The 63,525-nt window shown below is 42.2% G+C and overlaps 1 long non-coding RNA gene across 2 annotated transcripts; it reads left to right on the top strand.

The window, feature by feature from the left end:
- Window positions 1-9,780: 9,780 nt before the first annotated feature.
- Window positions 9,781-57,329, top strand: LOC120892897 (uncharacterized). Of its 2 annotated transcripts, XR_013423812.1 has the most exons (3): window positions 9,781-10,073; window positions 11,086-11,895; window positions 12,289-13,954. It is a non-coding gene; the product is annotated as an uncharacterized LOC120892897 (long non-coding RNA). The 2 variants fall into 2 exon arrangements; XR_013423813.1 differs by lacking the exons at window positions 11,086-11,895; window positions 12,289-13,954 and adding an exon at window positions 54,243-57,329.
- Window positions 57,330-63,525: the final 6,196 nt, after the last annotated feature.

Raw genomic sequence — 63,525 nt, 5'->3', positions numbered from 1 at the left:
CAGTGTTAAAGGTAGAGGAACTTGCCTTGGTACAGGGGGACTTTTGTGTCCTTGTGCATGTGCAAGCTCAGAAATTTGGCCATAGCACTAGTGATGGTATTTGGAGAATTCTGGAGCTACACAATGATGGCCTTGAGGAACTCAGTGGCCCAACAAGAAGAGAAAACATGCAGGAGACCCAGGAGACGCACGTCCCCACTGCAGGCCACACTTGATCTTGGTTCACGCCGTCAAAGCCACCTGACCTGGCTCTGCTCTCTCTGTGGTCAATGGCAGGTAGCTAGGTGTTCTGTTTCCCTCATTTCTTATCACACCTGATTGCCGGAACCCCTGTTGCAGGGCTGGGCCTTCCGGGAAACTGAAGCAGTGCAAAGACCCCCTCCCCCCCAAACCCTGAATCTTGTGACCAATCAGGAAGATTTCAGACCTATTAAGAGTAGCAGGCAATGAGTTTATTAGAAGGGATGAGAAAGGGGAAAGGGGACGTCCTCAAGGAAGAGTGGGTCCTCTCAGAGAGGGGAGGCACGGGGCGCCTCTCCTGCACTCCAGTTTTATTGGAGAGTCCTGAGAAGTTTCCAGAGTCCCATCCAGGTCCACCTCTTCACTTGTGGCTGACAGCAGGATGACCTCAGACTTTCAAGTCGGCACTGTCATGACAACTCAAGGTCACTGGGCCCATGCTGACCGGTTCTAATTGGATTCTTAACCACAAATTCTTACATATTTTATGTTTAGGAGGAATTATCTTTATCTCCTGGGGTTCCAGGATCTGATTTGTTAAAAGGATCACAAAAGCCTCCCCTTCAGGGTAACTTGGGTTCTTCTTATCAGCATTGTTTCAGGCTTGTTTTTCTCTTGCAGATAACAGGTAAATTGCTGAGGAATGTGACACAGCCTGACCCCTTAGGCTAGGCAGGGCTGCAGGTAAATTGCTTCTTAGAAAAGGAAGCATGGGGATCAGCACAGTGGGCCCATTTTATGGAATTTTCCTCTTCACCTCATGTTCCCACCTCTCACATCTATCTGTCCCTGACCACACTCACTGGGCCACTAAAACTGGTTGCAGCTGTCCCCTTTACCATAATGTCCACCAGCTGGGTACAAAGGCAATGCATCAATGAACTTTATATCCCTTATGTATAAGCTCACACTATGTGTGAATATTGTTTACAGAATAAGAGAGGTAGCACTATGAGGATGAGCCTTTTTGAGATATATAGGATTACAACTTAAAATTTGGAAACCTATCTTTATCCAATAAAATACTTTATTGGTGTTTTGCATGTAATCTTTAAGATCCTTAGCCATTATATAATGTTAAGTATTATGATTTCCACTTTAGAAATATTGAACTGGGCACAGTGTTACACGCCTGTAATCCCAGCAGCTCAGGAGGCTTAGGCAGGAGGATGGCAAGTTGAAAGCTAGCCTCAGCAGAAGGTAGGGCCCAAGTAACTCAGTGAGATCCTGTCTTTAAATAAAATACAAAATAGGCCTGGGGATGTGACTCAGTGGTCTAGTGTCTCTGAGTTCAATTCCAGATACCACCCCCCTAAAAAAAACAAAAGAAATATTGAAACTGAGTCATCAGAAATAAGAAATTCGACCAGGAAAACACAGCTCTTATGTGGTAGAACCAGGATTTAAACCTACAGCTCTTGTACACTTATCCCCTGTTGCCCAAGCTGATGTTCAAGTCCTGATATGTCACTGTCCATGTTCTTCTGGGGTCATCCCAATTTCCCAACTGTAATTGGGCAGAGCGCTGTTGCAAGATCCCCACGGCTGCTGGTAAGTGGGTGTTGAACATGCAGGAGAAGGAGGGATGCAGCCAAGGAGACTGGGCTTTGAGGCTTGCACAAAGCCAAGCATGATCCCCAACAAAGTAGATGCTGCTCCACAGACCTGGGCAGGAGCAAAGCTGATGGGGGGGGCCAGCCATGAGTGCAAGGGCCTTCCAGGGGCTAAGTAGCTGGGGACTGTGAGCCCAACCCCGGATTCAGGGACCAGGCTGGGGTGGCGGGGTGGGGGAAGTAGAGAACAGGTTGATCCCCAAGATGCGTGAGGCCACACTTGTGTTCAGAGTAAGGCAGACAGATAAGTGCATAGTACATGTGAGCGTGTATGTGTGCACAGAGGAGGAGACACTCGAGAGAGCCGTTGGTATGAGACCAGAGATACAAGGCAGCATTGTTTTATATTGCAGGTACATCTTAGGAGCTCTCAGGCTCCCCTGGCACAGGACACTCAAGCCATCTCCCTGACCCACTGCTCTCCATGTTGGTGCAAATCATGTGAGTAATACATGTGTAGATAAATATAGATATATATTCATGATTTTTCCCTATGATTTTCCCCACATATAGACTAAAAGTTTATCTTCAGAGTTGGTTAGTACGATTGCCTCTGGAAGGGCAAAAGTGCCCAAGTTTGGAAAGAGAATAACTTTGCATATCATTCTCTTCTATACTGTCTGACTTTCTTGCTCCTGAATGTGAACTCCTTATTCAAGATGAAAAAGCACAGACTCTGTCAGGTGTCTGCCTTACCTCTGGAAGTCTGTCTCTCCACCAGCTCTCGTGAATGAACAGTTGTTTCAGAGTGTGACTGACCCTTGGTGTGTGGACAACCTGGCTAAAGGTGGCTTCATATCTTAATGAAAAGAAGTGGACTGTGGAAGACCTTGGGGGGTGAGGAGGAGGGAATGTTCCAGAGAAGGCCAGACTAGCCAAGGAGGTGATTTCTGCATGTTCATTAAGGCGCAAGCTGGGTTCTTCCCCCTGACTCTGGCTTCAGTGGCAGTGGCTTGGGAGAGCTGAACTGGATGGAGGGAACTTGCTGTTTTTGAGAATGAGATAGCTGTAAACCCTACAGACATTGTTCCTGGGACAACCTGTGACCCCAGGGCTGAGAAGCACCCTGCGAGAGCAGAAGCCCCAGACTACCTCAGAGGCACTTGACAGGTCTTGTGCATTCTGCCCTTAACCAGTCCTGTCAATCAGTGCTCTAATTTACCCATGATCATCTATGGCAGGTGAAGACCCAGAGTTTTAGGAGCTAATCACCACCCCAAGATCTCACAGCTAATCAGGCCGTGTCACCAGGTGACAGAGGTTCTCTGCCCATTGCCCAACTCTGCCTGGAAGGAAAGGAACAAGAACTTCCACACCAGCAGGCGCTGGCAAGTCATTATCTTAGTGAAGTGGTTTTCAAACAGTGGCTGCAGCAGAATAGGCCTCGGGGCTTGTAAAACACTATTGTTTAACCCCACCATGCTGAACCCCACCATGCTGATTCTACAGGTTGGGGACAGGGCCTGAGAATTTGCTTTTCTGTGGCGTTTCCAGATGATACAGAAGCTTGGGTTGTGGAGAACACTTTGAGAAACACTCTTTCAAAATAAGGAGATTAGAGATTTTATTCCATGATTTTAGTGTCAAATATGATGGAAGCAGCCAATATATTGTTTTCTTGTATTTTTTTTTTAGTTTTAATAACATACATTAGTAAATATCCAGCTATGGCATCTATTTTAAACAAATAAGGGATATGGCTTTGTGGCTCACACAGGCTAGAAAGAGTAAGTGCACTTCACAGTGTGGATTGTGGAGATGACCACAGTACTCCCCAGAGGAAGGACCAAGTCAGTAGGTATGATTCTGTGTGTCCAAGTGACAGAAACAACTCAAGTCGTCTCTCCTGAGATGTCTTAGGCTGTATGTAATTGACACCTTCGTCAGGTGTCTTGGAACCAATTCCTGTTTTTCTTGTACAACAGCATTTCTGGAGTTAGAGTATCACTAGGATTGCTTCAGGGGTTCACCAGTATCAGGCCTGGCATCTCTGTGATCCTTATCAATTTTCTCTTTTGAACTCATGGTCTCAAAATGCTGTTGTGGCTCCAGTCATCATATCTGTGTTTATGTAAGGTAGAAAACAAAAAAGGAAAGAGTGTTATCTACTTGATCAATTGATTATATCTTTTGTGGCTTCAACTGTATCATAGCCAAGGAAATGGATAGAATAAATAGTTGGGAAAATTGCCTCTGTATATGAAATCAGGGTTTTACAGTCAAGGGAGATGAAGCCAATGGATATTAGGAATTCCTTTAATTACCTTGCTATAGCAGCAGGGAGATGCTGCCTACTTGAGAAAGACAAGAATGGGGTGGCTTTAAAGAAGTGGCAAGAGGTACCTTTTCCTGTATAACAAGCCACTCCAAAACATAGTGACCTTTAAAGTTCAGATTTAAAGGGACATTGATTTGCCTATGAATCTGTGGATGGGCAGCTTGGACCCCTGCACCCCTCCCAGAGGCACATCCTTGCTCCATGTGTGTCAGCTGGGCTCCATGCTCTGTAGTGACCTCAGCTAGATGGCCAGTCAGATGGACCTTTCTTTCCACTCAGCTTCTTGTCCCACCGTCACTTTATTCACGTGGTAGAGGAAAGGTCTCGGCAAGCAGCAAGCTGTCTATGGCTAATAAATGCCTCTAGAGCTCAGTGAAATAAAACACCACCATTTCATTGGTTTCTAAACTGTGAGTCATCATTCTGGGCGGGGCTCAGCTGGACGATTCTTCGGCTGACCTCTGCTAGCATCGCTCATGTGGCCTGTGATGGCTTCAGTTAGTGCTGGCTGTCGGTTGGACACCTGACTCCAGAGGACTAGCATGGCTTCCTGGAATGGCAGGGAGGTTCCAGAAGCAGCAAGCAAAGGTAAGTTCTCACCACAAGTGCTTCTCCAGCCTCTACTTGCATCCTGACAGCTGATGTCCGTGGGCTAAGAAGTCACGTGGCCAAGCCCAGAATCAGTCAGGGAAGGACAGTGCAGAGTAGAGGACACAAGGAGTCACGGTGTATTGGTCCCATTCCTGTACCATCCACCACATATGCCTTAAACCAGGGATTGAATGTCCCCAGGGGCTCCCTATCACATCTTTGGTTTTCTCTACATATTTTCCTTTAGACACAGGCTTTCCCACAAGCCAGAAATCTCAGGTTCCCTCACCTCCAGAAATCACTTTCACAGCTTCTCACCCACAGAAAGAAGGGTCTTCCCCCCTGAAGTTTCATCCTGAGGCCTGTCGGGAAAAACTGACCCATCAGTCATGGGTCAGATGTCCCTCCTCAGTCAAAGCCCTTGGATACTGTGATTGGCAGTTCCTTTGGAACTTCATGTTTGGACAAGATGTTTCAGAAAGAGCAGATGTGGAGACAGCACCCTAAAAAATGAGCTGATGTCCATCTGAGAGAACATTGACATATCAGCCATAAAAGAAAAATAGATATGCACAGACAGTGATAGGGACCATTTGAGCATCCTCACAGACTCTGGAGGAGTTTTGTTTATTTTGCTAGTTGGTTGGGAGGACCTAGTCTTAATAAGAATTTAAGCTAGTTTAAATTCAGTTATCATCTTCTCCAAAAACATTGCCTTATTAAACCCATATACACATTCTCCTTTATTTTCTCTGAAAAAAAAAAACTGTACCCATATCCACTGCTGGCCCCAATGGGAAGGCTGCTGACTGGGTGTTTTGTGCAGCAAACATACAATCCTCATTGCATTATCTTGTCGCGCACCTCCCCCTGAGATTGTGCTGGAGACACAGAGCACAGAAAAGCAAAAGAAGACCTGAGCCGTTAATTGGTAGCTCGGTCACTTCAGGAGCGGGGTCTGTTTATTCCTCCAATCCTGTTAGATTTGAAGAGCAAGCGACGGATGCTCCACATTGCGGTCTGTGGCTATGTAGGATCTGGGGCCAAAAGAACGGCCTCGGATAGAGCCTGCCAGCTGAGTGCCACTGGGGGTCCCCCAACAAGGGCGGAGTTTCAGGGCCCTTGTTGGGGGACAGAGTTTTAGGACCCATCCTTGCTTTTTTATTTTGAGGGAAGGGAAGAAGAGACAGTGGCTGACAACCCAGGGAGTGGAGGAATGAGAGCCTATGGGGGATCCACCCAGTTTCCTTAAATAGCAGATTCCTGAAAGCCTTTGAGGCAGGCTCTGGAGGCAGGTAGCCATGGCGATGCGGTTGCTCTGCCTCTCATCCTCGGTCGTCAGAGAGAGGAAGGTGGCTTTCCCTTCCAGGGGCCTGAGCTGGCCTGGGTGCAACTTCAGATCCTTAGTTGATGGAAGCCTCTCCTCACCGTCTGGGTTCCCCGTGGTGGCTCCCAGGCAGCTTCTGCCCAGCAGGCACGGATGGGAAATTGTGGTGTCACCACTTGTGTTAGGAGGTCCTGGTTTGCCTTCAGGGGACTGTGGAATTCACTTTGGAATCGTGGTTGGCAATGAGAGCATCACATCAGCAGGTGGCCGAGCAGTGCTGGCTGTACCTCTGGAGGATGTGGGCACTCTGGCTTCATCTATTCCTTAGGGGGCAGAACTCATGCTCCTTCCTCCCTGCACACCTTCGGTATCAGTGTCTCAGTGACCAGGAAGAAAGGGGGGATCTGGCAAATGTTTTTGGGTGCAAAGTGGGAGGGTGGGCTTAAGAGAGCACCTCATTCTTACATTTTATATATTGAGGGACCAGCTAGAATTAAATATTTTTCTTGTGAATAGACACTTGTTTATATTTGTAGAAATATTGAGGAGAAAGCACAGCATTCTCATACACCCCTTGTCCAGTTTCCCTTATCATTAGTATCCTGCATTAGTGTGGTATTTTTGTTATAATTGATGATCTGAAATCAACACATCATTATTAACTAATTTTATTTGTATTAAACTATTTACATTAAAACTTGCTCCTTGTGTTGTACATTCTATGTTTTTTCTGCATAATGATCTGGACCCACCCTTATAGAATCATATAGAATAATTTCATTGTCCTAAAATTGCCCTGGAGTCGGCCATTCATCCCTTCCTCCTGCCTTCTGAACTCTTGGTAACTCTTACTGATCTTCTTTCTGTCTCCACAGTTTTGTTTGCTCAACAATGTTTTATAGTTGCAATTTTGCAGGCTGTAGACGTTTCAGACTAGCTTCTTTCACTTAGCAATTTGCATTTAATATTCCTCCATGTCTTTTTCTGGATGCATAGTTCATTTCTTCTTATCATTGGATAATGTTCCATTGTATGGCTATATCACAATTCATTGAATGTAAATTCTCTGAAGAGGTTTTTCTAAATAAAGCATATTTTAAAATAAAATCAGCTAAAGTTCATGGCTTTCTTTCATGAGATGGAGAAGCTGTGGATAGATCACCCTGCAGAGAGAATTTGCACAGAAACCAACGAGGGGTGGAATGAGAGTGACTACTCACAAAAAAAACCCAATTCCTATAGATGCATGTATGTGCATGCACACACAAACACACACACACACACACACTAACATACACACTGACACATGATATCCACTTAAAATGGCAGGTCAGGTATTAAGGGATGAATAATGGAACAAGAATGAGAAGATGTGGTCCAATACAAGTTAGCAGAGACTGGGGATTTGAGTGTCCATCCATCTATCCATCCATCCATCCATCCATCTATTCTTCCTTTATTTATTCATTTAGTACTGATTTAATGAACACCTGGTAATATGACATGATGCTTGGCCCTGAGAACATGAAAATGGCAAAACAGAGGCCATCTCAACTAATGGAGCTTTCTGGAGAGTTGGACATTTACCAAACCAATGAGTATGAAATCACAAGCAGAATGAAATGCTCTGAAGAAGGGCACTGGACTTCTCTTGGAGGGCTAGGCCAGTTTCCTGGAGGAAGGGCACTTTAGCAGGGATCTTAAGGTTCACCACAAGCTGGCCTGGAGGAGGAGAGAGGTTGCTGCTCCAGAACGAGTTCAGCTGGTGCCCTGCTCAGTAGGTCCTTCTGGGTCTTCTCCTTGGGGCAACTCCATGGCAGAGCATGGCTCCTTTAGAACGTTGGGAGCATGGGTTAGGCAGGTTTCTAGGACCCAAAGTGCTGGCAAACTCTCTCCAAGCAGTTTGGGAGGGCAAGAGTTAATGAAATTTTATCCTCCATTCCTACTTTTCCTCCAAAATCTATTTTGAGCAGTCCTGATGTTCCCAACACAGGAGTTGTAAAATTAAATGAAATATGGCGTCTGCCTTCATGGATGAGGCTGACCAGTCAACACAGGGTTGTACAATATGCTCTCTGACAACGGCCCTTAGGCTGCTCTGGGCACATCCAGGTGTCTGTTCATCCTGCAATATATTAAGTGCCTATTGTATGCCAGGCATTGGGTGGGCCAGAGATGTGGGCATGAAAGAAATACATCATTCAACTATAAGTACTTTGGTTTCTGGTGCCAGGGACAACTTGTCAACAAAATTCCGAGCAGTGAGTGCTAAGACAGAGACAGAGATGTACCTGTCTTTGAAAGAAGGTACCATTGAGAGTCCTTTCATCAAATCTGCTTCACTTTAGACAGAGGAAGTAAAGCATTTCCTGGTTTACAGTAAAATCATTTATGGAAATACATGATTCTAAATGTTCTCTTCATTTAATCTGAGGCCTGAGATGGTAAATTGCTCATTTTGCAGAGTTCCCCAGCATTAGATAAAGATCATTCAGCTTCCCAAAGAGGAAGTCAGAAACCAGTATGCAGAGGCCAGTCAGCTTCGAGGCAAGCAACATGGTTAGTGATTTCCTACTTCTAGTCCTCCTGGGTCTTAAGACAGCTTTGCAATATGGTGGCCAAAAGACCCAACAAGAACAACTTAAATGAGAAAAAGTTTATTTTGGCTTTGGGTTTCAGAGGTTCAGTCTATGGCCAACTCCATAGCTCTGGGCCCAAGTGAGGCAGAACTCCATGGCAGAAGGGCCTGGTGGAGGGAAGAAGCTCAGGACATGGCAACCAAGAAACAGAGCACTCCACTGATGAAGGACAAAATATAAACCCCAAAGGCAGGCCCCTGTGCATGACCTACTTCCTCCAGCCACATCCTTCCAGCCTACAGCTACCACCCAGTTAATCCACATAAGTGGATTAGTCCAACAATTAGGTTAAGACTCTCATAACCTAATCATCTCACCTCTGAACATTCTTGCCTTGTCTCACACATGTCTCATATTGATGCCATAAGGTATTTTAGGTTGTCTCAACTTTTCTTTTGGAAGGGAGAATCCATCATTGCCTGTTCTGATATGTTTGGTTATTTAAAATAAAGCTCAGTCAGGATAATTAGAGAAAATCCATAGGGCCCTGGGATATATATTTCAAGTCAGGATGTGAATGTGGGTGCAATCTGACGATTTGAACTGGTAGATGTTCTTCTCCCACAGCTCAGGCAGACTTGAGGATGAGGGACAACAAGCTTCATGTGGAGCCTGTTACCCCCCCCCCCTTCATTGGCTGATGAAGAACTTGACAGATGGCCAATGGCAGCAATAGCAAACTTCCCCCACCACAGTGTAGCTCTCCCATGCTTATTCCAAGAGGAGTCCCTCAGAGCTGCACCTCCAGGCCTCCAGCTTGCCTGCATTTCCCAGGGCTGCCCCTTGCTGCTACTGCTCAGCAGCTGAGAGCAGGGATCTGGATTTGCCTCCAGCTCTGCTGCCCACCAACTATGGGGTCTTGACCAAGTTGCCTTCTCTCCTTAAGACTCAGTTGTTAAATGGATATAATAATTGTGCCTCAGGACCCCAATAGGGGAATGTTTGCTGTGCTCAGGTTAACTTATTGACAAAGGGACACATTTTAAATGTGTGAGAGTGGTGGCTTAGAAAACCACAGAAGATGGCGAAGAAGTCAGGGTTGGAATCATCAGAGCTGCAAGCATCCACCAGGGAGGAGAGCAGTTTCAGAGCAGCCTCCCTTGCAGGGAGAGCAACCACATGGAGAAGGCGGATATGGGTATGGAGGAGGGGTGAAAGACAGCCAGCAGAAGCCAATCCACAGCGTCACTGATGAATCAATAATGCCATGACACCAAGGTTAGCACAGCTGCTATCACCACATGTTCCAGGGAAGTAAGCTGTTAACTATTAGCATTGCTGTTTTCTGGATTGAAAGAGTCTCCAGTGTCCAGCGGCTAAGGGCAGAAGCAGGGAACAGGACTGGAAAACAGGGTCACCCATGTGCACCACCCCATCATGCTCAGGTAATAACAAGTGAGTGCTTCTTTCTGATGAAGAGATGTTCTAGCTGAGTGTCTCCTGTCCTGCAGATGGTCTCATGTATGTTCCACCACTTCCCAGTTCCTGCGCTTGTATAATATTTTCCTGCCATTCCTATTAACATGTGAACATGCTCTTCAGAAGAAAATGTGTTTTAAGCTTCTGTGCACCAAAGTAGGGGTCTCCAAAAGAATAAATGCTCTTGGGTTATTGAAGGAACTTGAAGTGGGGCTTCAATGTGCCAAGATTCAGTTTCATGTGGGATGTTCAGGCATGCTCTGTCTTCCCCACAGAGGATGGTTGTTTTAGAGACAAGTAGACTCCTGATTGGAATTAACACACCTTCCACTTGGTCCGGCTTGTGTCCTGTGTAAGCCTGAACAACATGTTATCTAGATTTCTGCAAAGTCCCAGGCTTACCTCACCAGGAGTATCATGTACTCATGTATTTGTAGGAAATACATGAGTCCTTTTGCATGAAGTTGGTAGCCTGCCCTTCTCTGGATGATCTCCTTGAACCCTCCCATATGCCCAAGGCGACACTGTAATCCCACTTTTCACTTCCATGAAGAATATGAAGTACCAGAGTTTTCACTTTCTACCTTAGGTGCAGGTGGTAGAGTCAGGATGCAAAGTGGCTCCTGACTCTAGAGTCTGTGTGATTCCCCTGGACACTAGCCATGCTGGTGTGATTATCTCTGAGTGTGATGCCTGCCCCAAAGTATGTGCTCAGGAAGTGTTTATTGAATTAACTGGAATAAACACCCCAAGCTGTACTTGGAACATGATTAACTTTACGGACTGTGTGTCCTTATTTGAAGGAAACGGTGATGCAATAAATTTGGTGAGGCATAAGAGCAAGCCAGGTTAACACTTCAAAGTCAGGCCATTTCTGTAGGACTCTTTCTATATGCAGAAAGTTCCGTAGCACGATATAAACACACACATACACACCACCACCACCACCCTTGCTGTCTGTTCCCTTTTCCTTTGTAGGGATACGCTGGGACGCTTGGAAACAACATTCCCACACAGCTCTGTATGCTGATGTAGGAAAACTTCAGTAAGGTCCATTTGGTGTGTTGTCTTGGGGAGAAGCAGATGAAGACTGCAGGGAGGAGAAGTGAGATAAACCTTATCGCCTTTGGACTTGACAGCAGTTTAACCCCAAGGTCACAGGGAGGCCAGAGCAGAAAAAGGGGAGGAATGCTGGCCTCTATGCCAGCAGAGCCCCAGGCAAGCTGGCCCCTCTCTATCGCCTTTCCTCTAGCTCAGCTGTGAGCTGTGCCAGGCTGTGCCAGCCCTGGCAAGGCAACCACGGTCAGCCCCCACGAAGGGAATGGATCCTTCCTCCAGGCAGGAAACCAACTCCCTGTGTGACCCTGGTTCCCCCTGGCCTGCGCAGCCCATCTCCCCACCCACACAAAAGAGTCTTTGAAAACCTGGTTACCTGGAGTTGAACTTTTCAACAAAGCTTTTTGTTTGTCCGCTTTAAGCTCCACAGCTAAAATACCAGATTCCACCGTTGCTAAGATTAAGGATTTTGTCCCCTCCTTTCTCCCCGGCTCCCTTTCTGTCGACTAGGAAAGAGCACAGATGGATTACCCTGCCCTTGCCAAGTGGAGAGAGGGTGCCTGAGCCTCTGGGGCTCGTGGAGGGATTGGCCATTATTCAGGCTTGTGCTAACAGTCCTTAGTCACTCCTCAGCTAACAGCGAAGTCACAGGCGTTGGTGTCGGTAACTAAGGCCTACCGCAAACGCTCAGCCCTAAGTGCACACAGGAGGATCATGGAGTCGGAGTAAGAGGTGATTTAACATGAATATTTATTTACTGCACACACCGCAAGCCATGATTCACTCAGCTTATTTTCATTTTATGCATTTTCTACCCATTTGCCGTCTTTATTTATTGCAAAGTTAGGGCTGTTAGTGAAATAATACATCGGGGTAGATTTTCTTTTTCCTAATTAATTTTCCTGCCTTTGAATCTACTTCTGGGAAAGTGTGCCAACACAGCAGCAGAACTGGTTGCCACTGCCAAGCCCCTAGAGACTGGGGAGCATTGTGCCAATCATGTTGCTCTGACCAGGCTGCTACCACTGAGGGCAGGGGTGGTATGAGTCCCGGGGTTGCTGAGCTGCGGCAGCTCACATCAGTCACTGCTTAGGCATATGAATCCCCCTTTGTTTTCTTTTCAAGATGGAGACGTAGGGACCAATATTCCTAAAGCATCATGGGCCCTTGGTCTGGAGATGGAGATGTGGGTTTTCAGCCGGCACTGGCACTGACCAGCCCTGTGACTGTTACACACATGACTTCATCACTGGGAACCTCAATTTCTCTGATAGAAAATGAGCACATTAATAAAGCCTTCTTCATAGAGGTCGGTGTGTGTTAAATCCGTCAAGTGTGTCTAAGTGCTCAGTTCAACACACAGCAAGCCTGGTGCAAATGTTAGTATCAGCTACACACATCACCCTAACAGCAGCCCTCTGCCTGGCTGGGGAGCTTAATTCCCTGTCCTGATGCCTTGACCTGCTGCAATTTGGAACTGTTGTCTGGAGGTCCTTTGTTTAATTCCGAAGCTTAGGATCTATTCGTGATGAAACAGACCTCAGTATCTCGACTTTATACTAAAGTTACTTGAAATCTGGTAATTTTGAGCTTTGATGAACCTTAACCTGGGTTCAAATGATAATAATGGGTTAAAAAAGACTCCTCACGTGGTGTCTGGGTAGACAGACACAGTGTAGACACAGACTGGTAGTTTCAACACTTCAGAAATGTTGCATTAATGTTTTGATGCCAGTGAGTTGCGCCACAGCAGGGGCCACAATTCCCAGCGCTAAGCTTTGCTGCTGCCAGCACCATCTTGTCCTCTGATTTGCCCAGACACTCATCACTCGAGCCCAAGGGAATGTCCTGCCCAGCTCTGGATGGCATTTCCAAGAGACACCAAGACACAGTGTGCATGGCCAGAAGAGGGCCACCAGGGTGGTGAAGGCTCTGAGATACCTGCTAAGAGTGAATTTGACTTTTGAGGCTCCTGACAACAGGTCTTGGGCAATATGTGTAAATTACTGGGAGGAAGATTTGGGTTCAATGGAGAGAGAGAGAGAGAGAGAGGAAGGGAGGGAGAGAAGGAGAGGGCTTAAGTCTAACAGCAGATCAGCAGTATCATAAGTTCTGATGAGGGGAAGAATTAAGTTCCCCATTACAACTGTACCCAATGAAGTGGAAGCAAATTTTAAAGATGTTGTTCCAAGGATGTGTAGATAATGTAGATAAGAATATAACTAAGGTCCTTTCCTACTCTAATGATCCTTTATTGTGGTATATCTAGTGCTCAACTGTTTGCACAAGGCTTTCCTTATTTTATTTTTTCCCACTCCTTCAGATGCAGATCACCAGTTGACCAACAAATAGCTATTGTGGCCCACTATATGGTAGTAGATACCAAGTACGCAGTAGGAAACAAGCCTTGCTTTCAAGCACCATGTAGTCCCATAGGGCAAATGGGCAAGAAGCACACATTTGTAACAGAACATGATAAAGGCTCTGGGGGAAGCACAGAGAGTGCAGAGGAGGAACACCCAGCCACGTCTAGGGTGAGAGAAAGAAGACTTGCTAGGGGGAGGGCCACCTGTGATGGGATTTGGTTGGAGCTGTCTAGCTGAAGAGGAGCCTAGCAGCAAGGCGTCAGCATGAACAAAATCCTGGCGGTTTGAGTGAACAAGGTGGGCTGGGAGAGTCGGCAGTTGTGTTCGAATGAAGCAGAGTATATATATGGAGATGAGAGCAGGGAGGAAAAGATCTGAGCCATGAGAAGGAAGTTGTAGATGGCAAAAATGGCCACTTTTTTTTTCCATCTCATCAACAGGGGAAGTCTGTCTCCCCTTCTCCTACTTTAAAGCTGAGTCGGCTGTGGGACTTGCTTTAGCCAGTGGGAATTTAACAAATCCGATGCAAGAAGAGAGATGTCTGCACATGGGAGCTTTTTGTTACACTTGGAACCTCAAACTGATGCTCATATGAGTCCAGAGTATCCTCCTGGTGATGAGAGACCCTGCCTTTAGCACACAAGCAGCTATTTCCAGAAACAGAGTGGCATGAATGGGCTGCAGTAGACCGTGGACGAAAGAGTGAGCCCAGATGAGCTCATCAGAAGAACTGCCCAGCTGAGCCCAGCCCACATTGCCCACCCATGGAATCAGGAACTAAGTAGCTGGCTCTGATTTTCTTGTTTTAATCTGCTATGTTCTTAGTGTGAGTGTGTGTGTGTGCGCGCGCGTGTGTGTGTGCTTGCTTTCTCTTTTTTCAATAAAAGCCAATTGATGTGGCAGTCAGAGGTTTACAAATTCCCATTAAGGAATCTGGACTTCAGTATGACGACACAATAGGGGCTTCAAAGGGTTTCAGCCACAGAAGTGGCAGGATCAGATTTCTATTTTAGTAAAAGCATTGTTGGATCCAGCCAATGAGATCGTGGAAATTTAAGTATCTTGAAAATTGTAAATGTAAATAGAGTTGATTAATAAAAATAGTAGAACCTGTGGCCTGGAGATACATAGGACATAATTTCAAAACAAACTTTCAAATCAAATCCCATGAAAACATCCAGTGATGGTACCTCTGGCTTCAACAAATTCTCCCCCCAAGTTCCTGATGTCCAGCTCTGGGACTAGCAGAAAACATGTCCAAAACAGGGTGGCATGGAAGGAGGGCCAGAATGTGCCAAGACCATAGAAAATTCTCCTCTCTCAAAGATGACCTAGAACAGCAGTTTTTCAGGCTATTTCAATTCCTGCATCAAAGATCTGAGTCATGGGGCCTCAGGAAAGTCTTTTAGGAGACTACCATAAAGAGACCATCAGGGAAATGCACAGGGATTAGTATGTTCATTCTTCATAGCACTATTTAGAAATGAAAAGCTTAACATTATAAATGTCCAAAAGTAGGAAAATGGTGATGTCAATTCTTGCATGATTGAAAACTATTCAAAAGTTAAAATAATATCTTCAAATATTATGACATAGATAAAAGTTCACAATGTAACAAAATATGGATATTAGTGGACAACTATCTGCTGTCTGTCCCGCAGATAGCAGATAGTTGTCCACTAATATCCATTCTCCTTCTTCATCCTTAGTGATAGAACTCCTGACTTTTAGCTGGACACATGGTTACCCAGCCAGACCTCGTTCCTCAGCCTGCCCGGATGCCAAGGTGTGACCATGTAACTGAGCTCTGGAATGTGCATGAGGCCAAGAGTGATGTGTGCCTCTTCCTTGGTGTCTCCACTTATTTCTGGAGATGTTCACGTGCTTCTTGTGCCTCTTCCCTTTCCTGAAGATTGAGTGGCATTTGTGATGATGGGTGCCTGAAGACAACCAAGGATCCAGGGCGTATGAAGGAAGCTATGTCTCACATGTGGGGAAACCTCTGCCCAGAGGGAAAGCCTCATCTAGTGCAAGTGACCAGTGAGCCCAAGAGCTGCTGAGGGTAGGATGGACACTCATCTGAGGTGACCATCAGGTGCATAGGCGGGCAGCTGCAGAGTTGCAGCAAGCCACATCTTTACTCTAAGCCTGGCACCAGATCTTTTAGATAACTAGGGCATGGTAGGCACTTGGGAGCAGTATGAAGACCTAAAGAAAGAAGGATTCATGGGAACACAAATGGATATTTATAAAGTGTAAAACAGTTTGAACTGTTGGTTTTGTGGTCATTTCTCCTTTTGCTTATTACTGGGTTCTGTGGCCCCCATCCCCCACCACTCCTCAGAGTTCTCCAGAAGAACAGAATATATATTATATGTGTATATGCATATAATATGTGTACATATATTATGTAAAATATACAACTATTTTATATATATATATATATATATATATTGTCTTATACAACTATGTGATTACTGGAGCCAAGAAATTCCACCTGCCTTCCATAAGCTGGAGAACAGGAAAGCTAGTGATGTCATTCAATCTGGGTCTGAAGGCCCAAGAACCAGGAACTCTAATATCCAGGAAGAGGGGAAGAGGCATGTCCCAGCTGAAGTAGAAAGGAAGAGAATTGTCCTCTCTGATTTTTCTTTTCAGACCCTCAAGGGCTAGATGATGCCCAGCCACATTAGTGAGGACAGGTCTAATTAGTGGGCACTGGGAGCAGTATGTAGCAGCATGTTTCAAATGCTAATCTTCTTTGGAAACACCATCACAGACACATCCAGAAATAATGTTTTGCCAGCTATATGGGCATCCTTCAGACTAATCAATTTGACACATACAAATAACCATTGCAGCCTGCTCCCAAATTTTTATATTAAAATTTTAACCCCCAGAACCTCAAAATGTGAGGCTCTCTGCAGGTGTAGTCAGGTTAAGGTGTGGTCGTTAATGTGGGCTCTCATACAATATAGCTTGAGTCTACAACAAGACACACAGAGTGCACAGAGAAGAGGGCTTCATGACAAAAGTGCTCCAGGTGCAAGGGCAGGACAGACAGGACTGCCTGCGGATGTCGGGCAGGCAGGAGGAGTTAAAGGAAGAAACTCCCACATGAGCCTTCAGGGAGAGACGGCTATGCCAATGCCTTCATTCTGGATTCCAGCCTCCAGAACTATGAGAAAATACAGTGCAGTTGCCTGAAGCCACTTGTGCCTGGTGCTCTGTCACAGCAATCCCAGGAGACCTATACACTCTCTGGCCAGTCTCTTTGTTTGGAAACGCTCTAAATCTCTTTGAGGTCAAGAGCCACTCAGGTTCCCTTTAGGCCTGATCCCCCGCACCCTGAAGTCTCTCCTTTCTGCTCCTCCTGGAAGGACCCAGACCTCTGGCCCTGGCTGGACTTTTCCCACACCATCTGCACCCAGGGCCCTCCACTCCCTCAGGCCAGTCTGAGCCCCCATCTTGTTTCTTTGACTTCTTGACCGAAGTCATCCTTCCTAGTCAAGTCATGAAGGGGACCCAAAGGACGTTTTCTTTCCCCTGAAATTTTGATTTCTAGTCATCAACGTTTCATTTTTCCAATAGTATAACTAAAATCTAGCAATTAAAATTTTGGAAAAGTAATAATTTTTCAAATGAAATAGCTATATAAAACAACACAATTCATTTTTCAAATTTTCTCTCCTACAGTATTGTACTACAAAATTGACTTTTAGGAACATAATTCTGTGAATTTTAACTCAGGTGTGATTTATGCAAATACCTCCACAATCAGTATGCAGAAGAGTTATAGCACTCTTTGTGATAGCCCTCCAGAGTCACCCAAACCAAGCCCTGGCAACCATGATGTGTTCTTCATTCCTATATGTAATTTTATCACTTCAAGAGGTGTAGGAAGTGGAATCTAGCCATGTCTAGTGGCCCATGTCTATAATCTAAGTTACTCTGGAGGTTTAGGCAAGAGGATTACAAGTCCAAAAACACCCTTAGCAGTTTAGTGAGGACCTAAGCAACTTAATAAGACTCTATCTCAGAGTAAAACTTTTAAAAAGGGCTTAAGGATGTCACTTTGCGATAGAGCACCTGCCTAGCATGTGTGAGGCCTTGGGTTCAACTCCCCAGATTGTAAATAAGTAAACAAATAAGAACAGCAAAACAATAATAGAACAAAATGAGATTGGCTTTTAAATTTTTCCCTAAGCCTGATTCCCTTGAGATCTATCAGTTCAAGTTTTGCATACATGTGCCCTTTGTTTGCTTCAATGGTGTGCAGTATTCCACTGAATGGATATACCAGTTTGTTTATTCCCTTGTCCAGTGAAGAACTTCCCGTTTGGGGCAATGGGGAATACATCTGCTGTAAATAGTCACCTACAGATTTTTGGGTGAATGCAAGTTTTTGTTTCTCTAGGGGTAGTGGCCAGTGATACGGTGCAGGCATGTGTAGTTTTGCAAGAAGCCACCACACTGTTTTCACGAGAGACTGTGTCATTTTCCATTCCCACCAACAACGTGCAAGTTTCAGCTTCTCCACAGCCTCACCGGCACTTAGTGCTACCCGTATTTTCTATTTTAGCCTTTCTAATACGTATGTAGTAGCATCTTATGGTCTAATTTGCATTTCTCCAATGTCTAATTATGTTGAACATCTTTTCATAAGCATATTCGCTATCTTTATATCTTCTTTAAGAAAGCATCTGTTCTTTTGCCCATTTTTAAACTGGGCTTTTGTTTTCTTTCTATTGAGATAGAGTTCTTCATCTATCTTTTGTCTGCTATAATTAGAAAATATTTTCCCCTAGTCTGTAGCTTGTCTTTTCAATCATCTAATAATGTCTTTTAAAAAGCAAAGGTTTTTCATTTTAATGAAGCCCAGTCTATCTTTTGTTTTACTTTTATTTTTTTTTCTTTTGGTGTAATTTCTAAGAACAGTTCTTTATCTTTTGTGGTTTCTGATGATAAATCTGTCTTGCAAATTGGCTCCCTATATATAGTGCTTCATTTCTCTGGCTGCTTCAAGATTTTTTTCTTTGCTCTTAGCTTTCATTAGCTTGATTATAATGTACCTGGATATGGAATTCTTTGGGGGTTATCCTGTTTAGATTTTGTTTGGTTTCTTGAATCTGTAGGTTTATTCTTTTGTCCAACTTGGAAAGTTTACACCATTATTTCTTCAAATATTTTTTCCTCCTTCCTGGAACTCCAACAACCTGAATTTTAGATTTAAAGAATTGTTCCACTGATCTCTGAGACCCCTAACTTTTGTTCAATTTTTTTCCTCTCTTTTTTTAAAGATTGAATAATTTATACCAATCTATCTTTAGGTTCATGGATTATTTTCTCTGTCACCCCCAATATTCTATTGAGCTTAACTCATGAGTTTATTTTTTGGTTATTGTATTGTTTTTTTTTCTAAATTATTAGTGTTTCCACTTAATTCTTCTTTCTATCTTTTATTTCTTTGCTGAGATTTTGTAATTTTCTCAGTTGTCCTAGGGATATTTGCAATTGCTTGTTGTGGCACTGGTGTAATAACTGTTTTAACATGTTGTCACAAAGTTATAATAGCTGTGTATTAATTTGATAAACTTGCTATAACAAAACACTACAAACTGAGGGACTTGAAAAACAGAAATTCCTTCCTCACCCTTCAGGGGACTGGATGTCCAAGATCAAGGTGTTGGCAGGCTGTTTTTCCTGATGAGCATCCTCTCTTTGCTGGCAGACAGGTGTGTCCCCTCTCATGGTCCCTTCTCTGTGAATGCTTCCCCAGTGTCAATTTTGCACATCCTAATCTCCTCTTTTTATAAGGATGTCAGTTCATTTTGGATTAATCCCTTCTAACGGACTCATTGCAAGTCAATTACCTTTTAAAAGGCTGTTTATCAATATGTCTCCTATCTCCAAATACGATTTCATTCTGTTCTCTTGGGGATTCGTCCTTCAATGTATGCATTTTTCTCGGTTGGCGGGGGGGAACAAAATTTAGCTCATAGCAGCGTGTCATTTTGATGTTGTCATTTGTTCACTTATCATCCTATGTAGATTGAGGTTTTCTGAACAATTTTGAATTGTATCCTGCACACTTGAATGTAATGCTTTAAAACTTTTGGCATTATTCAAATCCTATTGAAAACATAAATATTCTTTGCATTAGCCAGCAATTGACCTGGTTCGGTTCAGACTGCAAGTTCCAATGTACCTTATATGGGCTGCAGTTCTGTTGTCAGTTCAACTTTCAAAGGCTTTGCAGTTCCAAGCAGATCCAGCCTCCCTTGGAGTCACCTGTGGGCTGTGTAATGGCCTCAGTAAGTCCAGTCTCCAATTCTTTGGTATGTTGAGGTGGGTCATAGCTATGCATGCACAGACTGTGGGTCAGTCCGGAGTTCATTATCAATTCTGTGGCCTTACGTTCTGGATGTGCTCCCTCCTTGAACTCCGGGGTCCTTGCTTTCTGGTAGTTTTCCTTTTGCTCCTTCAGCTGTAACACTGGGGCGTGAGTCACCTGACTCTGCCACCAGGTTCAGGGACCACTGCTGGGCCTGAGGGGGATCTCCGCACCTCTTCTTGGAAATTACAGCCCCACTTCTCAGGAAGGAAGGGCCCAGCCCCCACCTTCCCTGGGCCTGCTGAGGCCTTTGTCCCTACACCAGGTGGTGGCCCCAGGGAGCTGGGATGTGAGAAGGCAGAAAAGGAAGGGATTTATTTCTTTAAATGCCAGGAGTTCTCATTTCACCTTTCAAGGCTCCAGGAAGCAGGAAGGGCCTCTCCTGGAACTCTGCTCATTGCTGGATTTCAGTTGGAGGGAAACAAATGGAAGGAGAAATGAAGTATTCACCCCTGTTTAGGGAGTAGTTCAAATTGTGTTTCTTTTTTTTTTTTTTTTAACCAATCATTTTACTATTGTTTATTTTCCAGAGTTCCCAGTAGCTGTCCCACTCCTGCCCTGATTTTCATAGCCATGATGGGATCTCTAGTTGCAGACCCAGTGGGGACCCCTGCTCCATCCTACCAGGAGCTGGAGCCTCCTGAAGTAGAACCACATGAAAACTGGGCAAGAGATAGTCTGAAACATGCCTTCGCAGTGCTGACCCTTCAGGCCCACATGCAATGGATGAGGAGGCTCTGGGCGAAGTCAAAGTGAAAACAGTAATTCTGGGGGAGACCGCTAAAAATGAGCAGGGGCTACAGAGGCTATTGGTGCTCACTGTACTTGATTTTACATCAAAATGAATATTTGTGTCTTTTTGAAGGCAGACAAATGACTAGCAGCAGCATATTTATGATTATAAGCCATGATGAGAGTGATTTTTCAATTGATGAAGTAGGACAAAAAAGAATAGGGAAAAGAATCATTCATAGGGAATTTGGAAGTCAAATGACAGAAAAAGAGTTTAAAGGGATGGATGTGGGCAGGTGTCGAGGAGTCTGGGTCAGCTGAACGGGGAGAGTCAAGAAGGAAAGAAGAGGAAAAAAAGCTGAGGTCCTGTCATCAGGATCAACAGAGTACAAGAAAAACAGGATTCATGCTATTTTGCTGACCACATGGTGGCACTGTTGACATGAGACAGCTTAGTTCTGTCCTCTCCAAAGTACTTACATTCTAAAGGGTCCTGAAGAAAATATCAAAATTCCAACTTCTATTTACATTTTATCTTTAAATATAAAAAAGTCCTACCCTTTACTACTACTTACTACATAAACTGTGGTGGTGGGGGGACTCCATCACTTAATCTGTAAGTCAGATGATGGAGCCTGTGGCATCACATATGGTTTGCAAACACAGGCAAGGGTGGGAGCCTATAGCCCAGAGATTGGCAGTGTCCGTTTTGCGCATTCATTCATTTGAATGTATTGCGACACATGGCAGTTTTCATATCATTGGTAAAATGCATACTAAATGGTGGTTTATTCTATGTGATAAAATTCATTCTTTTTTTTTTTTTAAAGAGAGAGAGAGAGAGAGGGAAGAGAGAATTTTATATTTATTTTTTAGTTTTTGGCGGACACAACATCTTTGTTTGTATGTGGTGTTGAGGATCGAACCCGGGCTGCACGCATGCCAGGCGAGCACGCTACTGCTTGAGCCACATCCCCAGCCCCAAAATTCATTCTTATATTACTGAGTTTAGCTAAACTAACCCTCTTAGAATGTACAAGGGATTTAACACATTTCCTGCAAAGGATTACATGCTAATTGATATTAATAATTCAAGTCAAAGATAAGAATAAGAAAATAGAAAAATAAGATGTCACTTCTTTTAGTTTAGATTCTTTTTCAGTCATATTGTAGGGGGAAAACAATGACTTTTAGTGATACTTCCTTTTTCAATTAAAAAAAATGCCCATTTAATTGATCTTGTTGAGATAAAAGTTATGTTTTGATAATAAATTTAAAAAGTATATCTTTTGAAGGAAATTCATGCTTTGAAGAAAGAATTATGAGAATGCATATTTAAAAATATTTTCATCATTATGTGGATTTGTTCTGGAAACTGAAACTAATTTATGTTGCATATAAATTCTTATATTTTAATACTAAGGCTTTGAAATTCAATTTTTAAAATATGTTTAAGTACGTTCCACATGAAGACTTTAAGTATGTTTTGAGATAGTTTATTAAGAAATATAAATATTAAATATCTTGCATTCATTTGTGCAGTTTGACAATATGGAATATGGAAATTTATTGGTCACATATCAACATAAAACCAAAATTAATGGTGGATGGGTCTAAAAGGTAGGGACTATAATTTAATAGTTAAAGTTAATAACTTGTTTATGGATATGTTTTTCTATATGGACCAAATAGATCTGATTTTTTTTCTTGTGAAATGTATATAACTCTATAAGTAACTATGAAACACACTAAAATTAAAAATTCAAAGTAAACTTAAAAACTGAACCATCAAATCACTGAACCACAAAATATTGTTTATAGACTTTCAAAAACAATGAAGCAGTGGTGTTCATTGACACATGTCTGCAATTCCAGCCACTTGGGAGCCTGTGGTAGGAGGATCATAAGTTCAAGGCCAGCCTCAACAACTTAGCAAGACCCTGTCTCAAAATGAAAAATAAAAAGGACTGGAGATGTAGGTCAGTGGTACAGCACCTCTGGGTTCAATCCCCAGCATCAAAAACAACAACAACAACAAAATCTTCACAGTATCAATCAAAAAACTAATATAAAAATTAATTTACTTTCTATAAATTTTATTTTGAGTATGCTTTAAAATAGACATTATCTTATTCATATGTGACACTTTATGCATGGTACTTACTATGTAGCAAGGACTGTTTAAAATGTTTTACATATAGTCATTATTTTAACTCTCACAACACCCAATGATATACCCAGTAGTACCCCTATTTAACAGATGGGTAAACAAGCATAAGACCAATTAGCTAATAAGTGACAGAGCCAAGACTTACAGTATAGTAGTGCATATATGTAAATTACTACATTTTTAAAACAATAAAAAGACCAGTGGAAGAGTGGATTTAAAGTTTGAAGATCGTTTGTCTAAAGCCAATAGGCATGAGGGCAACATGTGAATGTGTTCATAGGAAACTCAGTCCAATAGATAGTAGAGTATATGAGCATTGATAAAGCACTTGCATTATCTTATTGAATTCCTACAGCAACTTTTGAGATAGTCACGTTAATTTCAATAACACAAGTATAATAAAAATATTGTCCAATGAGTTTGGGATATAAAGTTTAACATAACACTTATCACATCTAAGACTTAGGGTGTTTTTAAACCTCTGTGAATTCTTTTTTTTTCATCTTCAAAGTGGGTAAAATAATGCACGGATTTTGGAGAGTTATTGTGGTATTACATGTTGTGCTATGATATAACATGGAGCAAGAATGTGGTTTCAGGTGGTGAAGTCTCTGAGTTATGAATCCTAGTTCTGCCACTTATGAGTTACCACTTCCTTTGTTACGTCGTAACCATTCTCTCTGCCTTAGTTTTCTCATCTTAAAAATAGACCTAATAATACCACCTTCCTTACAAGGCTTTTGGTGCACTCATTTAAATAATGTATTTAGGATCCATCAGCTACAAAATTCTCAGTAAATGATGGCTATGATTAGCAAATATAAAACGCTAAGCCCAGACTAGGCACCCGATGACTAGTTAGCAACAGCATTGCTATCATTGTAACCACCGAGAGTTTTGCTCATAATTATGCAATTGAGAAACATTCAGGTGCCCTATTCCTGGGTTCCATGCTGTTATGCCCTGGCAGTTACAGGCACAGAGAGGATATTCTCTTCTGAGGAATGCAGGCCTAGTCTGTTCCTGGGGAGACAGCACACAGGCTTGAACTTATCCAGTCACCTTCAGGAAGTAACACTGAGATGTGAGCAGGACGCGGACACAGAAAGCCTTGGAGGAGGGAATTCCAGGATTAAGCCAGGACCCAAGTCCATGGGACAGGAAAGGGAATGCATACTTAGAGGAGAGTGATGAACATGTTCAGACCGGAGCAGAGCTACATTTTATTTTTTATTTTTATTTACTCATATATTTATTGATTAGTACCAGGGATTGAACCCAGGGACACTTAACCCCTGAGCCATATCCCCAGCCCTTTTCATTTTTTATTTTGAGACAGGGTCTAGCCAAGTTGCTGAGGCTGCCCTGGAACTTGCGATCCTCTTGCCTCAGCCTCCTGAGCAACTGGGATTATAGGTGTGAATCAGGCAAGGCCAGAGCTACATTTTAGAAAGAGCAGCCTGGGGAGTTATTAAGGGAGAATTAGAACTGGCGGGGGGTGCAAGAAGTTGAGGCAATAAGAGAAAAGTTGTGTTCACTCAGACATGGGTGGTAAGGTCCACCGCTGAGAGTTCTGATGAGGAAACACAGAGAAGGTGAGAAGTGACAGATTCTTGAGAAGTCGGCCGAGTTTGAAAACGGGATGAAGTGAAGGGTCGACAAATGGAAGTAAGTGGATAGAAGGACCTCACATCGGCATTTTTATCTCAGTTGGCCTGGCACATGTTGTCACACTGAGAAATAGAAAAGTAATTTTTAGAGGGCTCCTGAGAGCTGTGACTTTGACATTGAATTTGAATTACAGAGAAACACAAAGTCCAATGTCCTGGGGAATTTGGAAAACTCAAGAGTGCTCAGGGATGGAGTCAAAAGTAAGAGACCCCCGTTCACAGCAGCATTATTTCTCAGCAGCCAAAGGGTGAAAGCAATCCAGGGTCAGATTAATGGATTGACCCAAGGTGGGAGATCCATACAGTGGAATCCCATTCATCCCTGAGAGGAATGGGATTCCACTGTATGGAATGGGTAGACTCAGAGGGGAGTGTGCTAGGGAAGTAAGCTCATCCCGTGAACACAAAAACTGCAGAACTGATTCCACTTTTAGGAAAAATCCAGAGTCGTCAAATCATGATAACAGAAAGTCTAATGATGTCTTCCAGTGATTAGGGAAAGGGGTGAGTATAATGTTTCAGTTTGACAAGATAAAAAAGTTCTGGAGCAATTGATTGCCTGACAATGTGAATCTACTTAATACTATAGAAGTATACTTTTAAAAATAGTTAAGATGGTAAATTTTACATCAGGTGCATTTTATTACAATTTCTTAAAGAGTAGTTTAACAAAAGCTCAGGGGAGATGATCATAAAAACATAAATGGATACTATGTTTGGATTGCTTGTGAAGAGTCTAAATTTTAGTCTACTTTCAAGAGGCTGAGACTAGCTACTTTACTATTTGTGATTTTTACACAAAACACCAGACAGTTAATTATTTTTTAAAAAGGCTATGGAAGACAAAAAGAGAAAATAAATATACTTCTATGTGTTTTTTTTTAAGTGAAACATGGTAAATATTTTTTATAATAGATTAGTGTGAAAATTTGTTGGGTATATTGCAACTACAAAAAATATCAATTCATTCTTTGTGCACATTAATATGCACTATTAAAATTACAGTGTAGATTATTTTGAATAGAAAATACAAAGAATTGTGATTTTTAGTTTTCTTTGAAGTCCCAATTTAACCTTTTTTAAAACTATTTCTTGTGAAATATTGATCTTTATTCTTACAAATTTATTTAAATGACCTTTTTCCACTTAATTTTTTTATAATCAATAACTCCTTCAATTATTTCTTCTATCCAAATGGCTTCCAATTCTTTACCATGGGACCTTAGCAATCTGAGTTTCCAGATTCCCCAATACTATTTCACAAGTCTGCACATCTGGGTCCTATCTTAGAAGCCGCCATCCTAACAGCTATAAAACATAGCTTCTTAAGCGAGACATATGACAGGACCTCTTAGAGATCCTCTTAGAGTCACTAGAGAGAGGAAATAATGATTTCTTTGTCTTCCTATCTTATTTTTAGTACAAAGGTTCCAAAAACAGCATCTTGTGAGTTTAATTTTATTTAGTCTAATCCTTGTTTTTACAGATGAAGTAAACAGGAGTTGAGAAGATTGTGTTCTGTGTATGTGGCAGAGCCGAGATTAGATTCCAGGGAAGGGAGATGACTATTTGCTATCTCCAGACTGTTCTACCAGCCTATGTTAGCTTCCCACTCTCCTGGTCGCTCTGGACCGGCATCTATTTACACCAGTGGTTGGCAAACTTTTCCTGTAAGTGGCCAGATAGTAAATATTTTAGGCTTAGCAGGCCATCTGGTGTCTGTCACAACTCCTCAACCCTGCTACATTGGAGGAAAGTAGCCATAGATAATTCCTAAACTAGCAGGGAAGGTTGGGTTCCAATAAAACTTTACATTCAAAAGCTCATGGTAAGCCAGGATTGGCCCGTGGACCATTGTTTGCTGATCCTCAATCTTTCCTCAGTCCACCACTTTTCTTTTGGATTAGTCTATGCTTGAATCATCATGGATAGCTTGAAATAAGGCTGGTGAACATTTAGAACAGTGTTCCTCAAACGGATTATTCACTGGATTACTGGGGAACTAGGTGGAAAACATGTATATCTAGATTTCACCCTTAGAAGTTTTGATTCAGAATGCCTGTGGAAGAACCCTAACAGCTATATTTTTGGCCCTAAGCTCTCATGCACAACAAAGTTTAAAAACTCTGAGTGTAGAGCCTCAGTAGACAACTCGACAAAGAAGGAATAGAAGGAGTGTTAACCAAATCTCTGTGTAATTTAATGTCACCCACAATTTCAGCTCTCTGCTGAAAATTCTGGTTTCCTGAACACTATGTCCATTTCATCTTGAACCTCATATCTTTTCACCCTTTCCCCATTTATTCAGGGCAGACACATTTAAGTAAAAATAATCACCATTAGAATACTAATGAACCATAAGCTAATATCAGGATATTTATTCAGCTGAAAGTGACTACCAGTGAAATCTTGTTTTCTAAATGGTGCTGCTGTAATCCAATTTGGGTCTTTCAACCCCTGGTGATTTTTGTTTCATTTTGCTTTGTGATAAGTGGAAACCAAGCATGGTTGCTGGGGGCTGGTAAAGTAAGTATAAGAAGAAAATAGCACTTCCACCACCACAGGCAATTTTGGGTTGCAATGAGTCACTAAATCTCCATAACCATGGGGTGGCTCTACATGATTCTGTTGTTAATTGAATTTTTTCCCCAAATAGAATGAGGGCTTATTTTGCATCAACACGATTCTGTTGTGTGATGATTGCTGATAAAGTCAGCTAAATTAAAGATGTTTCAGCTCCCTAGCACCATGCATAGGACAAAGACTAAGTATGAGTTTTTGCAAGAAGAAAGAAAGATGGTTCAAAACTCACTGTATTGGTGTAAAAGAGGTGGGAGCATCTCTCCACGGAATTGATGTTACACCCTCCACAATGCATCCTATCAGAGAAGGTCCATGATGCCGATATGTCTCACTACTGGCGAGCAGAACAGTCAACATTTGGCAACGGTGGTGTGTACCAACTTTCTAAATTATTTAAAATTTCCCTTTGTAATTAATAAGCATCTTGATGGTAGGTCTTGAGAGACAAGGCAATTTATTGAGTTGTCTGAATTGTTTCTACTTATAACACTTCTGACACCTAATGTGTAGGGTGTTTCTCACCCCAACAACTAGTTCTCCAATGCTCTGGATATCGGCTGGGGGTCCTAGAGTTTAATTGAATTCTGACAGTAAGAACTTGGAGTTAAAGTTAGACCTCTGGGTTTAATGGTTCAGGCCCATAAGACTGTCCTCCCTTCTGATGCTAGTAACAAGTATTGTGTGCTCATGCTACCCACACGTCTGTCTGTCTATCTTACCTACAAAGTTAGAGGTCCCCCTCTTCAGAGCCTATTAATTGCTAGAATGGCTTATGAAACTCAGGGGAAAGAAACTTAGCATTACTGGTTATAAAGAGTGTTACTCAGGCACAGCCAAGTGGAAGAACGGGATAAGGCAAAGGATGGAGGAGGTGCCCAGACCTCCGCGGCCTCTGGGAAGCGCCTTCTCCTCATCTCAGTGTGTTCTCCAACCAGGATGCTCTCAGAACTCTGTGGTTTTGGGGTTTTATGGAGATTGAATTCCATGGGCATGGCTGATTGAATCATTGACTCTTGGTGATTAACTCAACCTTCAGACCCTTTCCTCTCTCTGGAGGTCAGGGGTGGAGCCCAAAGCTCCAAACCTCTAATCATGGACTGGTCCTCTGGCAACCAGACCCCATCCTGAAGCTATCTAGGGGCTCACAAAGGGTCACATTATTAGGAAAAACTGAGGATGTCGATATGAAACAATAAAAGAGTTTCCTATCACCATTACCACTCAGGAAATTACCAAGGACCAGAAATAAATATAGATATAGATATATTCCTATATATCTATGTACTAAATGTATATGAGCAATGTTATGTATGTGATAAATAGTAATGTTTCAATGCCATGATTGGTTTTGAGGAAATATCCTGGGCAATGGACACATTTGAGATAAGGAATCGATAGGTAGAAAGGCAGGGGGGCAAGTGCCCAGGCAGGCTCCCCTCCTCCTCTTCCTCGTCACTATTTCCAATGGCCCTGAGGACCGCAGGAGGAAACAACGCCAGGAAGTTCAAGTTGCCTAAGCATCCCCCGGTTCCAAGGCACAGCACGGATCAACCAGCAAACCCCAGCCCAGACGTCAATCACGAAACGCCGAGACTGTAGACTCAAGCACAAAGGGATACTTTAAAGAATCAACCAGCTCCCCATTTCTGCCCATAAAAACAAGACAGTGGGCCCTGACAGGCCGCACCCTTGGCCCTCCCAGGTGATGCGCTGGGTGCTCTGGGATTTCTCTTTCACTTTCTTTTTTTCAATAAAATTCCCACTCACTTGCTTCCCTTAGCATTGGAGATGTTCATCCTTCGAATCCTTGCAGCAGGACCTGGATTCGGATTCCTGGCAGTACCGCATCTAACTGTTCGCATACAAATGAAATTGATGGTGAAGGTGACTTTACCTTTAATTAATCCAATCCTCCCTCATTCAGACAGAGGAAGTGGCTCACCTAAAGGCCCTTAGCATGAGGCTGAGATGGCCCCAGAGCGCTCAAACCTTGGTATGAAGCAAATAGAAATTCCTACCCCAGCAAAAGGAACCTTAAGCCAAGTCAGTCAAGCAAGCTCACCTAGGGACTTTACCCTTGAACCAATCAAATGTTCTCTCGTGTTTCTGCAGGATCCTTGTGCCTGGTAGTGTCCAATTCATGAATCCCTGTGTGTTGAAATGAACTCATTAAAAAAAAAAAAAAGAATGCTAAGTTTATCTTTTAACAAGTCCAACCTAGAATTTAGTCTCGCAATGTGAATAACCTCCAGTCCAGCTCATTTCATTTCTTCTCTCATATTGCTTCACACCTTCCACACCACCCTTAATTCATCATCTACCCATCAATTGTGTTTAATGATAGTCTATAGGCATAATTTGTCCCTGTCTTTCCCTTCTTCCGTTCATGAAAGTAATTTTCTTTGGTCATTTAGGGTTTCTTTTTCTACCGTTTGCTATTAAGAGTTCTGTTTTCACTTTCTTGGTTCATGGATTCTCCCCCCGACACACACACACACAGATGTAAGAATAAATTGAGAAATGGGAATGAGAAAATGGGCACAAACAGGAAGGAGAGGGTCAATTCCTGGGCTCCTCTCTGGTAGAGAATCCATGGAGAGAGAGAAGTAAAGAAAAAAACAAACGTCAGAAAAAAAAACAACCTTAATTATTAATTAAGATTTGAGTAGCAAGCAAAAAAGGCTTGATATACTTAGTGGGTTGTAGACCATTTGGGGAAATTGTATATGAATGTATTTGACTTTTTATTTTAAAATAATGAAGACTTATAGGAAATTTGAAAACTCATTCAAAATTCCATTATATGCTTCATCCTGCATCCCCTCAGGTTGACATCTTGCATATTACAACTATTGAAGTCAGGAAATTGAAATTGATACAATATTAATTAATCTACATATTCTATTTGAATTGAGCAGTTGTCTCATTATTGTCCTTTATCTGGTCCAGGAATCAAGCTAGAATCCCACATGGATTCAGTTGTCATATCTCCTTAGTCTCTCCAATCTGGGACAGTTCCCCTGGTCCTTCCTCCTCTGTCTCCTTCTCTCTGTCTCCTTTTCTGGAGAAGAGATGAATGGTGCTTGGATTGAACCCAGGGCCTTGCACAGACTAGGTATGCACTCCAGTGCTCTATCACCGAGCTATATCACCCAAGCCTGTCCCACACCTATATATATATATATATATATATATATATATATATATAAACTTTTTTTTTTTTTTTGAGACAGGACATCACTAAATTGCTGAGGCTGGCTTTGTACTTGTGATCCTCCTGCCTCAGCCTCCATAGTACCTGAGATTACAAGTGCCAGCCACCATACCTGGGCCCATACCTCCATCCTTATTTTTTCCATGATCTGGATGCTTTTGAAGAATACTACCCTAGTTATTTTGTAGATGGCCCCTCCATCTGGGTCTATTTGATTAAACCAATATACTTTTGGCAATATTACTACAGAAATTAGGCTATTACCCTTGTCCTTTCCTTTGCAATCAATTGGAAAGAAAATGATGTCAATTTATCCTATTATTGATGATACTGATTCTGATCATGTGGTTAGGTTGCTGTCTACCAGGGTTCTCCATTGTAACCAAACTCTTATGGCTCCTAAGCCTCTTGTGGGGAGACACACAGCTGTGCAAGCTTCCTGCATCTCACCATTCTGTCCCTCTAATTGCAGCATCCATCAATGATTCCCCTGCAGTGATACCTATAGCATCCATCAATGATTCCCCTGCAGTGATACCTAAGTGTGTACTAATGGTCATTTTTTTCTTTCCATCATTTCTCATACAATTATTAATTGAATTCTGTAAGGAAGAGCTGTCCCTTCCTCCTCATTTAATATTCAATTATTTATTGATATCAGTATGAGCTCATGAATATTTATGTTAGTCTGAGGGTTATAATCCATCACTACTGGTATTTATTTTTGTTACTCAAATTGTCCCAGATTTAGTCAGTGGGAGTTTATTCAAGATAGCTGCTGTGCTTTTTTGACATGTCCTCATAACTTTTAGAGCATTTCTTTATTTTCTGACGTCATAAAATATCTGAGGCTCTTCTTACATTTTCAATGAATTCTTCACTCTTCATAGAAAAAAACAATATGTGGTGCACACATGTAATCCCAACTACTTGGGAGGCTGAGGCAGAAGGATTTTAAGTTTGAGGCCAGCTATGACAATTTAGCAAGACCCCGTCTTAACGTAATAATAAAGAAGGAGCTGATATGTGACTCAGTGGTAGAGCACTCCTGGGCAGAACTGCAGAGCTACAAACTATACTAAACCTGCCAATTTTATTTTATCCTGCCCTGGAATCAACCACTTTTTAAGACTCTCTGGTTCCTTTTATCAAAGAGATGACATTTGGAAACCAAGGTATGGGCACTAGATATGTTCGTTGCTACTCAGGTACTATTGTTTCTAAGGCTTCTGATCAGACAGAAGTATAGAATATGTGTATATTTATTTATGCATACAACACACATAAATTTATTTCCATCTGTAGATATGTGTGTACGCATGTGGACTCACATACACATGCAGGCATAGAGTAAATCATGACGTCATACCAATACTTCCAGCTCCAGTCCCACATCCTGAGGCTGTTTCTCCCTCTGGTTTGCAACTCCTTTCTAGAAAAGTGAGAAAACTGACATTGCGTTATCCATGATACAGTCACTGTATTTACTCACTGATTGTAGCACTTCTAATTTATAACTCGATTTGAAAAAAAAAAAAAAAAAGCCTGCTACTAGAGTATGTCTATACAGAGTTCCACGTGTCTCCAGCCCTCAGCTGCAGCCACATTACTGATTTCCAAGTTATTTGGGTCATTTCTTCCCCACGCCTTCCTGCAGGATGGGTGTTCAGATTATTCACTACTATTTGCATTCCCGGTAGGTCACCTGTCCCCTATATCTTGGTTGTCTTTAATTATTTAATTACTTTGTGAATGCAAGATACCTTGCCAGGTTTGGAGAGTCAGAGCTAAATTGGAAGTGTGCTCAGAGAAAGGCTGCTCACTTTCTTCCCATCAGGTTCTCAACCTCCCTCTTTAAAGTAACCCATCTCTCTTGTGCCTGGCTTCTCTGTCCTGTATTCCTTCTCTGTGTATGAAAAGATACATGCTTTATTTCTTATAGTTCCTTTTTCCTTGCATAAAGGGTAGCATACTCCAGAGATATATCATATGTTGTACTTTTCTTTCTTCACTGAAAAAATAGATCCTTAAGGCCATTTCATATCAGTACATAGAGACCTTCCTCATTTGCTTTATGGGTTCACAGTAATCTAAAGTGTGGGCATACTTAGCTTTCTCCAATCACTCTCCCAGGGAGGGGCATTTGAGCTGTGTCCAATATTTTGCATATGCAAACAGTGTTGCAGTAAATAACCTGCGCATGTGTTTTCATATTGTTGAAGGTATAGCTTATGGATAGATTCTTAGAAGTGAGGTTGCTGTGTCAGAAGATAAGTGCATGTGACATTTTGTTAAGACCTGCCAAATTCCCTTCTAGAAGGACAACATCAATTTGCATTTCCACCAGCAATATGTGAGGAAAACTGTTTTCTTTGGAAGTTTATTTAATGTGAGGGGACTGGGCCACATGGGCTGCTGAGATATAGACTTTTTTTTTCTTCAATTTAATAGCTGTTGAAATGTTTTACTGCTTCGTTACTCTTTATATATAAGCTAATGGTTTATTGTGACCTTGGGCAAGGTATGTACATTCAGTGAAGCTCACGGATGTAAAATAATAACTTGAAAAAATGATTTTAAAAAATAGATGAGTTTACAGACCAAATGAGCATAGGCCAGTGCCTGGCAGTAAGGTGGGGGGGGGAGGGGATGTGTTAAATGCTCAACGTTTATTTAGTGAGATAAAGGTTTTATTTTTCTCCTGACATCTTTGCATAATTACCGAAAGGAAAATTGTCCTTTTTCTTCCTGGTGGCTCTCCTGCATTGGTGCCTGGAGATATCCAGGTCCACCTTTAATCCTCATGTCCCAGTGTGAGACACACCACCATTTCAGAATCTTGACTTAGCCCATGGACAAGAATGCCTATCATACCCAGTTTCCTCTCCATCCCTAAAGCACCCCCTGGAAGCATTGTCTCATCTTTGATCTGGGCTCGTGCATAGGCTTCTCACTAATATTCCTGTCTCTGCTCTTTCTCTTTCAACTTATTCTCTACACGGTTGCCAGAATCCTCTGTGCCATTTCCATTTCCACAAACCCTCTTTTTTCCCCTTTTCAAATCTACATTGTTTTACAACCTCTCATTTGCCTTGCACTGACTTGGACACTCCTTGGGTGCTGGGCTGGTACTCCATGGCCCTAGAAAACTCACTCTTATCTTTTTAGCTTGGTGAAATCTCTGAGAAATTTGAGCGCTCCTTCCTAAAGCTACCCCGAGAGGGCCTCCCCAACTGCTTCAGACCTGCTGGTGACACTTTGAACAGACCACCACAGCTCTTATGCCACCACGTTACACTTGGCTTTATTTGCATTTTTCTTTGTAGCCCCCCTTCCCCAAACTTGGATTTGAAGTGCAAAATCTACATTTCAATTATCTTTGTTCGTCTGGCACAGTATACCATTGTCCCTAGGTAACCGTGAAGGACTGATTCCGGAACCCCCAAGACACCAAAATTCTTGTTTGCTGAAAGTCCCTAAATTTTGAACATCCTCCTGGGTACATTAAATCATCTCTGTATTGCTAATAATGTATAAATATAATTCGAATTCTACATAAATTGTTGTTTGGCTGTATTGTTTAGGGGATAATGGCAAGAAAATGTCTTGATATGTTCAGTAGAGATGTAATTTATTGAATACTTTCAATCTGCGGTTGGTTGGATCTGTGGAGGCAGAACCCGCAGACACAGCAGGCAGGCTGTGCTGTCGGCCTCCTCAGGCCAACCTTCAGCAATGCTCTGATAATTGTCTTGCCATCCTCAAGACTCTATGCAGAGCCTGGTTCACAGAAAGCAATCAACGCACATCACTAAGTGTTTGCTCTGGGCCACAGGTCAGTTGGAGAAGAAGCTTCAGTTTTCTAAAAGGCAGAAGCAGCTGGTTCTTTGCACTAGCAGGAGGGACACTGAGCCTCTCGCACCAGTGTTATTTCTTCTCTCATATTTGGCTGTACTGGGATCCCAAGGCCAGTCTAGCTGTACTGAAAACTATAGCACTTTTCTGCATGGTCTTAACAGGAGCCTGTCTGTGCCTCTTTAGCATGAAGTGTTGGAGTTATTTTAGTCTTGTTAGTCTTGGTTTATTTTGGGTAGTCAGATGAACGCTGATCCATGTGTCTTACACCAGTGATTCTCAATTTTCCCCCCAGTGCTTTGTCCTACACTACATTTGCAAAGTTGTCAGACTAGGGCCTGGAGGGATTAAAAACAGGGTCAGAAGTCTGCAAAGATCATCAACATGGTCCCCCCCTGTGCCCTTTAGCTAAGCAAACTCCCTCCTTAGAAGAAGTGAGCGAATCTGGATTGCTTTTGAGAAAATCTGCTTGTACCCCTTATCCTATGTAGTTTTACATAAAAGACCAAGAATTTAGACATCATCACAGTGCATATATTAGGATTGCAAGGATGAGTGCTTTGCAAAATATGTTACTTGAGGAGGGTGATGTTTTACTTAAGAGACAGAAGGCCTGTATGGATGTAGTTGCTGTCTTCTAATATTCTCTTGTGAAATCTGGAACAAACTGTTGTTTTGAGAGGGTGAAGTTAGGTCCTATGATTAGGTGAAATGAGGAGGATAATTTAGCTCAGACCACAGAAAAGAGTATGCATCTACTTTGTTGAGGCTTGGTAGGTAAGATATCTCATTACACGTCAACCCATCTCTGTATGTGAAAGGTTTTCATTCACTTATAGAAAAGGAAAGATTTGGAGACTAACCTGCTAAGGTTGCCCTGCTCGTTGAGGCAAACCTGTATTGGAGCTCCCGTCTCAGCAGCCAGAGTTTGTGACCTGTTTCCTGTGCCTCTCTCCTTCTGCATCTGTAGAGCTGAGCTGCTTCCTCACTTTGGACCATTTTGTGCACCCATGATCCTCCCATAAGGGGAGATGCTCAGGCCGAGTGTGTAACCTTGATAATTTCCGCATCAGGTATAAGGTTGCACCAGATGACCTTGAAGACCCCTTCCAAATATCAGACCTTATCCCTCCAGTTCAAACAGTGGAGAGAAAGAACAGATTACACCAGGCATGGTGGCATGTTTGTAATCCCAACTATGGAGAGACTGAAGCAGGAGGGTAGTGAGTTTGGGAACCGCCTGGACAACTTAGTGAGACCTCTCTCCAAAAAATGAATTAATTAAAACACACACACACACACACACACACACAACGGTTGCAGTTTAAAAGCTCCTGCTGTCTTCATGTTCCTTTCCCTGCCCTGCACCAATCAATACTTCTGCTCCTTGCAGAGGTGGAGATAACTCAAAGCACCCTCTTGTCTCACCCCAACTCTACACCTTTTAGTAGCACTTTTTTTTTGTGATGGGATAAAAAAAATAAAATGGAATATATGAACAAGCGAACATGGCCCCTTCCCCTTCAGAATCTGTCTTCATTAGGTCCGGAGCCCACATTAGCTCTCTGCACAGTCTGCCTTCCTGGGAAACAGCTCTCAGGTTCAAGAGTTCTGCCCTCTGCAACCAGGCTGATCTCTCCTACTCCCTGACAGCTCTACTTAGATCCTTTCTCTCCTTTTTTGCATGGTCACCTCTAATGTCACCCTTCCCTGAAACTTTTTCCCAGAGCCCAGCCAGCAGTTGTTTTGCCCTTTGAAGCTAAGGAATGAATACTCGGCTTAATCTACACCAACTCTGACATTTTAGGTGCATGTGTACCATTGTCTTGTCTCCTTACTGAATCATAGGCTTCCCAAGGATAGGGGCTTCTTTCTGTCCCCTTGGGTCCTTTGAGTGCACAGTGCAATGACCGACACACATTGGGGAATACATGCTTCCAGGGATCTGTTGAGCCGCTAATGGAATCAAGTCACCCAGTTGACCCCCTGAGCAAACCTACTGGAGAGATTGTAGTGTCTAAAGTATCTGGGGGCTACCGTAGTTGACTTAAAGGAGGAGGGGAGAGAATGCATTTTACCTTTATTTCTTGCCCAGGTATTTTTAGTCTTCTTAGGAAGAGTAAAAAGAAGGAAAAAAAGTAAAAGGACTGTCAACAGTAAGAAGCAGACATCTATTCTCCTCACCAAGTTTGTGCTCACTCTTCTCAGGAGGAATTTAATTCTTCTTTTATTTCAGCATCCCTATAATTATTTCCTTTTGCAGAATTTCAATTTTGAGAAGAAAGTTCAGTCTCAGAGAGGTTAATTAACTCACCCAAGTAAATGGCAGAGCTGTCTAGACCCAAAGATTTTTGCTTCTCCTGTTTCATTTTGCCTTCTGGACCCTGCAAGCATCTGCTAATACAAGCTGTCCTGGGGGGTCATCGGTGAATTCTGGGGGTGCTCCCGCCTGGGCTTCTCCTGCAGGAGGACCTAATGCCTACAGCTGAAAATGTGAAGATACAACTGCTACTCGAAGTTCGCAAATTGAACTTTTTCCCATATTTGTTTCCTATCATTCTCTTTAGAGAGAGAGAGAGAGAGAGAGAGAGAGAGAGAGAGACTGAAGAGCCTTCTCAAGACCTTAATTTATCACTATTTAAACAGTTATTAATCTATATTTAGAAAAATGAATGATAAAAAAATATTTATCAATCTGAAAAACTAAAGAAAAAGAATCAAAAGATAAATCTGCAACAATATTTGCCTTCTGTATATGTTCCAAGCTCGGAGGTTTTCTTCTTTTTAAAGTAAAAATAGACATGAGGAGATCATGCTGTAATCTAAGATTCTCTTTTTAGTGTGAGGAGTCTGTTGGCCTAGGAAATCACGTGAGTGATCTGCAGAGACCTGTCCTGGTTTCTAGAGTATGTATCTGGGAGTCAAGACCCAGCTCTGACTTTGTCACCTTTCCAATGGGCAAGACATTTCATCTCTTCGGTGATCTAATTTTTTTATTTCTAAAAGGAAAATATTGAATGAGACAGTTCTCACCCTCCACAGTACTGTATTTAGGGCTGGGTGATTCTTGACTGTGAGATGGGGTGTCCTGTGTATATAGGATGTTCAGCAGCATCCCTAGCCTCTGTCCCCTTGATGACACTAGCACCTCATCCCAGTTGTGACAAATAAAAGAGTTTTCAGATATTGTCAAAAGTTCCCTGGGGAGCAAGTCATCCCCAGGTGAGAAACACTGGTGAGAAGCAGATTTTACATGCACTGAATATTTATTGAGAACATCCTATTGTGAGAGCTCTGGACCGTGCACCCGGGACACAAAGGTTCCTGTCAATGCTCTCTTTTATGGTGCTATCAGTCTGGGGCGAGAAGGGAAGTCTTCTTGTTCTGAGATACTGAGCAAGTGCCAAATCAGGAGCCTGCAGGACCCAGGTATCCTCTGGGCCAATATCCTGGGAATACATATGTCCTGGATGTGCCCAGTCACTTCCTAACAAATTATGTGTTTTGGCCTTTTGCACCTTCAGGTAGGTGGGGAAATAAAAACTCCCACTGGGAAGAGAAAGTTACTTCAACACACTCTCACAGAGAGATGGGAAACGATGATTAAGCAAGGGCACCAGAGCAGACGGATTCCGAGTGCTTATTTCCCACCTGTCTCTGGGCTAATGATTTGTGAGTATTTTCCCCTCTTAGTTCTTGAGAGGTGAGTCAGAGCTGGTCCCTGGAGTCACCTTTCTTGACTCTCGATTTTCGCACTCCTCTGGGGTGTTTATATTGGAAAGGGATTGTCAGGACATTCTAAACGGTTTTCTTTGAGAAAGAAAAAGGCACTTCTAGAACGCGGATCCTCCTTTTAAGAGAAACACATGGACAGACTTGCCAGAATTGTTTTTCAAAAATCAAAATCAGAATGATTCTGATTGGGAATTCCAGTAGGCCACTTACTCCAATAGGTCCTGGTTGTTAGGTCATGAGCAGTTTTTTGCAAAAAAAATTGTGTTTTGAGGACTAATCCCTCTTCTAAGTCCCTTTCTATCCTTCCCTCCTAAGCACAGACCGCATGCTGTCTCATGAAATCTAGAAAATGGAGAAAATCAGACATTATCTTACAAAGGCAGGTATTTGAACCAGAGATTTCTGGAAAATCCATTCCAGTTCTAAAACCTCTGATTCTGCTTGTTCTGGAGTCTTACAAGTTCTCTGTAGTGTCTTTGGCCTTGTAAAACATGGAAAACCAATTTCATCCCTACTCTGTTGCTCTGATATCAGGTGAGGACTTAGGAGGGATGCTCTAGCTTATTGGGAGAAGGAGGTTTTGTGAGCAAGTCAGGGATAAAAACGTATTTTGATCAACCCCTGTTTCACACTGGTCTACTCACTTTTTCATTCTCTCTTAAGACTTTTCTCACTTGCATCCCTTTTCCCCATGTCTCTCTCTCCTCTAGTTCCTCCTATCCCAGGTGATAGCCTTCAGAACATGGGCCTTGTTTGGTGCACCTGCCAGATGCGGAATGCTCAGTCTGCACTGCACATGGACCCTGCAGTGTCTGTGGTGGGGTCAGCAGGACTTCAGAGCAGCCGAGGGAGGTCTTTCAAAGTTGAACATCCCTCTGATCCTTGTTCTTCCTCCAGACAAATACAGGCAGCTCATGCCTATGGACTCATGGCTTAAGCAGGTCAAGCCAGAGTTATCTGCAGCTTCTCCCTCTACTCTGCCTTACCCTAATGCATCTCCTGATTGCTTGATCTTCTTAGAACCCATGCTAAGAACTCAGAATTCCCGTGGTTGACATAAGCAATAAATATATAACACTAATTGGTTCTGAAAGAGTATTTCCAGAGGGCAGGAAACCAAACCCATGTGTAACGATAGCCAGACCCATCCCCATCTTATCAGATTCTCAAGTAGTCATTGAGCTCTTCTGGGTGCCAGGCTCTGTGCCAGGTCCTGGATGGGTGGAAGTGAGAAAGTCAGTCAAGGTTTCGGTCATCCAATGGTCATAATCTCTTGAGCGAGACTTAAATAAACAAAAATGCTTACCAAATTACAATGGTGTCAGTTACTTTTATAATGGTGTACAAACAAATATTTAATCATATTGATGTGGGATGTTAAGGAAGATGACTGGGTGATTGGAGCTGTACTTACCCCGAGCCCTCCCTCATATACACATGGTGAAGCTACAACCTCGTTTCCTGGTTCTGGAATCTTTGCAAAGGGTGAGGTCAGATCATGGGATCCAGACGAAATGGGGCTTGGAATTCCAACAAGGAAAGAACCAGTAGACGGATAGGGTGGGATCTTCCACTTTTAAGCTGACACCTTTGAGATCGGCTCAGTTTCTGGAGATTAGCAAACTCAGAGGAGGGAGGGTGATTGACATCATCGAGACTCATTGGATTCACCCATGAATCCTAAGATAATCTTAGGAAGTTGTGCAGGAGAGCACAGTACAAATAATGCTCTTGATTGAAGAGCTGCTATTTAATTGGGATGGCCAGCTGGTCAGCCTTTCATTCTTCATTTGCAGTTTTCAGATGGGACATGTAAAGGGCGAAAGAAAGAAGGTGCATCTGATTACCCAATCAGGTAACTCAGGATCTGGGGAGGGAGAGACATTGTGGTTTTCTCTTCTGGCTGACTCAGTTACTAATGGAAAGGTCCTGGAGTTGATTGAAGTGTTCCCATACCTGGACCCAGAATTGCCTGGAAGCTTGTAAAAATAGAGATACTTGGCACCTAGATATACCGAGACAATTAAGACAATCTCAAGGGAAGAGGACAGGAAATCTGTATATTTTTATCCATGGAAGCTGAATGCTATGTAAGGGGAGTCCATGTGAAAACTAAGCCACTCAAGCCTCTTGCGGTGGATGTCATCAATCTGTTCATTATTTAAATATAGCAATCATTTCTGGAATAATCCTTAGAAAATCATGATTTCAATATTTTAATTTATGTAAATTTATGAATCCTGGAACCAGGTCAGAATACTTTGAAGACTGCCTCTTTGGGAAGTTAAATGTCTGTTCCTCATCTCAGAATGGGTATTCAGTTAAGTTGCTTATTTCTCTAAGGATTGTGTGTGTACATGTCTGTGTACACACGTGTATGTGTGTACAAGTATATTTACACAGTGTTTTCAGTAGTTGTATCCAAAGAGTTTATGATTTGAGTCATGATAATCTCAGGTATCATATGCAATACCCAGTGTGGGATGTCTCAGTCCCATTTGGATAAAACAGATGAAAGCAAACCATATAGGCACCATGTGCTTTGTCTCTTGTTGAAGGTCTTTGTTGTTTGTCTAAAAAGGACATTATTTGCTATTGTAACTTTTGTGATGTTATCATAAAGTGAATTACTTCATTCCATAAGTGAATATTTAATAAGCACCTGATACATGTCTGGTATTTTACTATTTCATTCTAGGTACTCAATGATGGGAAAACGTTGTGTTTAAAGGGCTGTTGCAATAGTATAAAATACTAAGAATTTCATTTAATATTCTGTACCTATACTGTGCCTGGCATGTACCAGGTGCTCATCAATGTAAAGGTTCCCTGGAAGTAGAGTGGACCAGCACCATGAGACCTAATGATGCTTCTCAGTCTCCTACTCCCATGGGCATGTGGGTATTAGTGCAGTTTCCATTGCTCCTCCAGGGTGGGACTGAGAGCTTCTAACGCAGCCATGTGTCACCTGTTTCCATAGTTGTATGACCAGAGTGATGAATTAGTCAAACACAAGTTTCTAAGTTTTCATGGAATGACATCTCTGAACTGGTAACTCATTCTTCCTTTAAGATTGCTGTCTTCTATTTCTTTTTATAAAACATCAAAATAATCTAGAAGGCTTTAAAAAAATCATCCAATTTATTAAATTTCTGTGCACAAGGAATATGCTAAGTGTTTGACATAGATGATTTTAATTTTACAATGGTTATGTGAGGTCTTTATTATCTTCAACTTACAAATGGGGAAATAGAGGTGTATATAGCTGAAGTAACTTCCCAAGTACACAACTAGAAAATAATGGAGGAAGGATTCAAATCCATGTTTGTCTAATTCTAGTCACAATTAAAAAAAATGGTTATACTGTCTTTTCTGAAATACACACACACACACACACACACACACACACATATACAAACATACACAAAAATTTTTGGAAGTTGGTATTCATTAGATACTATTTGTTATTAAATCTATAAGATAGATTATCTCTATAAAATTTTTGATTGTCTTCAGATACATAATAAGTATCTCTTGAGAATATGCTTTATATTGTGACACTGTAAATAAAATAATTTCAATAATCTAATTAAACAATTGCAAATCCCAGTCTGGGATTTCTGCAAAAAAAAAAAAAAAATATGTCCTCACTTTTCTTAGTTCTGGGTTACCCTGGAGAGTAGCACGAGATGTTAAATCCTATGTTTGTCCTAACTGAATCAGGGGCATAGATAAAATCCATGTATAAAGGAAACTCAAAAATGGTACAACCACCATCTCCCTCCTCTTCTCCTGGAACACATGTTTAATGTTGAGTGAATAAGTCACATGAACTTGAAAATGAAGCCTGGGTTTTAGTGAGAGAGGAAAATGAGTTTGTCTCTGCAGGCAGAGACCTCTATTGTTTCCTGAGATCAATGATATCGATTTTGCTCCCTGACACGTGAAAGCAGTGGCTTTGAGATGTGAATGTTCACTAGCAGCAAATGAGAGAATGTTCACTAGCAGGTAATGACAGAAACCTGCTTGAAGTTTCTCTGTCTACCAGTAGAAAGACTTTGATTAATATCTGTTCAGCCAATCTCAGAGTTTCAATCAATTGTTCTTGTAGCTCCTTCATCTATGAGCTTAAGAGAGGTAAGAAAGGTATTCTTGGGAATTTGGGATCCCTTGCTGGTATTTGGGTTGAGTGGAGGAGGGAGAGTGGGGCTTAGGACCAGAAAAGTGTGTCTCCAACTTGCCTCATTATGAACACCTCTTGGACTTTTATCAGTTAACCATGCCCATAATTTCCTTACATGACAACCACATGTAAATGACATCTGTTTAACCAACATGACTTTTGTAAGTTGGATGGAGGTTGGTGAGCTGATCTACACTGAGATTGCCTGGCAGGGTCTCTGTTCCTCCATCTCAGCTGGGTTTGTTCCTGAGCTGGTGGTTGACTGGCAGCCATCTATTTTGAATTGAGCATAGTTGAAATCCATATGTCTCCTGTTTTTCTCCTTGTCCAGTGGTGTGTGTTTTCCTCATGACAATGTCAGAAGTACAAGAATAAATCCAAGTGTGCAAGTGCTTTCTAAACTTTGCTTATATAATAACCACTGATATCCATGGCAGCAGACTGGTACAAGGAAGGGTGAAAATTTGGAGCATTTAATGTGCTCCACTATAGGTCTTTAATTAAATACATTAAAGATAAATGAATATACATGTACTAGTATAGAAATATTTACATAAATAAGTATAGAATAAGAATTTATGCAAACATGAATACTACAAGTGAAAAAAATACAGAATATTTTCCTTGATTCATTTCTGCATCATTTCTCTATGAGAGGTAGCTGAGCCTCTGGGTCTTACCATCAAGCTAATGTGAATCTGAAACAGAAGACTTTTGAGCATTATTTTCATCTAATCAAATATGAACAACTGTGGACACATGCAGGCATCCAGTCATCTTGGAAGTCATACTAAAACAAGAATCTCTTCCCAATGAAGCTCAGAATCTTTCCTCACTCTGTTTTAACAGATTTATTCAGAGATGACTTATGTACCATGCAATTTATCCTTTTAAAGTGCATAATGCATTGGCTTTTAGTATTTTCATAGAGTTGAACACTCACCGTCTAATCAATTGTAGAATATTTTCATCAACTCATAGCACCCTTTAGCTATGAATCCCTAAGACCCCTTCCCTCAGTTTTTTAGTCAAAGTTTCTGAGAATTTTCAAAAGATCTTTGTATTTATGTGCTTCCCCAGAATTTGGAAATAATGGCATTATAGCCCTTACCACATTACAGGGCTATTATTTGTTTCCCTTCCTGTCTCTCCTGTGAACCTGCGACTTTCTGGAAGACAAAATGTGTGTTTTATTGAACTGTATATGAATATTCTTAGCCCAAACCCTGGCCTATTTTGGAGCTCAAATAAGAGAGGAAGGAAGGGAGGAAGAAAAGAAGGCAGGAGGGGTATTATGAGCACATTCTTAGACTGCAGAATGAAGTTCAGAATCTCCACAAGAGATTTTGGTAAATATTCATCAGACATAGGAAAGTGTTTTTTCAAGGAAAATAAAAAGTCTTGGAGATTTTGTGACATTTCCTTCAGAATCTCCACAGCATTCTTTACCCAGAACATCATTCGTTGCATATGTTGGTTCAGATACCTATTTAGCAACTATCATGAAAAGGCCCAAAATAAGTGACTCAAATAAGTGACAAGTTTATTGTTTTCAACATAACAATTGCTGTGTGGATGGTTCAGGATTGATAGGGAAGCCTTGCTAGACAAAGTCCTCTAAACTTGTCTTTGCTTCATCATTCTCTAGAGTTCACCTTCAATTGTACTGTCTAGGATGACTCCTCAGTATTTGCACATTCCACTGCATTGATGGCGGCGGGGGGGGGCGGATGCATGGCAGAGGGGCATAACCTGGAAGTCACACACGATATTTCTGTGTGTACCCCAGTGGTCAAATTAACCACATGGCCATACCTAGCTGCACGGGAGCTATAAAATAAATTCTTCTGGTTGTTCTTATATCCAGCTATAAGCTAAATATTAATTTCTTTTTCTAGGTGAAGACAGGGAGGAGGGAAGTTAGGAGACAGCTAGTATATGTTCCACAATGCTTTTATAATAAGCAATATAAAACCGGGTTCCTGTTGATTTTTCTTATTTATAGTTGTGTGTAAAGCAGATATCAGGGCCTGAAAAATCTGACTTTTAAATGCATTTGGCTATATTCTCCCTGTTTAGCTATCTTATGGATTTAAAAGAAAATGGCACTTTACAGCATTATTTTCTACTTTTATAATTGCAAATGTATTTCTGCTAAATAATGGAATAAGTGGGTTTGGGTGAGCTAGCCTGGGAAACTTTCAACCACTTATAATGCTGTTTCTATGAGAAAATGGTTTTGAATTCTCAAAAGATCTGAAACAGAAATGTGCTTTTGGAATTAAACCCATCTGAAAGTGGGGAACTGCTAAATGCACTGAGGTTTGCACACACAAAATAGCAGATGAATTTGCTGGAATGTTTTCTAAAGGAGGTTTGTGTTCAGCCCAGGCAAGTCCAGCTAGAATCCCTTCCTTTCTCCACATGGTTGATAGGCACACAGCTGTTGATTTGCCTTTTCACATCAAACATTCAGCTTCTCATTGGAAAGCTATAGAATTAGGAAGTCGTAACAAGACCACAAGTAGAAGATGGGGTGAGGACATCTTAAGATGCTTAGATTATGGGCTAAGATCAAGGATTTAGAGACCATAGATTTAATTTTGATTAAATAATTAAACCAGTAATGGTAGCTTCTTTCTTACCCTGGGAACCTTCCAGAAATAAAACTGAAGTGTTTTGGAAAATACTTGCAAAGTATTTATATATCCTAACATTAAAATAGCTTCTGACAAGGTGATTTGATCCCAAAGTTCTGGAAAAGTATGTCAAAAAGTTTTTATGATGTCTTTCAGTGTCATTTTCCCATTGTGCTCTAGGCCTATACCTGGCCTAAGAAATGGGCAACTCAGCCCTGAATGTACAATTTAACCCCTGGTTCTAACTCAATCCAACCAGAAAGTCCTCTCTCATTCATTTGACAAATATTTGTTATATTCCTGTTAATAAAGTGCTTGAATAATTTACCAAAAACCAAGAATTAGATGCTGAGCAAGATAATCCCAAACCATACCCTCAAGAAAGCTTATTCCTTGTTGGGGAAGACAGGCATTAAGTAGTGATCACAAGATGCGTGTAGGGTCCCATTGGGGAGTAGAGCACGCTGTCAGAACGGTGTGCAGGATGCTACGGGCGGTCATCAAAACCCTCCCCTGGGGAGGATGAATGGGGACAAAGCATTTTATTGCACAGGGAGAAAGAGGGCGCTGCACATCTTACTCAGAGGATAGCCTTTCCAAGGCAGAGGGCTGTGAGAAGACAAGAGATTGACTTAACACCCGGGGCTCACCTGTGGGGAAATACCTGGCACAGACTTTGACTCATAAATGGAAAAAAATAAATAAATGTTAGCATTACAGGCAATATTGGTGATAACAAGGCAGGGTTTTCTGCCCATCGCAAGGAGTGGTGACCTAGCGTGCAACCTCCTTTCAGAGGAGACTAATGCATCTTAAGATTGCTTAGAGGCCACTGAGCCGGTCAGAGGGTAAGGGATTTGTTTTAAGAAATAAAAAAAAAAAAAAAAAAAAAGAACTGGTGAAGAGATTGGAATGTAGCGTTGGTTTGAAAACATGAAATCAGCAAGTCTTAGAACCTATAGGCATCCTGGCAGCAGTTATAGATAAATCTTCCATTTTCACATAGGAAACCAAGTCTCCAGATGCATGTGTGCCAGGGAGGGTGTAGTGAGTCTATAAACTTCAGAATGGAGAACTCTGGAAAGACCAAAAAGTGGTTCTAGATTAAATCCAAGGACGAGTAAAGGAAATGAATCCCTTCTTCTCTTGGAAAACAGTTAAAAAAAAAAAAAAGATCACACTGGAGAAAACTACCTTGAAATAATACAGAAATAGCAAAGATTTCATTTGTTCATGTAAATCTGTAAATCAGCATTTCATTCCTTAAACAATATATTTATTGAGCAACTAATATGTTCAGCCTTTCAGACACAGTGGTTAACACGGCAGGACTTGTACTTTCATGAGTCATTCCATCAGGTGAGAGGTGAGGAACGACTGAAATAAAGGCCATCAAATCCTAGGATGGTGTGCCCACAAGGGCTGCTAAAGTATATGTGAGGGATTTCCAGTGACGGCTTCCTAGAGAAAGCCCTATGTAATCACATGTCTGAAAAACAAACAGGGCACAATTAAGTGACAGCAGGCAAGAACAGAGAGAAGTATGACAAGCATCCAGGTCTCAGGAAGAGCACTTGTCCAAGTCCCAAAGTCAGAACCTGCAAAGTCGGCAAGATCCTAGCTGTGAGGCCAGCTGCCCACCTGGACAGTCAGTTAGCATAGGCACAGGGCTGGGTTTAGGTTCTCAAGACTGAGATGCAATTTCTGTTTCTTTGTAACAGGCCTCTCTTACTTCTCCACACCAGGACTTTACAGCAGAGCAATTCAACAGCTGTTGAAAAATCACTAGTGCAAATGTTCAATAACCCACACTTTCCCTTTTTTTTGAGCAGGGTGAAATCCCTCATCTACTTGGAGTTAGGTAGGATCCAGGTGAGTCTTCCTGCTAATAAGTTACAGATGAAGGGTTTGTGCATCCCCTCTGGTCAGAGTGTTTCCTTGACATTGAAAGTTCCTCTGCTATGACAGCCCTGCAGGATTTCACACAGTGCCTGCTCCATCAACCTGAGGCCAGAAAAAGTAGCACATGGTAGAGAGGCCCTAAGTAGCATGTTGGATGAGAGAAACAAGAGATATTTTGTTTCAAGATAATTCTGCAGATGTAGGAATTGTTTGTTACAGCAGCAGAGCCTAGCCCACCAGATTATGTTTTGTATGTTAATACAAAGCAGAAAACAGAATTTTAAATACAAGACTTCATAACTAATTTAATAACTAATTATCATTTAAAATTCGCCCACTCTCTAGTAAGTGCTGTAGATATAAAGGGAAGAAGGAGCTTCCAGCCAAGAGCTTAGAGTTCCTGAATGGGTGGAGTCACGAACAGATCCATTGGATGCCATGAGGTCAGTGAATGGGAAGAGCAAGGTGTTGTGGGCACACATCAGTGGACCATTTGATTACAGAAGACTCCTTTCAGGAAGTCTTCACTGGAGGAGGCTGAAACCAATTCTGAAAAGACACCTAGGAGACAATTAGGTTGGACAGATGAGAAAGAATACTCCAGGCAACAGAAGGAACAGGAAGAACAATGGGGGGATTCAGCCTGCCATGAAGGATGAAGGTAAGACCAAGGAGGAGGGTGTGTTTGATAGACATAGAATAAGGTGAAAATTTTAGAATCCATTGCTTCAGTGGATTTTCTTTAAAAGCTGAGTTAGGATTATTCAACAACAGCAACAACAATAAAAACAAAAACAGATTGGAACAGAACAAGAACAACCAATACCAAAGAGACCAGCGGATTCCCGCAGGAGGAGCTTTCTGTTACTTCTTGGGATCCTGCCTACGTAGGGCCAAGTGGAGTGACCGGCTTACGCCTGGGCTTCATGTCCAGACTGCAAACATCTAAAGGCCTCTCTCAGTCTCTGGGAGCAACACCAAAGGCAAGGAGGCAGGGACAGTTTCTTGCCCATGTGACATGCCTACACTCAATGGGTGACAGAAGTCTCTTAAACCTGAGGTTCATGGCTAATGTCCTTCCATCGGCTCTTGAAATAGAGAAACATGGCCAAAAAGAATTCCAGCTCCCTATGTGATTTTTCCAGGTGGGAGAAAATCTGTGATTATTTGGGTGTGGAGCAGAGTGTAAATAGAGAAGTTGTCCCAGTTTTCCTGAAGCCGGCTCCTCCTCACCTCATGATCAACAGGTAGCCCTGCATCCAAATGCTAATTTTTCTTAATTAAATTTGACAGTTTTTAAAAATGACTTTGTTTTCTGTTCTAATTAGATGTTTGTGATTCTGCCCTCTTTGCTAATTACTGAGTTATCTTCCTTCTGAACACTATATATATATATATATATATATATATACACACACACACATACATATGTATATGCATATACATAATTATATATATTTATATACACACAAGCATATATGTCTGAACATTTGTGTGTGCATACTTTCGTGCGTGCACACACATATTTGAAATTTTAATAACGTGCCTCTTGGGAGAATGCATCATTGATAAAAATACTCTTTCCTTGGATTGGTCGTTTTCTGAGATTTCAATTTCAATAGCTTCTTCCATATTAGGCTGCTTTCATCTCAGAGGAAATAATTATATCCAGGTTTGGCTCTGTTCAATGGGGCATGACTATACAAGAATGGGTCTCTTCCTGAACAGAAAAAGAAAATTGAAAAAAAAAAAAAGCCTGACACACCAGTTCCCAAATTATCTAAATCCTTTTTCAACAAAAAGCTTGGTGGCTTGGTAAAGACGATGACCTTTGAAAGAAAAATCCATTGAAAAATCCCATTTGCCATGCTGTAAGTTTAGGAGAATAAATTGCACTTGGGGGTGGGGGGCGGGGGCGCTCCTTTCGACATGTAATAAAGCAGGTGGCCTCATTTGAATTTTCCCATTAGGTCTCCTGGAGAGATCTCAGAAATATGTTGGCCTTGCAGACTGTAACTCAGCCTTGGCTCTCTGTCTCTAGGACTCACACAGTTTTTCATGAACAGTAGAATTAGAGTCTGGATTGCTGGAAACGTCCAGCAGGAAGTTATTTGTTATAGTGTTGATTTTCCTATTTGCCATGGAATATTAAATAGGGTCTTTGTTTTACGCAGAAGATTGATAATTTGACTTACTAATGGGCAAGTGTCTCCCCTCCCAGCCACCTTAGTCTTTTCCCCCTCTCATTCTGTTTCCCTTTCCAAGGGTCAATGGCAATAAGTTCATTACACATGTGGGGAAAGGGCTTTTTAGAAGTGTCTGATTCTGATCCCACTGAGCGACAAGATCAGTCCTAATCGGCCCAAAATGTGGGAGTCCCCCTCTGTGCGGTGCAGCAGGCCATGCATGGAGAGTCAGGTGCATTCCTTCATTTGTTCATTCAGCGAATGAACGTTGAGGAAACTTGATACATCATGGCAGGCACAGACAGCTCCTGTCCTCAGGATAGCTGCAGTCAGGAAAACAGACACCCAAAATACAATTAGGCAAAACAGAGATCAATTATACAATGAAAAGCGTCATGAAAGAGGAAGATAAGATGCGGCGAGAAGGTGAATCAGAGGGACACTTTGGAAGGCTTTCAAAGAAATTTTAAAAAAAAACTTATTTACCTTCTATAGAGTGGAGGCAGGAAGAAACTCATTTAAAAGACATATTGCACTTTACTGAAGAAACTGCCAATGAGCCCTTGGAAGGATATGTATGAGAGCAAGAATGTATGTGGATGTGCAGGCTCAATGGAAGGCCCCAGGGATGTGCTCGGTTTGGCAGGAGGGTCTCAGAAGCCTGTACAGAGTAAAACATGCCCCAGATCAAGCCCTATGGACACTGCAGCTACCTGCCTTCTACCTTTGCTTAGGGTGGGGATGCGGTCCTTAACACCAGGGTTCTGGGTGCCCAGTGTCCCTCTCCACCACAGTCAGAATGCAGATAGAGTGCTTCCAGAACATCTCACACATCCCAATGGCTTGTGTTTTATTTCTCCCTGCACCCACCTGGCTTGTATGGTCACATGGCCCCTTACAAATGTCCCCGGTGACTCCCAGGTATAACTGGGTGATGTGTTTGTGGGCTGTTTGGAGGCCATTCTAAAGGAGGGGTGGGAGAGGAAGAGATAGAATTCAAGAAGTACAAACTGTTATTGGCAAAGTCACCCCATCCCTAGCCCATGATGGAGTAAGGGATTATAAGTTCCCAACTAGCCAGTTGATATGATGGTTATTCATAAAGGAGTTGTGGAAACCTTCACCTTCTTTTGTTTGGTCACCTATGTTCTGTACCAGTACCATTACTCTACACTCTTGGTACCTTGTAACACCCTCATCCAGACAATTTGATGTTCTGGCAGCAGGCTGAGGCCACATGGTGCAGGTGGCTAGGGTGCCATCGCTAGTGCATGTCATTTTTATTCTTTTGAATTGTGTTGCATGTGTGAGTAGTACCAACTCATTCACCTGATCTGAGAGCTCTTTGCAGATAGTCTATTTGTCATCTACATGAGTCCCCTGACCCACAGGGGTGTCTAATAAATAGTTAATGAAAATGTCCTCTGGCTGGCTCTTGATAGGCTTGTGCAGACACTGGGACTGGCAGGAAGAATTTTTATCCACAAAGAAACAGACAGCAGTTGAGCCTCTAATATAACTGGACTGGGTGGGACACTGATGAGGAAGGAAGCTGGTAGAAGCAAAGAGCAAATGACAAGAGCCACAGAGATTCCAACTCACATGCAGCCAGGCTTCCAAAAACCTCATTTTGAATTAATAAAATTGTGTACCATGGTAGTTTCACCCACGAATTTACTTCCCCTGAGAGAAACAGAATCGATCATTGGAACATTTCTGGCAAAATGATTTCTAATTTTCTGTGGTCCTTGTTCTCAGTTAAATTTTCTTCTGCAATTTCCCAACCTAGACAGCATCTGGGGAGACCTGTTATAAATGGTGTAAAATATAGATGTTAAAAGAAATGATTTGCTCCCAACTCACACGATGGGTTGTGAGGATTCAAGATCTCCATATAAATGGCACCTGTATCTCTTTGAAGCAATACTCACCAGAGGTGGGTTTAGCACAGGAAGAAATATTTGCTTTAGTTTATACTTGGGGGTGGGGGGGTGGGATCTACTCTTTTAGAGCCAAGACCAATTTATATGACATTAGTTTTGTTCGTTATTGTGGAAACCCGAGTTAGCTGCCTGTGCTTTCCATATATCAGTGATGTCCAAGGGAAAAGATCAGCAACCTGTGGCCGATAAAACTAAGTCTGATTCCCCACCTGATTTTATAAACAGTTTTATTGGAACACAGCCACACCCATTCAGGTACGTCTTGCCTATGATTGAGTTTGCACTGCAAAACTGTTGAAAAGATGTGTCAAAACCCATATGGCCCACAGGGTTGAAAATGTTTGCTCTCTGGTCCTTAGGTGCTGTATGAATTAGAGCTCCAGTGGTTTTCTAGTCTGGGAAACTCATCTAGTTTGACATGACAAGCACAATGAGGCCCAGAAGGATGCAGGAGGAACTAGACAATGACACAGGCTGTGGAGTCCTCAGTCAGGGAAGAATCCGACGTAGCGGAGGAACCAAGGTAAATCTGCTGGGATCAGGGAGAACAAAATGTAGGAAAGAGTTGTTTATAGTGAACCTGAAAACCCCCATAAACTAGAGGAAAGTTCCTAGATATTCTGGTCATTTTAGCCTTTTCCTTTCCAGGAAATACATCTAATTTTTTTTTTTTTTTTTAAGTCAGGGATAGGATCTCTGCTACTTTCACACCCTCGGTCTCCATGGACTGGAAATGGGTCACGCCTCTCCACTCCAACTCACCCACCACCTGGTGGGGGTTCCCCTGGGTGAGCCCGGACACATAGCTGCACTCTGGTTCATGGAGGGAGAGCTCAGTGCATGAATGAGGCCTTCCCCGGGGGCTGGCAAGCACAGATCTGACCCTTCCCTGCCAGAGCTCCTGTGAACTTGGGGATGATGCCCAGGCCGACTGGAGTGGGCATGAAGGAGGAGGACCACCTTGCCAGCTCTCCTGCTCCGAGGAGGGTCTGATTCAAAAAGAAGCCTTTCTTCTGGTCTCCATTTTCTGGAAATTCAGCTGGAATCAAGGCTGCAGAACAGGAAACAGTGGAGAGTAAAGGTTTAAAATATGGGCTTGGAGTTAGGTCATAGAGAATTTGAATTTCTGTCCTCAGACTTGCAAGTTATATGACGTGAGGCAAGTGACTGGCACTCTGGGCCTGAGTTTCTGGGTCTATTAAATGAGGAGACCCATATGAACCTGGCAGAATTGCGATGCCAGGAGACAAGGCATGCAAAAATGCTCCCTGCTCCCTGCACAGCCAGGCTCCCAAGCCAGTCGGGCTGCGGATGATTTTACTAGACTTTTCCTACACTGTTTGCCCATCACTCTCCCTCCTCCTCCAAAGGGACAAATATTACAAAGAATATTCAGCCTGATGGAGCTGGCTGTGGAGTGGCATCACATGCTTGCACTGTGTGGCTCAGATTACACCAGAGACGTCATTGTCCCAGCAAGCCTCAGCAGCCTTCAAACAAGCACACCGTCTGGCACAAAGACCAAGAAAAGGTTCTGGTCCCTTGAGGTTGGAGAAGAAAGCAACTGCAAAGAAACAAGCTATTAATATTAATGTTCCAGGAAAAGGAGAAGAGAGAAAGGACACGGGCGCCCAGAAAGAATGACTCCATATGGCTTTGATGTGTTCATTTCCACAGGACGGGAGCGGTGCAGAGAATACAGAATAGCTAGGAGGAGGGAAATGAGGAGGTGAAGGTGGCTTGGCAATCTCTGAGAAATTACATGAGCTGTAGGAAGTAGGTTCTGTCTAGACAAAAATTCAGCCAGCCACGCTGCCATCTGCACCCATCTGAGAATAAGCCAGAGCAAGGAAGCGAAGCCCCTGGTGCCCTGGGAGTTCCAACTAGTGGGTGCAGTATTTTCTGTAAGTAGCTGTTGTGTTAAACCTAGGGGCCACCAGGTATGGTTGAGACCCCTTGCAAGGATCTTCTGTGTGGTCTTCTTCCAGCCAAGGTCCTTAGGCCTTCGCTGAGGCCCCACTGTTGAACCGTTCCATTTCTCACATGGATCAACTGTCTGATGTCTAAGGACTCAGTTTGCAGTGTGGCCTAGATGAAATCCTGTCTGCACCTTTTTCTAGATGACCACACAGAGTAAAATACTCCACCACTCAGAGCCCCTATTTCCTTGTCCGTGAGTGATGTCGGTGGTAGTAAGGTGAGGGAATGGTTTGTGAGGAACTGAAAAGAAGTGAGAGTGCAGAGGACCTCTCACAGTGGCTGGTATCATCCATGCCCCAACCCCTTCCTTTCCTCTTCCCCATCCCAGAGACAAGAGAGAGCTGAGGGTGAAGGACCTGCAGTAAATGGAAAACTCTTGAGCTAAAATGCAACTAGCAGCAGAACGGATGTCACAGACTCTGTTAAGGAAAAGGCTTCCTTGGGAATATGGTATGTGAACCCTCCATGTATGAAGCCTTTCTACAGGTAGAAAACTGGGGCTAGATCTCTCCCTGGGGAAACCTCAGTTACAGCATCTTCCTGCAGATAACCCTGGTCCCAACTTCACAGGTACTTGAGGGTCGCTGTGAGATGTGAAGTGCTCAGTGAGGTGCTTCCCTTGGTCAGCACTCAGAAACGCTTGCTGAGCACCAGAATCTTAGAAGCTTGATTGGATCCTCTTGGTGCATGAGGTTGCACCTGTGGGCCTCTTGTGATCTTTGGGGATGAAGGCAGCAGATTGATGTAGCTCTGGGGAGTGCAGCATTGGTTTCCTGACTCACATGATGCTCAGTTTTTGGTTGCTCCTAAGTAGGTCTTGTGCTGAGTGACATCCCAATGATTCACTTAGGGCTTGGGGTAGGGGAATGGGATGTGTTGGGCTTGTGTAAGAGAAATGAAGGCACAAAGACCCTGCTTGGACTTTATGCTTCCATGAGCAGGGTAGTGAAGGGCAAGGAAGAGGGAGAAGGAGAATGACACAAAATTAGAAATCTGTAAAATATGATTTCCAGGACAGGAAGAGTGGGGTGGAATGTCTTTTCAGTGAAATATTAAATAATGAGGCACAACATTGTTCAGGGTCTTGATCAAGCCTTTGAAGCTAACCTGGATCTTTAGAATAGTAGGTAGGTAGTGAGGGAGCCATAGGCCGTTCGTATACAAGGTGGTGACATTCTCTCAAGCCTTGGAGGTAAAACTAAATTAGCAAGTTCATTTAGGAAACAGGATAGTTATTATTCACAATAATTATTACATTCAACTCAAGAACAGTCCCTTGGTACGAAGCTTCAGGTAGTCCACGAATGCTTGCTGAATTTTTATTTTGAATATAAAATTGCTCTAGCTCAGATGTCATCTGTCCTTCCCAACTTTTTAATATAAAATGACTTTGCATTTGTTTCAAACCAGAGTGACTATTTCCTCTGCACAACCCAGTCTAAGGGGTGAGATGCACTTAGACATCATGCGCTCCCCACTCTCCTTTCTCCACCTGACACTACACTAACACATTTCTCTTTTCTGTAGGTACAAAATGAAAATGGGCCTGGAAGGTGTTGAAGAAGGAAGGCCTTTTGCCAGGGGGCTGTGGTTTTCCAGCCTCGACAGATGAATGATTTCAGGCAGCATAAAGACAAATGCTAAGTGAAGACCTGTGGAGAGCTCTCCAGACACAGGGATGGCCAGAGATTTGGGAAATGAGGGGACAGTCCAGTGATGAAAATGGAACTTTACCTGGACTTTACTGAGAGGTTATTTCGGGGGAGAACTAAGATCAAAGTAGAGGAAATAATTAAAGCTGCTGAAGGGAGCCCAGAGGGTCACTGCGGCATACGGGAAGCACTTGGACTTTGGAATCAGCCAAGGTCAGAGCCTTGTTCTTTCACAGAGCAGCTCTGCGAGCTGGGGAAGTTCATTACTGCAGCGTGCTTATCTGTAGACACCGAGATAATTGTGCCAGCCACACAGGGCTGTGTGAAGGCGGATCAATGATAACATGCAGAAGGACTTGAAGCAGGGCTCACACCCCTGCCCTGGCTTTCCTCCCCTCTACGCTCCCTGCTTTTCCTTTTAACTCCCAACACCTACAATTTTGACATGGGTCGTAGGTACTTACCTTGCTGAAAATTTTACTGGGCCCATGTTGAGAAATAATAACAATTTGTTATATTTATCTACCCCTCTGATGTCTCAAAAGTGTTTTTATGGACATGGTTCTTCTTATCAACTCTGTGAATTATGTTCTGACTGTAATTTTATAAATGGGGACGTTGAGGCTTCTTGTACCATCAATACTTAATGGCAAAATCTTTTGGCTCAAAGTGCTTTTTTTAAATCTACAGATAATTTAGAGGTATCTGTGAGAACTCCCTTGAATCTGGATTCTATGTACTATATAATCATGGCAACCTGGAAACTAGTCGGGTAGCCTCTTACTGGTTTTCCAGGGGCATCTTGCTATGTGACCATCTTCCTGCAGACCAGGAAGATGACAGGAAATACAAATGGATATGAGACACTGTCTCGGTCAGGAAATCTCCTTGCTTCTGTTCCCAATCCTTAACCCAAAGCCATGGTATCCCTAATTAACATTAGCCACCCAGAAATTTCTCTTAGAAATGCTTTTAAGAGACCTGATGGGCAAGAGAACCTCCCATCTTCCCTCTCCCTCCTGCCACACATTCACACTTTTGTGCTCAGCTCTTGCCTTAACAGTCAGCCATAGTTCCAATTGTTCCTTCCACTGCATGCACACAGAGGGCTTGCCTACAGTCCTCTGGCTCCTGTTCACTTGCTTGACCTGCATTATGTTTCCTGGCAGGAAATAGAGCTTTCTGTCTCAACCTAGGCAAGCTGCAGGTAGCCACCCCACCCCACTGCCCACTTTAGCCACTCTGCAACCAACCAGTTCCTGGGTTCAGCACTCCTGTTGACTCTTGGGGTTCCTCGTCTGATTCTACCTACACCTAGCACCATATCCCCTGGCTTTCCAGATGGACCACAAGTATGGTGCGAAGCTCAGATGGAGGATGAGCAATAGGCAGACCAAAGCCATGATGCTCCCTCATCAGGGGAGGAATCTATCACTTACCACAGGTTTCTGCCTTTACAAAATATCAATGAGGTCCTTCTTCAGTGGCCTTGTCATGGGAAATTTTCGTAAATATTAAAGAAAAGATCACATGGGGGAAAAGAATCTAAGAAATAAAATAAGATCATTGAAATTTTATTCATGGTATGCTAATTACTTTTAGATGTTTTCCTCATTCTTTAAGCTTTTGTCTATCATTAAAAAAAATGAATTGTGTTGTTTGCCCTCTAACATTTGTAGGGAACGGTGGATGCTAATTAAAAACCAAACCAAAAGCCACAGATGTAATTATTACATAATGAGATAAGGATAACGTTATCTGATGCTATTTCATATAACAAGAGTGAATTTTAATTAGAACCCCCAGGTGGTGACTAAGAAATCAGGTATATAGAAATTTTACCTTCATTGCTAATTTGCAGAATAATTATGCTTTGCAATTATCGCTTGGTACTGTGTTAGTCAGCTTTCCACCATGGTGATGAAATACCAGAAAAAGTCAACTTTAAAGGAGGAAATATTTATTTTTCCTCACAGTTTCAGAGGTCTCAGTCCATGGTCACTTGGCTTTTTTGCTTTCAGACCTGTGGCAACACAGGATATCATGGCAGGAGTTTATGGCAGAAGAGATCTGTTCACCTCCTGGTGGTTAGGAAGTTAAAAAAAGGAGAGAAGGCGTCAGAGTCCCAATGTCTCCTTCAAGGTCACCTCCCGATACTGATCTAACTTTCTCCACTAAGCTTCCACCTTAAAGTTTCCACCATCTGCCAATGCAACAGTGTAAGATCAAGCCTTCAACACATGGTCCTTGGGAGGAACTCCCACCCAAACCAAAGCAGGCACAAACCCCGTTCCCCCTGAATAGTTCATAGAAGGAAGACGGCTCTTGGTCTTGGCCTGTGCAAAACAAATAAATAAACGCACTTACCTATTCAGGACTAGTTTGCTAAATCTGATACTGTGGGCCTGCAAGATTTAGGACCATTTGAAACATGTAATCATCTAGTACCAAAAGATTAGATTCATTCTTTCTAGTTTCTGTAAAGCATAAATATGAGACGTCTCTGTAATGGCAATGAAATAAATATGTTAATGCATCTACTCCTGTCTTTACGCATAATTTATAATACTATTTTCTGACTCTGTGCATATAAAACACACAGTTCACTCCAGTGCAATATGTCAAAATAACAGTAATATATATAATGAGCTGAGCACAACTTTCTAGTCAGTAGTTCCTAAAAGACCCTTTGTAGAACCAAAGTCAGTGCTGTCTTCATCTGGTGGTTGGGAAACTGGGAGAAGGCAAGAGAGTCAATGAGACAGGCAAAAAGTTATCTCTTTAACATCCGGATATCCATGCTGGAGGCTGACTGTGTGAAGAGAGCTCTGGAGGTGTGTCTGGTCCACGGGAAGACACAATATGGAGATGGAGAACAATCCATGTCTGTCCTGGTCTTGGTGCTGTGTGTTCCATTGATCCCTTGTGATTTTGCCTAATAAAAACATTTGCTTTGTTGGAATCCAGTTTTCTGTCCTCTAACCTTAGCCACCCTTTTCCCCATTGACTAAATTGCTGTGTGACATTGAGAAAACTCTTTAACTTCTCTGAACTACAGCTTTTTTATCTTTTAAATGGAAACAAGGACACCAGCTCAATCCTCTTAGCATAGCATGAGACTAGGGCAGAATGGTCAGTCTAAAATCATTGTACAAAACCTAATATAAAAAACCCATAGTTAATATGTATTCTTCTTTTTCTTCATTAAATATATTAGGCACAACTGAAAGGGATCTAAGAGAAAGGACAGAAGGCACAACTTTAATTGTTTTTGTTCCTTATTTATAACTCCCATTGAAGAACAGGTTAACAAATAAAACAAACCTAAAAAAAAAAACCCAAAAAACCTCCAAACAAAGATAAAACTTTCTTAGAAACACACTCCATTTATCCTCACTCTTATAATACTGAATGTTACACCTTCCAAAAATGTACACATGGAAGTCTTAACTCCCAATATAGCGACATTGACAGTTAGGGCCTTTGGGAGATTATTAGATTTAAATGAGGTCATGAGACTGGGGTCCCCACAATGAGGTTCATGCCCTTATAAGGAGAGGTGACACTGGAGCTCCCTCTCTGACACACGAGGACACAGTGGGGAGGCAGCCATCAGAGGGTGCTTACCAGAATCCTCGGATTCTAACCCCTCGATCTCAGACTTCCCAGCATCCAGAAATGAATGTTCATTGTTTAAATCCCGTCTAGGGCATTTTCTAAAGCATCCTGAGAAGTCTAAGACACCTCTACATGACAAATTCTGTTGTACATGTTTGAGGTCCTTCAGTGGACACAGTCTGTTCCTGTTTTAGTGCAGTGCACATTTCAGTGTTGGGAAGACGATATACAAAGCACTCGATTATAAACATAAGTATAAATAAGTACATAGATAAAATCATAGTAACCAAGTGATGAGTGACATTTGAAATGTCAGGTAGTAATAAGTGCTATGAACCATGCATCCGCAGGACAGAAGAGAGGGCAGGTACAGGTGGGGAGGAAGCTATTTCAGACAAGGGGACTGGGCGGGTCTCTGGAGGCTCAGCATTTGGTCATAGAACTAAGGGAAGTGAGAGAGTTGGCTATGTGGCTAGCTTGGGGAAGACTCTTCCAGGTAGAGGGGTAGTCAATGCCCAAATGCTGCATATGATGAGTTCAAGTACAGGGGTGGAGCCAGTGTGACATCCCTATCCTGCCAGCTTTTCTGTTCCAGTTCATTGCTGAGTGGAGCTCTGCCGAATACCCCTGTATTCAGAGACCCAGAGGGAGCATGCACTGGTGCTTACTAACATGGCCCACCCTCAGGCCCAGCTTCTCTCATGATCACCGACAGTTAATTCCCGGTGTTTGTGATTGTGAAAACATATTGCAATGCCACTCTTGTCCTGTAAATAAATAACATTTTTTTTCTTGCAGGAAATAATGTTTTTATGTTAGAGAGCCATATTCAGCACAGAAGTAGGAAAAAACAGGTATGTTGTTTGGAAGATATAATCTGTCAAGCCATTGGCCATGCCCTGGTCTCATACAGGACAGTTTCTCCTGCAGGGGAGTGGAAACTGCACTCTTCATCTTCCTCCTCCTGCTCTTCCTGGGCAGCGCTCTTTGTTCAATAGCTTCAACAACAAGGACAGCCCCTTTGTTGCATACCTATTAGGTACTCCAGAGAATTCTATATGGTTTACACACACTTGTTTAGTTTTCTCAGCCTTTTCAAGCGTATAATGTTAAGACATTTGACACAAGATTGAGACAATGAAATGAAATAAAGTATGTAAAATAAAGTAGGCAGAGAGCTGGTATATGGATTTCCATAAATGTACCTAATATTATCACTGCATTATTTTATTTAGTCCTCCTAAAAATTCTATGAAATGGCCATTGTAATCCCCATTTATGGGCCCAGAGAGCTTCAGTACATCTCCACGTTCACTCTACCAGTTTCAGTCTGAATTAGAATTTAAACTTCAGTTTCTCTCTTGCTGAAGGCTGTGTTGTATTTCTCATATTAAATATTTACATATACATATATATAATGGGAATAATATATATGCATAAATGCACATACACCTACATATACCTGTACACATAAATATATCTCAGAGAGGGAATTTGAGGATTGCATGATTTTATGTATATGTAAAATCAAGAGGGCACTATTCAAATACAAATTATGGTACCATTAATCAGAAAAGAAGACAGTTAAGTAAACCTAGGCAATAGTTGGTGACAGGTCCAGTATTGTGTGACGAGGCCCCAAGCTGCTGTGGCATTCCAAGAAGGAAACAGGCCTGTGGCAGAACTAGGTGGACAAATAAGCCAGGACAGCGGCTGCGAAGAGCAGGAATATTTCGACAGGAGTGCAGGGCGTCCCAGGTAAAGAGCTGCACACCTGTGTTGAAGATGGGTGTGTGTGTGTGTGTGTGTGTGTGAGAGAGAGAGGGGGGGGGTGGGGAGAGAGAGAGAGAGAGAGAGAGAGAGAGAGAGAGAGAGAGAGAGAAGGGAGAGAGGTTGTACAGGACACTGAGGAGGCAATTCCATTTTCAAGTGGCTTCACATCAGGGAGGTATGAAATGGAGGATTTGGAGTTGGGGTGGGAGATTCTGGCCATGGGTGTAGGGCCTATAAGTAGAAGACAGAGAGCATAAAATAACAGGGGTTCAACCCACTGGGGTGCCTGTAGCTTTATGTGATTTGTAGATCTTTTTTATAGTTCTACTATTAGGGTTCCCCAGAGAACAGTCTCAATATAAAGGATGGATGGATGGATGGATGAATAGGTGGATAGGTAGAGAGATAGATAGGTATATGATAGACAGAGAGGTAATAGATCAATGATTGACAGATGGATAGACAGACAAATAGAGAGATAATGGATAGAAAGGAATTTGTTCCAAGGCTTTGGCTCATGTGATGAACCTGAAGTGTCCCACTATCTGCTGTCTACAAGTGAAGACCTAGAGGAGACGGTGGTGTAGTTCCAGTTGACACCCGAAGGCCTGGGAACCAGGAGTGTGGATGTCTGGGAGCAAGCGAGGATGCTGATCCTGCTAAAGCAGAGAGAAGTCTCTCTTCTCCCACCTTGTTGATCCATCAAAGCCCTCACTGCATGGATGATGTCCAAACTGCATTGTTGAAGGTGGTCTGCTTTACTCAGTCTACTAATTCCAATTATAATTTCTTCCAGAAAGTTTTTTAGAGATACTCTCAGAAATAATATTTACTAGCTGTCTCTTAGCCTACTCAGGTTAACACATAAAATAAACCATTAAAGGAGCTTACTAAGGATTTGTTATGTCATTGAGAACTGAGATGGGTAAGTCATAAATCATAATAATTATAGTGAATGATAATAATTTCACTTTTTTTTATTTCTCATCCTCTATTTTCTTCTTCTCTAATCACTAACTCTGAGGTGATATGTACTGGTAACCCTTTTTCTGTGTAACAAATTGTCTCAAATATTTATGGCTTAAAGCAGCATTAATTATTTTTTATCTTCCACGATTTGCATGGGTCAGGCATTCAGGAACAAATAAGCTGGATGGTTCTGGCTCAAGTTTTCTCATGAGAGTAACATCATATTTTCTGACTGAAATCATTCTGAACCTGGGCTGGGGCTGGAGGATCTACTAGAAAGTGGCTTGCATACATGGCTGGCAGGTTGGTTTCTTTCCAGATAGGCCTCTGCATGGAGATGCTTGAGTTGCCTCATAATGTGATATCGATCCATGTCCTAACCCTGCTTACCCTCCAGAGTAAGCAATCCAAGAAAGAGCCAGGAAGAAGCTGCATCTTTTTTATGACCCAACCTCTTGGAAGTTATGCTGCATTCTTTCTTCCATATTTTGTTCATGAAAATAAAGTCAATAACTCCATATCCACTCATGTCCCATTCAACAGAAGAGTGATCAGACTTTACCCTTTATAGTGGGGTGCTATGACTTGGATCTTGAATATCTCCCAAAGTCCTATATGCTCAGATTTTGTCTCAGAGTGGCACTATTGGGAGATTCTATACCCTTTGAGAGGTGGGATCTAATGAGAAATCTTTAGGTCAATGGGTATGCATTTTGGGGAATTGTGGGACACCCTAACCTCCACCTCTTTCTTATTTACTCCTTGGCCATGTGGTGAGTGGTTTTGCTCTGCCATATGCTCCTGCCATGATGTGCTACCTCACCAAAGCAAAGGGGGCATCTGGTCAGATTGGAACTTCCAAAACTCTGAAACAAAACAAACTTTTCTCTTTATATGTTGATTTACCTCAGATATTTGGTATAGTGACAGAAAGCTAACTGACATAAAATATTGTCAAACAGTTTGCAAACATATTTAAAAACTGTTATATTACACAATAAGATATACAGTCATAATCCACTATATCATATACCTTTAGAAACTCAGGATTTTGGGTTTCTTGGGATTTAAAGTTCCTTTTCAGGGATCCAGAGGTAACAGTAAAATGGAAGTATCTAGACACTTTTTTTTAACTCACCCTGACCATGTGTACTGACCATGTGTACTCATAGTACTCATGGTCCTAAAATGTCCTTTTTTAACATAATTCTTCCAAATAGAATGATGCCAGGAACTATCAAAATGTTGACTAACAAAAATATTTAATTCCACTGATTTTCTACTTGGTGCACATTCATCTGAGTGAAGGGCAAATATGTTATAACTTTTACATATTTTATTATATAGCTTTTCTGTGTTATTTTATATAAAATGAGTTTTACTAATATTTAGTACATGTAACATGTAAACTTCTCAATTCACTGGTCCAATCCATGGGTTGATTTAACATGGCAGCTTCTTGGGTAGCTCACCCACCATTTCTCGTCAACTGCCAATCTGAAGAAAAGGGATTTTGAGGCCATGATGATCTTGGGTCCAAGTTTGGATTCATACTTTTAGGAAGGCCTGGAGCTATTCTGTGTATCTTATTTGTTTAAACTCTTCTATTCTCTTCTCACCTCTCCCACCTCCCTTCCCTTTACTTTTGGAGATGCTCATGGGCCAAAGTGGACTGAGCAGAAGTATCACTCTCGTTCTTTCCAGCTCCATCCCAGATCTTCTCTGAAAGGAGATTCCAGGTCCCACGGAACCCTTTCAGTATCTCTTAGAGAGTCCAGCCAGAGCCCACAGCAATGCAGCTCATGGTGCTGGTGTTCTGCCCATATCTTGTCAAATACACCTATCACTTACCTGCATATGAGTCTCATTTCCAATGACCATGACCTTCATCTTTTAAGGAGACTGTCAGACTATCAGAGTTCACTTGGCTCAACAGGGTTTGGGGGATGTTGACATACGCATGGGGGTGAAATTAATGACCATTAGTATGGGATATAAGTAACCCAGCCTCCTCAACTCTCAGGTGGGACATTTCTGAGACAGGTGTCCTATGCAATTTCCCATCTATTCTCTGAGGATGAAGTTCCAGCTGTCCACTGTGCTAGCTGACTAGCACACTCCTTATTGTCTACATTCCTCTTGCTCTATCACTTTCCCATTCTTTTGCCAAGGTCTCTGCTCTCCAAAATAAACTACATGCTCTCAGTGTGATTCTCAGGGTTTGCATCTGTGGGCATATGACTTAGAAAACAGAGCTAAAGGCAGAGGGTGTTAGAAGCAATCACCTTAGACCTGCCTCTGACATCCACAAGAGTCTTCTCCATTATTGCTGAATCCAGCCAAGCTCTCTAGGTAGAAAACAAAATAAAAATATGAAATCCAGGATCTATATGTAACAATAAAAAAAAGTCCATGACCCTTTGCTGTACGTCTCTTAGAATTAATAGTGATCCAGAAGGGGCAACTGGTTGACTACTTAGTGCTTCAGATAAGAAGGGGTCGGCAAATGTTTTCTGTAAAGGCCCAGGTAGTAAATAGTCCAGGATCCACAGGACAGTCTTTTGCAACTACTCAATTCTGCTGTTGTAGTATAAAAACAGCCACAGGCAATATATAAAAGAGCGGTTCTGAGTATGTTCTAATAAAACTTTACTGACAAACAGGAAGAGGACCAGTGTGGCCCTGGGGATTGCAGTTTGCTGTCCTGATTTGGATACCAATCACCTTTGTCTCTTTAATAAACTCTTCTCTTTCATTTATTTTCAAATGATGTAGTGTTTTCTGCTTATCCTTAAAGG

Source organism: Ictidomys tridecemlineatus, chromosome 7 (genome assembly GCF_052094955.1).
Source record: "Ictidomys tridecemlineatus isolate mIctTri1 chromosome 7, mIctTri1.hap1, whole genome shotgun sequence".
Classification (NCBI taxonomy): domain Eukaryota; kingdom Metazoa; phylum Chordata; class Mammalia; order Rodentia; family Sciuridae; genus Ictidomys; species Ictidomys tridecemlineatus.
This window is presented reverse-complemented; position numbering and strand designations above follow the sequence as displayed.